At 41.5% G+C, this 72,089-nt stretch overlaps 2 protein-coding genes, 1 long non-coding RNA gene and 1 pseudogene across 8 annotated transcripts; 3 read left to right on the top strand and 1 right to left on the bottom strand.

The window, feature by feature from the left end:
* Positions 1–20,736: 20,736 nt before the first annotated feature.
* LOC115590778 (interferon-induced protein 44-like) lies at positions 20,737–25,997 on the top strand. Of its 2 annotated transcripts, none has more exons than XM_030432174.1 (6): positions 20,737–21,089; positions 21,859–21,927; positions 23,216–23,368; positions 23,454–23,625; positions 24,069–24,169; positions 24,790–25,997. In XM_030432174.1, exons 1-6 carry the CDS (start codon positions 21,039–21,041, stop codon positions 24,985–24,987), a joined length of 744 nt encoding a protein of 247 aa, XP_030288034.1. In that variant the 5' UTR covers positions 20,737–21,038; the 3' UTR covers positions 24,988–25,997. The 2 variants fall into 2 exon arrangements, with proteins under 2 accessions (XP_030288034.1, XP_030288035.1); XM_030432175.1 differs by having other exon boundaries at positions 21,059–21,089; positions 21,859–22,106.
* A 2,109-nt stretch (positions 25,998–28,106) lies between these two features.
* Positions 28,107–30,303, top strand: LOC115591565 (interferon-induced protein 44-like; annotated as a pseudogene).
* Positions 30,304–33,204: 2,901 nt separating this feature from the next.
* Positions 33,205–35,158, top strand: LOC115591709 (uncharacterized). Its single transcript, XR_003985992.1, has 2 exons — positions 33,205–33,682; positions 34,131–35,158. It is a non-coding gene; the product is annotated as an uncharacterized LOC115591709 (long non-coding RNA).
* Positions 35,159–45,524: 10,366 nt separating this feature from the next.
* Positions 45,525–51,524, bottom strand: LOC115591018 (homeodomain-interacting protein kinase 2-like). 5 transcript variants are annotated; one of them, XR_003985879.1, is made up of 12 exons: positions 51,411–51,524; positions 50,779–50,981; positions 50,307–50,498; positions 50,036–50,217; positions 49,610–49,733; positions 49,101–49,211; positions 48,854–48,934; positions 48,602–48,750; positions 47,117–47,470; positions 46,788–46,876; positions 46,285–46,702; positions 45,525–46,195 (listed from the first exon to the last, which is right to left on the bottom strand). XR_003985879.1 is itself a non-coding variant. In XM_030432592.1 (11 exons), the coding sequence occupies exons 2-11, from the start codon at positions 50,953–50,955 to the stop codon at positions 46,071–46,073; spliced, it is 1,584 nt and encodes a 527-aa protein (XP_030288452.1). In that variant the 5' UTR covers positions 50,956–50,981; positions 51,411–51,524; the 3' UTR covers positions 45,525–46,070. The 5 variants fall into 5 exon arrangements, 3 of the variants coding, with proteins under 3 accessions (XP_030288452.1, XP_030288453.1, XP_030288454.1); XR_003985880.1 differs by having other exon boundaries at positions 46,285–46,699; XM_030432592.1 differs by lacking the exon at positions 46,285–46,702.
* Between the last annotated feature and the right edge of the window lie 20,565 nt (positions 51,525–72,089).

Raw genomic sequence — 72,089 nt, 5'->3', positions numbered from 1 at the left:
AAGAGCTGCTAGAAATCATCAATACACTGAGGTAAGCCACACATTTGTTAGATTTCTCATGGGTTTTAATTTACTGAAGAACTTTTAAATGTATTTTTATAAATGATCTAATTTAGAACAAATAAATGCATATATTATCCTCCTGCAGGAAATGATATCCGGTGTCTTCACTTGAACAACATCAGTGAATCGTCACCTCTCTCCACGTGGTTCCTCTCGGTCAAAACTCAAGATCAACCAGAGCCCAACAAGGTCCTGACCCGGGACCTCTCTACTGCTGCAAGGAAAGAGACAACAGAACTCCTTTCAGAGGGTCAATAAAGTATCAGCCTACATTATTCTGTTCTCAATGAATTATTTTAAAATAGTCCAGCTGAAGACACTGATGTTTCATTTGTCATCATAACAAAGCTTGTAGATGTGAAAGAATGTAGTCGTATGTATCCTCATACAAGCCCCACAGGATATGTAGCCCCAGTTACACCTTTACACCTAAAGGTGCCTTAATGTCTTTGTTTGTTGACAAAGGTTTTCACATTTGTATGATCATTTAAAATGATTGTGATTATGATACTGAAATAATGAATAATGATACTGATATAATGAGTAATGATACTGATATAATGAGTAATGATACGTCAGGCAACATACTGGTTTAGATAATATTACAACTTATCAAGACAAAATATTCATATTAATTTATCCGGTCTTGTAAACATATTGTGTCAAATGTTTGTTTTTTACCAAAGAAAAGTCAGTCGTCACAAAAAAGTCAGTTTACAGACACAGGTGTTCATTCAAATAAAATCAATATTGGTACAGATTGTTGACATTTGTTTTTCCTGCTGATAAATATTTCCTTGTATCATTTAAAAAAAACACACAACAGAGCAACCTCCAAAACTACCTTTCATGATACATTTGACAACATATTTGTTAACAACAAAACATTTTATGTAGCCTATTGTTATCAAAAGAATGAAATTCTTATTAGTGGAAATAAAAAATCCAGATGTGTGTGATGCACCACAACAGCAGTCAGAGTTGTACTGTTATACTTTTTAATTTTAATTGAAAAATGGAATTCAAACTGAGATATTAATATTCACAATATTAATGAGGTAATAATACAAACTTAGAAATATTTATGTTTTCCATAAGTATGTAAACAAGTTGTTCTCAGAGGAAAATAAAGTCCCAGAACACTTATTTAAACTAGAAAGGTGGCAGGGTCCGCCACATAGAAACAAATAAAACAGTATGAAATTACAGTAAAACGATGTAGTTAGATTTTAGATCTTTTGTCAGAAAAAGGGGATTAGTAACATGATTACAATCATTGAGTGAAGAATGATATACTAGTTTGTTACCATGCACACGCGCACACACGACGACAATCCATGAGTCTCACACATCACTCTGGTCTTGAGTGAGTCCAAATACACATTCAGATCAAATAAAGGTCATCTTGTTGATATTCCTTTTCTCTCACTGCCATTTTTAACAGGTAATTAGTAACTGTATCAGAATACATTGTTAAAGTAGCAGTTCCAACCCTGGAACCCCTGGATATACACTGATATCAGTCAAGTGGGACCTCTAACCTCTAATCAGAGTTTGACCCAGTCTGAGTGATGAACATCACCATGCAGTCTGTTTGCTGAGCATGAATGGGGACAGTTTCAGAAATATGATCAAACATCTCATTGACTGGACAGACTGTAATTACAGTTTCTGTCCATAAGATGTCACAGTATGCCTCACTTGTAAGAACTAGCTATGTTGTCCTTTCACTTGCTGATGTTACATGGCCAGTGTGTAAAGAGCTCAGAGCGCTCAGTTGGATCTGAAAACACAGTGTGTGTGTGTGTGTGTGTGAGTGTGTGTGTGTGTGTGTGTGTGTGTGTGTGTGTGTGTGTGCGTGTGTGTGTGTGTGTGTAGGGGAGTAGAAACAAGCGCAATGCAAACCTTCACCATGTTCCACTACAGACATATAAGCTACCATGAATCTGATAATCTACACCTTTTGACCAGAGGACTCATTAGAAAGTGAGAACATGGTACTTGTTGGTATAGCCGAGAACTATACCAAGAAAAAGTGAATTTGTTTCACACTCAGGCTTCCTGATTAGATTCTGATCAGTTGCATAACTTGGGACTCTTTTATTTTCTCTTTTCATGACTCAAACTATTAGACACTAATACATAAGAAATGTTCATTCAGAGTTACTTAGGATCTATTTGAGTCGGGGCATGCTGGATGAACACCTAAACATTTGATTTCACCAGAACTTGATGAAATAACTTTGGATGTTTACACCCTTTAGTTTGGAAAGATTTAAGAGAGATTCTTTACAATGCCTTCTTAGAATGGACTCCTCGGCCAGGACAAGAGTCTTTAATATGAAGCAGATGGACTTTGACTGGACAGCTGGAGGCCATAACCTTATGATGTCATTATTACAGATGGTTATCTCATGTGTATGCAAACCATTTAGATGAGGGTTTAACAAAAATAGTGGATGAATAATAATGAGCTCTGAGAAATCGTACAAATGACTGGTCCCTAGTGTTGTGTTCTGTATTGAGGTTGTGTTGTGTTTTTCACTTAAGTCAGTTCTGGCATCTTTGCTCAGAATCAAGCCCTGGAAGTCTTCTGCGACTCCTGCGTAAAAGTAGCTGCTGCTGATCCACACTGTATTTCTATATACACACGCGCGCGCGCACACACACACACACACACACACACACACACACACACACACACCATGTTAAAGGTCTCTTTTCACAATGACTCAGACTATTTCGAGACAGAGCGCGTGATCCCTTTCCACTTCATCAATCACGTTCGCTACCGTTGCTCTCTGTTAGCAGCACAGAGACTTTACAAGAAGTCCACAATCCAGCAGCTTTAAACAACTTGAACAAAATGAATCAGAATCAGAATCAGGATTCCTTTATTGTCCCAAATGTGTGTGCCACAGCAGCCAAAGGACGGAATATTACAAAAAAAAAACAAAAAACAAAAACTCGTATATACATATATGTTATTGTACAAAATTATCAGCTGATGAGAGAGACGGGTCAAGTTGTTATTCATTTTAGCTTTCCGTTACAATCTGCTCAAACGTGATTGAATAGAATTGAAATAAATAAACTGCTGCAAAGTTTGTAAATAGTCACTAAGACACCAGCCCCCCCCCCCCCCCCCCCTTTTACTGGCCTCCTTGGCATGTCATACAACTGTACACTCCTACATCGTCCTGTTTTGCTTTTTTTTCTTTAAATGAAGTTGTAATATCTGAACTGGATTCAATAAGCGCACACTCTGCAGCTCTGCTCCGTTGGTGCTCCGTACGGGGAAGAACACCTTCATGCGAGCTTTCACTGAATGAGGCAGAGGAGCCAGTTGTTCATTTCAAGTTTTAAAGATTTGTTTCTAACTTTTCTAACAGTTGAATTCTACATGCGTGTGAAAGTGCTGCTCATTAAAGTTCATGTCCAAACTTTAACCTGTCATGATGTCCTGGCCCGTTGTTCAAAGTTTTCTTTCATTCGTTCAGAACAAATGTGAGTAAAACATTTTAAACACACCAAACTGACACTAGCCTCGGTGTATTTGTTGCCGCACATTAATGATGAACACAACAGTGAGCACACAACAGACTCGTGCCGGCTCCATTACTAATTACATTAAGAGTGTGTATAGTGAAATATTCGCCACGGATTATTAATGATGGTCCATATTGATCCAGACTACAGACACTGAGCATAGAGTCAACAGCTGCAGTGACAGAGGAAACTCTCCTCCTCAAGCACATGACGGTGTGTGAGCCTGTGTGCGCTCTGGATGGCACAGAGGCTCACCGCGCCCAACAAGCAAACACACTAATTGTACGAACGACTGGCCGACCTGGTGTTGTGTTCTGTCTTGTGTTGCTCTGAGGTTGTTGTGTTTTTTTCACTAAAGTCAGTTCTGGTGCGAACTTTGCTCGTCCGAAAAAAGTAGCTGCTGCTGGTCCACACAGAGGTATTGTAACGCCCCTTGTGGACTGTGGCGCAATGATTTGTGGGTATTCTGTTGGTGTTGTAATTACGGTTCGTGAATGTATGTGTAAATAAGATGATTTGTAAAATGGTTGCCACAGTTTATTAATTTATGTCCTTTGTTCCGTGGATAAATGGTGTTGAGTTAACAAAGATGAAAAAAGTGTAAGCACCGTGAGTGAAAGTGTGCTTGCCGGGAGTTAAATACCGTTTGAAGAGATAGAAATGATTATGTGGAATGGCAATTAATTCACGCTTTTGAAGCTTATACCACACCCATTATTTCTTAAATTTCAGAGATGCGATTGTAAGCTGCGACCTTGGTACTGATGAGTCTCGTGGCATTTACTAGCGACGGGTAGTGGTACTTTGGTATGTACATGTATGCTATCCACGAATACCATCATGGCGCAGCACTGTTACACGCTCGTTTGGCATATGTTAGCCAGTGTCCACAGTGTGCTGCTGGCTCGAATGCCCAGAATCTACATCTCCAGGAAAATGCGAACACTCTCCCATAATAACATGCCATTCCTTCTTAATTGTGACGCACAGAGCGCAAGTACGGACCGTATGTTAAACCCTGGTACTATCGCGGAAACGCTAAACTCGTGCGCTCATTCTGGCTGCGCTACACCAACACAGGCAGTGTTTTACTCTCTAAAAGAGACAAGCTACCATTGGAACTCTTGTCAATGTGTGGGTGCTTGCCGGGATTGAATGTTGAGCTGATACATTTGCAGTATTAACAGTAAGTCTCCAGCAGCAAGCAATGAAGCCCCACTCTCCTAACTCATTGTTACTCACACTGTGTTCACCACCTGCAACTGAGATGGATCTCGCGTACAGAACGGTGGTTGCGGTGCTTAGATTCTTTGAAGGATATGAACTAAGGCTGCGCTTTGACGAGCCTCGGCGTCTCACGTTTACGCTTCTGGTAAATGGAAACGAACTGGCTGTGATCTTCATACCTCCTCGCCCGAGAGGGAACGCTCCCCTCACACAGGTTTAATGACGTATTAATGACCAGGGATTCCAATGATGAGTGTCCACGGGAGAGAAATGCTCATGTTTGAATGCCCAGCACCGACACTTCGCCAATACAGGCGAAACCCTTCTACAACAGCGGAAATATTACACTCGTGCGCTCATTCTGGCGGCGCCACACCAACACAGGCAGTGCTTTACTCTCTAAAGGAGCCACGCTACCATTGGAACTCCTGACAGCCCGTGCACCGAAACCTCGTACAAAGCATTCGTGAGTGGAGGAGGAGAATTCGAACACCTGTGTTTCGGAAATACATATGTCCGAGATCCAGATTACCGACTACGAATCTGTGTGTTTTACAACCAAATCCACAAGGCCGAAAAGCAGAGTGGTTCCTTTTCTGACAAGACCTTGGCTGCAAGAATCATCTTACTGGCGACGGAGGAACATATACATTAAATCAGCCGCCATGAAATGTCACCTGCTGTGTAATAAAGGTTTAATAAAGTTTGAACTGTTTTACTGTTTTGTTTCATTTGCAAACAACACAAGATGTAGTAAACTGTACGTTTTGTCAAATTAGACAAAAACTACAGATAATAAGGTCTATGTTAGACTGTACACGTACACCGTTATAGGTCATCTAATAAAGACGCAATGAACCCTAATTTGTATCAAATTAAACAACAAATAGAATTGTGTTCTACATTAGATTGTGAGCAAAGACAGTTATAAGATGAGTTCACTAAAAACGTTAAAAATATATAATTTGTATCAAATCAGACAACAACTAGAAATGTGTTCTTTATTAGAAAATAGTAAAACCTGCTTTATCCTGATATTTTAACTAAGAAACAACAAGCTGAACTTTATATTTAATGAGACAAAGACTAGATATAATATAGATATTTATATCCTCATTATAAGACTGACTCCTAAATATCTAAATCACACTGTAATGTCATTTTTTACAGGCTGTAATTTGGCTTATGTAGTGTGATTTCCAGCAACAGTGGCTACAGGATCAATCAGCTGTCCTCCTCAGTGTGTGACCACATTCCTCCAGCCTGGTGTGCAGACAGCTCAGCTGCACTCACGCTGCTTTGACTGCAGTGTGCAGTGACTCTGGGCCCAGGCTAATATCTGGGTCAGGGTCAGTCTCCATCATCTCATGTGCAGGTTGATCTACAATAACATGAAATATTTTTGTAGCTAAATCCACTAGGAAAGCGGAAATAACATTGCGTCCTCTGTGCCAGTCACTCTCTCATACTCACACAGGCCTCTGCCATCCCTCCATCCCGCCCGTTTCATTCCATAATGACTCCTACTGCAGCAATTAGCTGAGCGTTAACTTATAGCAGGAGCAGCCCACGGCAAAGAGGGAATTAAAAGAGGTGCGATTTCAACATTTGTAATTGCAACGCAGTGAGAAGAGTCTTCAGTTTACAGGCTCACAGGCCTTGGAATGTATGCAATACTATGAAGTACTTTTACTGCAAAAATTCTTTAAATAATACAGGGTCAAAGTTCATCAGAACAGTCGTTTTCCTGTAACTTTGAGGAAAGATTAAAAACAACAACAACAACAACAACAACAACCACAGTTTCTTCATGAATCCTACATTTCTGGACTCAATACTTCCTAGGCCACTTGCTAATTGCACGGCGTGCTGTAAGAAAAGAGCTTCATAGTTAAACAAACATCAGTTCTGCTGGGATCTTTGCTCAGAATCCAGCTGCGGAAGCTTTCTGTGACTCGTGTGTAAAAGCAGCTGCTGCTGATCCACACAAATGTGTGTGAGTCACAGGACAGTGAAGCAGCGCTGCTCTCACACAGCGCAAGACGGTGATATTAAAGAAGAGACAAGTCACAGCCTGTTTTCTAACCATTTGGGCTGCGACTTTCGTGCCAGATTCTACTGTGGAGCCAGTTCTTGTTCGTTTGGTTTTGTTACAAAGATTAAACTTGTGTTGCCTGTCAGGTTATATTTATTCATGCTTCTCCTTGTGAAATGGTTTTGTTCCGGATCGGACGGATGTGTGTGTGCGCGCGCGCTTGTGTGTGTAGGGGAGTAGAAACAAGTGCAATGCAAACCTTCACCATGTTCCACTACAGAAGTATAAGCTGTAGCTAATGGTCGTGAATCAGTTCTTCATTTATCCCTACTTTAGTTGAAGGTTTTAGGTGACCAGGTTGAGGACAGCCGCACACATCAGCTTCTTCAGCATGACACTTGCTTTGTCTGTTGTTGCTTTACCATGAATTTAAATCTGATAATCTACTCCTTTTGACCAGAGGACTCATTAGAAAGTGAGAACATGGTACTTGTTGGTATAGCCGAGGACTATACCAAGAAAAAGTGAATTTGATTCACACTCAGGCTTCCTCATTGGATTCTGATCAATCAAATAAATTAGAGTAGGGACTCTTTTATTTTCTCTTTTCAAGACTCAAACTATTAGACACTAATACATAAATACAGAAATACTAATTCAGAGTTACTTCATATGTCAGTTAAAATGCGCGCAAATCAGCTGAATTCTTCTGAAATAAAAGTTTATTTAAGGACCATATTTAATCGTTCGCACGCTGATGTAATTATTTTTTGTTCATTCGATTTTGTTGAGGATCTAGAGCTGCAGCATGTTGAATGTTCACCTAAACTTTTGATTTCACCAGCACTTGATGGGATGACTGCGGATCTTTACACCGTTTTGTTTGGAAAGATATAAGAGAGATTATTGTCAATGCCTTCTTAGAATGGACTGTACTCTGCCAGAACAAGAGTCTGTAATATGAAGCAGGATGGACTTTGACTGGACAGCTGGAGGCCATAACTTTATATAGTCATGATTACAAACGGTTAAATCATGTGTATGCAAACCATTTAGATGAGGGTTTAACACAATTAGTGGATGAATGTTAATGAGTTTTATCTTTCTTTTTCTTTTTTCTTTTTTCTTTTTTTCTTCAATTGATTCATCGGGTACAGTGAAATGTAAGACTTTGAAGAATCCTTTTCCGCCCCTCAGTGCGCTTTCACGGGGAAGCAGCGGCGTTTCCTACCTTTGTGAGGGCTTTCACTGAATAAGGCCGAGGAGCCAGTTGTTGCTTATTTCAAGATTTAAAGTTGTGTATCAGACTTTACTTTGGAGAATTTTCCTAAAGCTTCTCCTGCAAAAGACGGTGTGCGAGCCTGTGTGCGCTCTGGATGGCACAGCACCGCTCCAGCAAGCAAACACACTAAATGTACAAACGTCTGGTCGACCTAGCGTTGTGTTCTGTCTTGTGTTGCCTTGAGGATGTGTTGTGTTTTTCACTAAAGTCAGTTCTGGTGCGATCTTTGCTCAGAATCAAGCTATAGAAGTCTTCTGCGGCTCGTGCGTAAAAGTAGTAGATGACGGTCTCCAGGGGTGGATTGGCCATCGGGAGTACCGGGACATTTCCCGGTGGGCCGGTCACTAATGGGCCGATGGACGGCTGGTGCAGGAGGAGGCTGAAAACATAAGTGTTGAGGAAGACTTTCCGCCATGTGAAGGAGGTAGTGATACCGTGGTAAGCAGGTATGTGCCTACTAGAATGGTGTGGATAAACATTCATTAAAATAAATGGTTCAGAACGGTTGCTTAACTGTCTATGAACTTTACTTGACTTAATAAATGGCAAACTCTGGATGGTGTGGTGTGTTACAACTAAATCTACTTATCTAAAGTATTGGAAAACAATAACCATATTCATATACTACCCTGATTAATTGATTAGTTGCTTTTATTAACCACTTAAGCCCTATTTCATACTTTCATCAAAGGATGCCACACAAAATTGCAGATCTACAAGCTCACATGTTGCAATGTGATGTGTTTTGAGCATGTACATCTGCTATCTGCATTTACTTTCCTCTTTTCTTGGCTGTCTATAATAGCCTACATTTATTTTAGTGAAGACTTGAGAACTTGAATGTATATTGTTCAGTAATCACTTAAATAATGTATACATATTTTGTTGTCTGTCTTTCACAGGGCTCTCTATTTGTGTGTTTTTGAGTGACTTACAGTACCTGGCTGCCAGCCAGCCAATGCCATGATTCACTGCTTGTACCTGTATGAGTGAGTGACAAATAAACACTCTTGAATCTTAAATCCTTTCTCCAGTATCCTTCTTAAGAGCAAGTGAGCAACACACTGTGTAGTTATCATTTATTGTATTCAAGGCTTCAGAATATAAAGGGATATTGTTTAGTATAGTGTTATTAAGAGCGTGTGTGTTTGTATATCAACGGGGCGAGTTGGCACAATATCTGCACGCGGATTGTAGTGGGCCAGTCTGGACCCCGACGGTCTCTATACATATGACGCAATCATTGAGCACCTGATCAATCTCCACCAATTAAATCCATTTCTCAAATCCCGATTTCTATTTGGACACGTTCCTTCACTTCATTGGACGGACTAGCGCATTGCAGCCTATAAAGACTGACATGTTGTTCCATTTCTTCAGCAGAGATGGACCTCGCGTACAGAACGGTTGTTGCGGTGCGTCATTACTTTAAGCGGTTTGAAATAAGGCTGCGCTTTGACGAGCCTCGGCGTCTGAAGTTTACGCTTCTGGTAAATGGAAACGAGCTGGCTGTGATCTTCATACCACCTCTCCCGAGAGGGAACGATCCCCTCACACAGGTTTAATGATTCTCTGATGACCTCCACAGCGTTACGGGAATCCGATGGTAAGTGTCCACGGGAGCGCTATGGTCATGGCTTTAATGCCCAGCACCAGGCGAACAACGGCAGCGCGCCATTCTCGGAGGACGTCGACGTCCCTAACTGCGTCAACGCAGCGCACAGACCACCTCGAAATAATGATTATTAGTTTATTAATACCGATTCATGAATGTGTACAAAGAATTATATTCTTATAGCTGGTATTGGTTTAACTGGCCTGAAATGCATAAAACTATCATGCATTGCACTGCACTGCTGGAGCAGTAGATGAACCAAAAGTTGGAAATGAATGAATGGGAATGAAAAGCTGATCCGTGTTCCGAGTGAGGAAAAAATGTTTAGAAAAACATGGAAAAAGAAAAGATGGAAGAAAGAAGAAGAGCCACAGAGGAGGGATCCCTCTCCCAGGACGGACATACATGCAACAGATGTCACATGTACAGAACAGAAGAAGAAAATCACAATTCAGAAATGATAAGATATGTAATAGCAGCGATGATTTGAGAAAAGTATGAATAAAGATTTGTATGACTCATTGAATTTTGCCTCTTCAGTCAGGCTCCTACCTTCCTGTAAATCACTCCCTGCTCCTTTGAGTTTATTTAATCGTTTCCCTGGCCTTCAGCACAAATCTAAGCTTTTATTCAGCCGCATTTTAACTGAACGAGACGACAAATTCTTCCTCACACAGCAGGATATCTTTGGTTTCTCTTGTCTCGTGTTTCAGCCAACGATGGGTACATTAACTGGAGAACTGCACTTGTATTATTTTAGACTCTGTGTATAAACTAACGTTAGCTACAGTTGCTCTCTGTTAGCGGCACAGAGACCTTCACAGATAAATCCACAAGCTTTAAACAACTTGAACAAAATGTCCACAGGCTTGTATAAGCAGCTGAGAGAGAAGGGAAGGTCTCATTTATTTGATCTTTCCGTTACAATCTGCTCAAAACGTGATTAAATAGAATCAAAATAAATGATTTGCTACAAATTTTGTAAATAGTTACTAAGACTCCTGCTCCAGTGACGCGTTATCCACGAAAAGCATTATTGGGCAGCAGCGTTACGCGCACGTAGGGAGTCCCATGGTCTCCACAGGAGTCTCTTGTTCGTGGCTTGAAACGTTAAACTCGCTCGCTCACTCTCGCTGTGCCACACAAACACAGGCTGTGCTTACTCTCTGGAGAAGAATCGCTACCGTTTTAGCTATAAATAAAATTGATTTGGATTTCATTTGATACTCTTCATCATAATTGACTGAGTATTCAGTATGAGTATGAGTATGATTGAGTATTCATCCCACTGAAGGTGTCAGGTCAGACACTGTCAGACTTTTGAAATATAAATGACACATTATAATTTTGTTGGACATTCTGAAGAAAGTTTGCCTTATAATTATTGCACTATACTATTCAGGAGATACAGAGCATACAAGCTGTATACAGCACACAGTAGCAGAGCATTGAACATAAAAACGACCTGCTGTAGCTCAAACCAAACAAGACTGACATTTAGTTCCAGTGCGTACTGCCTGCTTCTCCCTGCTCCACCTTATCCAGAGCAAACCTCTACACCTCTCCCACTCTCCTCTCATGTCAGTTCAGTTTATCAGGATGGGGACTGGTTTAAGAATGGAGTTCACCTAGTGACACCAAGTGTCCCATTTGGCACATTTGGTAACAGGACAGCCAGAAGCTGCTCTGACAGACTCAGAAGAACACAATTAAAACATAATTTCGTTTATTTGGAGCTCTTTGAGGAGAGGAAACAGAACTCCTCTGAGTGAATCAGTGACGTAACAGGCTACATTTATCAGCTGATGACACTTTGATATTTTATTTGTCATTAGAACAATAAGCCTGTCTGTGTGAAAGCATGAAGCAGTGTGCATCCTCATACAAGCCCCCATAGCACCTTTAGTCCCAGACCCTCAGTCTGAGAAGAGCTGCCTCGGTAATAATAATCGCTATCATTAGAATATATATACTTATTTATTCATTTATTTTATATTATCCCCTATATATGTATATGTATACATATACATTATTATTACTACTACTACTTTTATTAATATTATTATCATTATTATTGTTGTTGTTATCATTAACTTTTATTATATGTTTTATTTTTTGTTTCTTTATGTATTGAAATTACTCACTCTACATTTTGTCTCATTTAATTCATTTACTCACTTATTAAATATAATGTAACATATACTGTGCCGTCTTTCACTCCATAGTTTTATACCCTCCATATCTTCTCCTTGTTTGTCTCTTTGCTGTTTTTTTTTTGTGTTTTTGTGTTTTTGTTGTTAGATCCTCCGTATCGTCTTGTGCCATGTTATGTTCACATTCGTCACTTGTACTGCACCTGAAAAAAATAGTTAAATAAAAAATAAAAAAAGAGGAGCTGCCTCAGCGTCTCAGTTTGATTTCTGTTTTATGAAAAGCGCCTGTGACAGTGAAGTGGTGTCGACATGTGTGTGGATTATGTTTGTGAACTGTTAGAATAAAGTGAAATTAACTAGTCAATGTGTGTTTTTAAGTTATTATAAGCTTTTAATGCTGTTGTAAATTAAACTGACTCAGCATGAGTCAATAAGCAGCCATTGATGTCAAGTTGCTGTCAGAGTCAACAGACCCAGGACTTCTTCTTATCTCTGACAAATACAAAACAAGAACGCTCGATATTTTAAGATATTTCTGTGATTTCAGGTCAGAATTTGTACTTTTATGTAACAACTGACTTTGTCATACAATGTGATTTATCGTCAAAGCTGAAAGTTTTGTCATTTCAAAGCTCATTTTTGTGACCTGAGAATATTTGTAATGATTAGTTTGCAGAGTTTGTGTTTGTTTGTGTAGCATAGGAACTACACGTGGAGTTTCTTTATACTTCATGTGTTGCATGATGACACATTCATACTGACGCTTTAATTCACACAATTCTGACACGCGGCTGACTTCTAAACCTGTGCTAAAGCAAAGTGAAAGAGGCCAAACTCAACATGAAATGTGTTTCCAGAGAACTTTCTCAGAGAACGCGCTTTGGGATGTTAATTAAATAATGTACATACACTACTCACAAAAAGTTAGGGATATCTGGCTTTCGGGTGAAATTGATGGAAAATGTAAAAAGTTCACGCTACATTGGTATTATATCATGAAAGTAGGGCATTTAAGTAGAAACATACAATGGTGATTTCCTCATGTCAAACAATGTATTGAAACAAAAGCCAACAACAGTGGTGGGTATACCACAACAAAAAATGTCAGTGTCTCAATAACTTGTCATGTGCCCTTGAGCATCAATTACAGCTATACAACGACGTCTCATGCTGCCCACAAGTCGAGTTACTGTCTGCCAAGGCATGGCTTCCCACTCTTCTCGAAGGGCGGCCCTCAGGTCATTGAAGTTCTGGGGTACAGAGTTACGAGCCTCAACACGGCGGTTCAGCTGATCCCATAGGCATTGTCGTCCTTGAAGATGAAATTAGGCCTGTCTTGTTCATGCAGGGGCACAATGACTGGATTAATGATGTTATTCGGGTAGCATGGGCTTGTCACTGTACCATCCACAAAGTGTAGGGCAGTTCTGTATTGACTAGAAACACCTGCCCACAATGTAAAACCACCACCACCAAAGGCTCATCTGGTGACAACAGTGGCTGATGCATAGCGATCTCCTTGACGTCTCCAAAATTGTTGGCGGCCATCATTTCTGCTCAACGTGAATCTACTTTCATCAGAGAACAGCACTGAGGCCCACTGGTCCCTCGTCCAGCGAGAGGATGACGCCTGTGCCTGGTGGTGTGGTCAGGTACTAGGGGTGTGCCAAAATATCGATACTACGATATATCGCGATATTTCATTTTGAGGTACGTTATCGATACACTGGTGCCAAATATCGATATTTAAACATGTTAAAAAAAATAAATAGATAAAAAAAAAATTATTTTTTTGGCCCACCACCACCACCCCTCTTCGGAGGACAGCTTTAGCTTTATTCATACATAGGTATACAACCAAATAAAATAAAAAAAAAGGTTTAAGTAGCTCTGAAACCCACACATATATATATTTAATAATAGTTGTAGTCAGTGTGTGTGTTAAGAAGAGACACTGTGCAGTATACTCTTTGTTTACTTGGCTGTCATTCATGTGAAATTGATTGACAGTGTTTTGTAATTCCTGTGAAATGGTTTCAGTGCAGTCAATAAATTCTGAATTTCTTCAGTGACACAGATATCGTGATGTATCGTGGATGAAATTTCTTGCAATATATCGATTATCGCAGAATTGCTGTATCGTGATATCATCGTTATTGTGGGCAAAATATCGTGATAGTATCGTATCGCGAGGTACCTGGTGATACCCAGCCCTATCAGGTACCCTTGCCGGTCGTCTAGCACGCAGACCACACTGATGTAGATGGTTTCAAATGGTCTGAAGTGACATTTGGGTGCCTCTCACCTCCTTTAAATGTGCCTGGAGTTGAGTGGCATTCATCATCCGGTTCCGCAGGGCACAGTTCATTATGAAGCGGTCATCAGTGTGGGATGTGGCCAATGGACGTCCACTTCTATGCCTTTCTGTGACTCTTCCAGTCTCTGTGTATATCTGTTGCAACCTGCTGATAACACTCAGTGACACTCTAAGCTCAGCTGCCACTTCTGTCTGAGAACATCCTGTTTCAAGCCTCGCAATGGCAAGGTACTGTTGATCAATTGTTAGGTGTCGCCTTGGTCTGATGATGTCAAAATGTGAACAGCATAATGAGGGGGACTGTTTAAATACCAATTCTAATTGAACCAGGAAATGTATTGGTCGATTCATGGATCAAACACCTGTTGTGAATTTTGATGTTAAGCTCCTTGTGAGAGAACAGCAAGTTGTGCAGAAAGTACTGAAATACTGAACTGTTGGACATGCACATTCAAAAGTTTAGAGAAGGTCACATTAAGTTCATCTGTAAAGGTTATAGTGGATTTTAGGTTCATCCTGAATTTTCACCCGAAAGCCGAATATCCCTGACTTTTTGTGAGTAGTGTAAAAGCTGAGAGTCTCTGAACCTGAGATATAGATTAAGTAAAAAACAAAACAAAACAAAACAAAAACGTTGTAATAAAGGAGTCTGAAATGTCAAAATAAAAGCCTTCATGTGTGGTCCTGTCACAAGGAGCTGTTTCTATCAGGGCTGAAACAAACTTGTGTCAGGCGATATGAGAGACGACACAGTCACAGCTGGACATTTCTTCATGTTAGATCTGGACTTCATTTTTTGCAGGTTGACTGGATGAAGGTTTAAATTTAGAGGTGAAAGTCATCAGGCTCTGAGATGAACACTGTAACATGTCTCACTGTACAGACAATAGACTCAAGTACACAAACTAATAAAGTGTAGAGAAAATAATAAAGGTTATTAAATTGTTTGGAAAAGAAGCAGCTGTTCAGGCCGAAGCAGACATGTTGTACATAATGTAGTGTGTGAGTCACAAGAGAGTGAAGCAGCTCTGCTCTCACTTACGCAGCGTTTTAGAAGGAACACAGCGCAGGTAAGGCGGTGACATTAAAAAAGAGACAAGTCACAATCTGTGTTCTGACCGACTTTCGTGCTAAATTCTACGATTAAGAATTCCGGTGTCTCACCGGGAGGGAGCCGCATGTGTTGCTCTGAGGTTGTTGTATTTTCATTAAAGTCAGCTCTGGTGCGAACTTTGCTCGTGCGAAAAAAGTAGCTGCTGCTGGTCCACACAAAGGTATTGTAACGCCCCTTTTGGCATGTGGCGCAATGATTTGTGGGTATTCTGTTGGTGTTGTAATTACGGTTCGTGAATGTATGTGTAAATAAGATGATGTGTAAAATGGTTGCGACAGTGTGTTAATGTATGTTCTTCGTTCTGTGGTTAAATGGTGTTGAGTTAACAAAGATGAAAAAAGGATTGGCACCGTGAGTGAAAGGGTCCTTGCCGGGAGAGAAATACCGTCTGTGCACCCATACAAAGTATGTTGAAAGTCAATATATTCATCTCTATCATCTTATCATAACCACAGAAGAACTACGTCTTGAATACCAGAAATGTCGACGTGGGACATGATCTTAACAGCATTGACAAATTTCGCGGCACGGACAAGTACAGAATTACGCCGCCACCTGAGATTTCTTGAGGTAAGGATGCACATCGATGAACCTCTACGGATCAAGATAGTGATTATGCACAAAGGAAACGAGGTGGCTGTATTCTCCATACCTCCGATTCCACGCGGGAATTCGCCCCTACCACCGGTATAGTAATGATAACCCACGGTACGATTGTTCTGATACCCGCGCTCATCTCGGAAGCTCACCTGAAAATTCCCTCTTTGGCATCAACGCTGTCCACGGAAACTATGATTATACAGCAGCGTTACGGCGAAAGAAGATGTACCTGCATAACGTTACGCGCACGCTTGGCATCTGTTGGTCGATGTCCACAATGTGCTGCTGGTCATCTACACCTCGCAAATACATGCGAACACGCTCCTATAACAGCGCGCCATTCTCGGAGGACGTTGACGTTCTTAATTGCGACAAACGCAGCACGCAAACCTGGTACTGGTGCGGAAACACTAAACTCGTGCGCTCACTCTGGCTGCGCCACACCAACACAGGCATTGCTTTACTCTCTAAAGGAGACAAGCAACCATTGTAACTCATGACAATCCCGTGCGCCGGCGTTTCGCGTTCAAAGCATTCGTGAGAGGAGGAAGAATTCGAATCATCGGCCGTCGGACCGGGAGTAGCTGTACACTGTTGGTGTACCGGCTTGACCGAGATCCAGATAACCGACTACGAATCTGTGGTTTTACAACCAAATCCACAAGGCCGAAAGCAGAGTGGTTCCTTCTCTGACAAGACCTTGGCTGCAAGAATCGTCTTACTCGCAACGGAGGCACACATACATTAAACCAGCCGCCATGAAATGTTACCTGCTGTGTAATAAAGGTTTAATAAAGTTTGAACTGTTTTGCTCTTTTGTTTCATTTGCAAACAACACTTATAAGATGTAGTAAACTGTACGTTTTGTCAAATTAGACAAAAACTACAGATACTAAGGTCTATGTTAGACTGTGCACGTGCACCGTTATAGGTCATCTAATAAAGACGCAATAAACCATAATTTGTATCAAATTAAACAACAAATAGAATTGTGTTCTACATTAGATAGTGAGCAAAGAAAGTTATAAGATGAGTTCACTAATAACGTAAAAAATATATAATTTGTATCAAATTAGACAACTAGAAATGTGTTCTTTATTAGAAAATAGTAAAACCTGCTTTATCCTGATATTTTTTAACTAAGAAACAACAAGCTGAACTTTATATTTAATGAGACAAAAACTAGATATAATATAGATATTTATATCCTCATTATAAGACAGACTCCTAAATATCTAAATCACACGGTAATGTCATTTTTTACAGGCTGTAATTTGGCTAATGTAGTGTGATTTCCAGCAACAGTGGCTACAGGGTCGGGGTCAGTCTCCATCATCTCATGTGCAGGTTGATCTACAATAACATGAACGTGTCCTCTGTGCCAGTCACTCTCTCATACTCACACAGGCCTGAAGGCCAAAGTTAATCCATATAAATTGAAAAGGTGTTTTCCTGTAACTTTGAGGTGAGGCCATTCTCTAATTGCACGGTGTGCTGTTAGAAAAGAGCTTCATAGTTATAGAAACATCAGTTCTGCTGGGATATTTGCTTAGAATCCAGCTGTGGAAGCTTCCTGCGGCTCGTGCGTAAAAGTAGCTGCTGCTGATCCACACAAAGTGTTTCTATGTGTGTGAGTCACAGGAGAGCGAAGCAGCGCTGCTCTCATTTATGCAGCGTTTTAGAAGTAACACGGCGCAGGTAAGGCGGTGATATTAAAGAAGAGACAAGTCACAGCTTGTGTTCTGATCGATTGCGCTGCGACTTTCGTGCTAAATTCTACGATTAGGAATTCCGGTGACACACCGGGGAGGGAGGCGCAGTTGGAGAGTTCGTGTCTGCAGCCACAGGTGGCCAGCAGTGTATCTGACAGGTTCAGGAAACCGTGCAGAGACACGCCGTACGGAGCATTCACCCTTCAGGACCTGAAGCGTGCTGTAGATTCACTTGACATCAAGCTGCTGCTGTCACTCACTGTGTGTCAGTGCTGTGGAGAGCTGGAGGTGGAGTGTCCACACTGACGCGGACCTTCAGAGTTCCTTGCGCGGACTCGTGTCAGCGTCCCCCCTCGAACTTTTCCGCGCTTTGGACTGTTTGCAGGATTCAGAGCGAAGCTTGCTGGCTGAGGATCATTTCAGAGAGAGACCGGTGCTGTTTTTTTTTTCCCATCACAATCATAATGGGAGAGGAAAGAAGACACATGTTCTAGTACACAAATCTTTGAGTTTTCTCAACTCATTGCTGTTATTTGTGAAACAGTAAGCCCCTAAAATGTATCAAATAAAACGATGGTAAAGGATCAGAGAGGAAACGGCTCTCATATAAAAAGGGCCACACCAACACACTGCATTATTTTAGAGGTTCAGGCTGGGAATGTGGGTACCACTGGTTTTAACTGTTACAGTTGGTTGTATTTTACAAGCTCATCGAGGGTTGTTTTAAGTCAAATCCTCACTGGCACTTTGTTTTAGAGCACACTAATAAGAAGTAATAAGTGGTACTTTTTGTCAAATTAGACAAAAACTATGGATAACATGATCTACATTAGACTGTGTATGTACACGTTATACGTAATCTAATAAAGGTGTAATCAACCATAATTTGTATCAAATTAGGAATATGCTCTTTTTTGTAACTTTTTCATTTTTATTCTGAGGCAGCAAAACAAATACTCGTCAGGAGAGCAACATATGACCACAGCTTTGTGCTGTCACAGAATTATAACACATAATACTAGACCATACACACAATCAAAAACGGAACAGACACGCAAAAAAAGAAAAAAAAACTGAACGAATAAATGTAATGAAAAATCAAATTTGTGTTTGCAGGATTCATAATATCAGTGAATGCTTATGCTTAATCTCTAAACCCCACAGCTACACAAGTATATTCAAAGTCAGGGTTTTTAGCAATGGGTGCTAAAATGAATATTGATTGAGTCCAAAATGTTTACTTATGTTATTCAAAGACTTGCATATATTTGTAGCTACAAATATTCCTTCATCTTCACCTATACTTTCCAGATCTGTAAAGGAAAACTATCTGTTAGCCAGTCTGTGACAAATCTCAGTTGTGAGGCCCAGTGATAATAAATAACATCAGTTTTCTAGACAAATCTAGTAATTGTATACATTTAAACAACTTTAGTGGAATACAGGTAGGTAGCATCTAAAATGGATACAATAAGCGGGGAAAAACATTCATTTTAATAATTGCAATGTAGCCTGGTGAAGACACTGGTAACTTCATTCATCTTTGAAGGTCCAATTTGATTTTAGTAACTCTAGGGGAAAAAAATCGAATTTAGTTAACTCCGAGGGATTGGGCGGAAAGAAATGGCAAGATATTCTTTTTTTTAAATGTGGTCTTTCTAAGATACTAAACAAAGACAGCTATAAACTGAGTTCACTAATAACAGTGATAATCTATCATTTCTATGAAATTAGGGAAAATCTAGAAATGTGTTCTTCATTAGAACTTTATTTTTAATTAGACAAAATATCTCGATATGATATAGATAGCACATGACGGTGTGTGAGCCGGTGTGCGCTCTGGATGGCACAGAAGCTCACCGCGCCCAACAAGCAAACAATTGTATAAACGACTCCAACTGAACGCTCTGAGCTCTTTACACACTGGCCATGTAACATCAGCAAGTGAAAGGACAACATAGCTAGTTCTAACATGGGAGGCATACTGTGACATCTTATGGACAGAAACTGTAATTACAGTCTGTACAGTCAATGAGAAGTTTTATCATATTTCTGAAATTGTCCCCATTCATGCTCAGCAAACAGACTGCATGGTGATGTTCATCACACAGACAGGGTCACACTCTGATAAGAGGTTAGAGGTCCCACTTGACTGATATATCAGTGTATATCCAGGGGTTCCAGGGTTGGAACGGTTACTTTAACAATGTATTCTGATACAGTTACTAATTACCTGTTAAAATTTGTAGTGAGAGAAAAGGAATATCAACAAGATGATCTTTATTTAATCTGAATATCTGTGTATTTGGATTCACTCAAGACCAGAGTGATGTGTGAGACTCATGGAGTGTCGTCATGTGTGCGCGTGTGCATGCTGGTAACAAACTAGTATATCATTCTTCACCTAATGATTGTAATCCTGTTACTAATCCCCTTTTTTTACTGAATGTATCTCTAATCTAATTACATCGTTTTACTGTAATTTCATACTGTTTTCTTTGTTTATATGTGGCGGACCCTGCCACCTTTCAAGTTTAAATAAGTGTTGTGGGACTTTATTTTCCTCTGAGAACAGCTTGTTTACATACTTAGGGAAAACATAAATATCTCTAAGTTTGTATTATTACCTCATTAATAGTGTGAATATTAATATCTCAGTTTGAATTCCACTATCCAATTTGAATTTTGAAACAAAAAACAATAGTAAATAAAAAGAATAATAGTACGACTCTTATTGTTGCTGTGGTGCATTAAACACATTTGGATTTTTTATCTCCAAGAACTTTATTCTTTCAAGAACAAAAATAGGCTGGATAAAATGTTTTGTTGTTATCTAATATGTTGGCAAATTTATCATGAAAAGCAGTGTTAGTGCTTGAACAGCTGACTTTTTTTTTTTGAATGATACAAAAACATATTTATCAGCAGGAAACACAAATGTCAACAATGTATACTTACATTCATTCTATTTATTTGCATGAAGACCTGTGTCTGTAAACTGTGAGTTCTTTGTGATGACTGACTTTTCTTTGGTAAAAACAAATATTTGATACAGAATGTTTACAAGACCCGATAAATTAATATGAATATTTTCTCTTGATAAGTTGTATTATTATTATCTAAACCAGTATGTTTGAGCTTTACCCGGATACTGTCAGTATGAGTGTAAGCAGTCAAAAAAGAAAGTTTTATACCAGTTACGGAATTGCAGCATAGGAGATCAAAGACATATGCAAGCTTCCACTGCACCCTGCTATGAAAAGAAGAGATTTGAACTATTATCTCCTATTGCACCAGTGCTGTGTGAGACTGTGGCCACAAAGATGTTACTTCCTCTGTAACTGTGGTTTTACTCTATTGAAGGGAACATTATGCCAACAGGTAGACATAAGTCAGACCACAGTTCAGTAAACTTTATTAAGGTTTGTCAACACAAACACTGTGTTGGATGCTGAGGTGTCTGCACACTTACACATTCAGATAGTTGTTTTCCCTTACTGTGAGGGAAGAGAGGTGGCCGATGTGATGTTTACATATCTAGGGGCCCCAGAGCAATTAAACAGCTCTGTGTGTGTGTGTGTTAAAGGTTAGCTGGAGGACAGGCCCATATGGAGCAATAAAGCTGAATCTATCTCCCATACTAGTTGTTTAGAGCTGACTTAAGATATACATTTCCATATAAGCATGAAGAGACAATCCGGTCCATTTTAGGCTGTGAGTTCCAAGAAGTGACCTCAGCGGAAGTTAGATAATGTACAGGAGGAGGCAGACTAACTTCTCTTTCTACTGTTGGATAGATGGACCCTCAATCCACCAAAGTGACCAATTGGAAGAAGTGGGACGATGCGAGGAATTAGACTTTAAAAAAGGCCCGCACAAGCAGAGAAGGGTGGTGGCACTTTGTAGATTTTCCTAGATCGAAGGCGATAGGATTTTTCTAATAGAGCAGAGGGCAAAGCATTGGGCAGAACTTTGTCATAAATTTGAGAAACTCGGATAGCGGCCGCACCTGATCAGACGAGGGCATTGTGATTTGTTTTCAATAAAGATTGCTCGATCATTCCACCCAGCCTTGCCTCCGCAGAATAATTTTATCAACATACTACACGCCGACATCTTTGATGAAGAGAGCCCAGAAACTACAATGCAGAAACAAAGAATATGAAATAAAATAAGTGTTCTCAATTTCAGCTTGTGTCCTTGAATGTCCATGTCCACGGCAGCTCTGGACCACAGTTCCTCTCATGGATGAGGATGTGGGTGAGGATGCACCGATCCACATTTTTTCACTTCTGATCTGATCCCGATACCTGAATTTGGATATCTGCCGATACTGATAGTATTCTGATACCAGAGCTCTGTTTGCCTTAATATTACTATCATCATTATTGTTGATTTTATATGAGGCTAGAATAAACTCCTCTCTACAGGAAATTATGGTATGTATGTATGTATGCATGTATGTCCCAAAAGGAAACTTGAGGTAAGTATAAGGTCAGAAAAGGAAGTCAGAAAAACAGGAAACCACATTTTCCACCACTAATAACGGTTGGTCATTGAATACGATGAAGTTGAGCAACTTCTCATGAATCCCTTTAGCTTTCACGATGTCTGCTGGGAGTTTACCTTGCTTTTGGAATGACTCCAGAAGTGAATTGTGAATTGAATTATGGTCTGTTGTTAACACAAGCTTTAGACGTTTACACGTTTTGTTCTATGACATAAAATACATCATTTAATTTTCCAAAGTATGAAACTTATATGTCTTGAAAAAGGCGGCTATTTAAGACTACAGAGGTTGTCACAGACATTAAACGTCATCACACCATACACAGAGAATCATCTACTCACTATGCTGTCTTTACAGGCTGACTTTAGTTGCAAACTGTTCTAACTCCGACTTTCCAACTACACATAGTGGTGTTGATGTTTATGTCATGCGACCGCAGTGTAGTCCGTTTATACACTAACATCCGCCACACATTAGCTTTATACTTCCTGCAATTTAATTTACACTCTGATAATCACAAAAGTAGTGTTTATCTGTGAAGGTTTTCTTGCTGAACAGAACGTGTAAGTATCATAAACTTTTCCAAAGAGCTTATTTTCAGATATATTACAAAATACATTTTAAAATCCGGTTTTATGTTGAGGGAGCCAAGGCGAGCTAACTTCTGGGTTAGCCAGCAAAAAAACGTTATCCCGACACTACTCTGTGCACTTGGCGTTGGAAGGTTCTGGCCTCCATGTCATACATTTATTCCAGATAATGGACACATAATCAGGCATTGTCCCGTACTTATTATTCTGATGACGTGAATGCACAGTATGAAGTGAATCAATAGTAGAGCTGCGGCACATTTAATTAAATCCTACAGCCTGTTTCTCCGAGAGTACAAAAAAGGTACTCCTCTTGGATTGTGTATGTAAAAAATACTTACTAAAATTCTCAGGGTTGTTGCCCCACTGACCACATGCAGTATTGCTATGTGGTTTGTGCTGCTGGGGTCATTTTATGTGATAAACTCCATTACTTATTTCTTGACAGTTTCGCACCTACTCTGTGAAAGCTGGACGAGGAGGAAAACCTCTGCCGGTCATCTTGTGTGACACCATGGGATTGGAGGAAGGAACAGGGGCGGGGCTTGATGTGGATGATGTGATAAGCATCCTCAAAGGTCATCTGCCAAACAGATATCAGGTAAACACATGATGACGCACTGATTTGGTTGTAGTTTTGTTCTGTAACACAAACTGTCTGTTTCTTCCTCCTGTGTGACTCACAGTTCAACCCCTCAGCTCCGCTGCATTCAGAGTCCCACGGCTACCGTGGAACTCCAGGTGTCAAGGACAAGATCCACTGTGTGGCCTATGTCATTGATGCCTGCAAGGTCTCCATCATGCCCACAAAGCTGGAGGAGAAGCTGGAAGCTATCTGCAGAAAGGTCAACTTAATGGGTCAGTAAACGAGCCTTGCTTCATTTTAGTGGAGTTCCAAGTCCTCAGACTGCACTGAGTAAACTATTAAGATCATCATGTTGCAAGAATTTAGGTATATGGTACATGTACTATTTACTTACTTTTAATAACTGTTGTGTATTTGGCATGGATATAACCATGATATTGTCATTGCAATATATAATCAGGCGCACAAGCACCTGTTGCACTGCAAAATGCTTATTTACACCTGTCAACAGGCTGCTTTTCAGAGATTAAAAGTAGCCAAAGGTAACATGCACTGTAGTTCATATTAATGCTTATGTGCAGAACTACACATATCACAGTATGTTCCAGTGAGGCCTTAATTTGTTAAACAATTGAAAGGAAAAGGAAAATGAACTCATGAATGCATCCTGACTATACAAGTAGTAGCTTTACCCAGCAGTTTTGTTGGTTCTCAGGGGTTCCTCAGCTCGTCCTGATGACTAAAGTGGATGAAGCCTGTCCTTTTGTTCCACAGGACATCAGGAATGTTTATAAGAGCGGCTACATCAAGGAAATGGTGAGATCAACTTGAAATTGTAGGAATTTATTCTGAAAATATAAATTTAAATCAACTGCTTCATTCTTATTCTATATTTGTGTTAATGACTGCCTTAAAAATCAACCAAAATTTAATCCATTTAGCATGTGTTATCTTATTCACTTCCCCTCCGATGTTTTTGTCTGTTTTAGTTCAATTATTTCACTTGCTACCTGCTAGTTTCTGTCTTACCTTTCCTCAGCAGGCCACCAAGTTGAAGTGAGTTGTCGCATTCCAACTAGTCATTAAAATGGCGTGATGAGCCGCAGCTAAAAAGAAACCGACTGAAAAAAGTTTCCTGGAAACATGTTAAAGAAATGATCAGTTATTTATTAACTGATTTTGGAAAAAAGCAGAATATTAATGTTAAATACCTGAATGTATAAGTGTGTAAAAGTTTAATGACCTAGTAATAAAGTTCTTGTTGAATTGTGGACAATCACAACCCACACAACCTTTCTACTGTGGTAAAGATCAAAGGAAAAAAAGTGCAGATTTATTCTGTTTTATGGTGACAAAAAGTATGAACTATATCACTATCTATACTGCTACCACTACCACTACTATCTGTATTATATGTTCTGTGTTTTGTGATCCAGATGCAGGAAGTCAGCACTCGGCTCGGTGTGCCTCTGTCCTGTGTTGTTCCAGTGAAGAACTACAGCGAGGAGTTGGAGTTGGACCCAAACTGCGACATCCTGCTGCTCAGCGCCGTCCAGCAGATGCTTCGCTTTGCTGATAATTACTTTGATGAGATCAGTGACCAATTGAGCAACACTGAAGCAAGAGAACAGTGAGAATTAGCAGAACAACTGTTTACATTCCTGTACAAGTGGGTCAGGCTAACTGGAGGAGAAGCAGCCCAGACCATCCCTCAGAAACGAGTGACATAAAGAAAGCTTTTATTTGAAAAGAAACTCTATCAAAAGCCATTTTAGCCCGATATACAACTACCTACTCAACGAGAAGAACTTTTCTACACTTGCACAGCCTTAAAAACTGATTGAAGGTGCATAGGGAGGCGGAAGCTCGTGAATATGCCAGTGCAAAATTGATGAGATCAGCCAAGACCGATGTTGGCCAATAAATCAGTGTTTCCCTGTCAGGAACTCATTCTGCTTTCCTGTAATTTCAGGAGCATTCATGCATTATTCCAAGATGGGTTTCCTGTCCTTATCATGTGGTCACACCAGATAAATGGCTAAATGACCACATTATATATCATATTAGATATCGAGCTTCAGAGCTGCTCCTGACGTTTCATTTCAAGCAGACATGTTTGAAAAGCCAACACATCACTAACTAGAATGCAGTGTTGTTTTACCGCATGATGACCACACTTCTTTAACATTCATGTCATTGTCTTTCTGTTCTTTGTCCTCTGTGCAGGTAATTTAGGCTGTAGTCACAGTTAGCATGTTGGCAGTCAGATTTAATTTTAAGTTTATCAGCTTTGCCTCCGTCAGTCTGTTTGTACAGAAGAAACTGATGATGTTCCAACACTGGAATCGAAGTCTAACAGGGAAACCACCATGTACTGTGTGCACATGTTAGGAATGAGAAATAGAAATGACTTGGACATGCATGGACTTGTGATTAAAAACATTCTCCCTGCTTGAAAAGTATTCAGTTGTAAGTAAAAGTTTCTATTCATGCTCTTATTCAGCTGTGTCTCAGTGGTGGATGAAGTACTGAGATCCTATACCATCTATACTATATAAAGTAAAAGTACTAATACCATACTGTAAAATTATCCTGTTACAAGTCCTGCATTGACTTAAGAAATGTAACTGTTCAGAAAACAAACTTCAACAAATAAAAGTAAAAGTACAATGCAGAAAAATGGCTGCTGTGTCCGTTGTGCTATAATTCCATTTGATTATTTTAAGCCTCAAAGCTGCTGCAAGTGCTGTCCTTGTTTTAGCTAACTTCCTGTATGTTTTGCAGTTAGCAGTTCCTTCCCTCATCTCTACATCACCACACTTGCAGCTCTGTGCCTTGTTTTTTTTCTTCTTTGCTCAGCCTCTTTGGTAGTATTAGGCCGTCATCAGCAACACTGTCATTGATAGCTGTCCTTGTTCTGCCAATGCTGGTGTAGGTACCAGAACAGGAGGATCCAGAGGAACCTATAAGGTTATATTAAAGCTGTCTTGGCAGAACAGCCTACATTTCAAAAAGATCTCAAGGAGATTAATTTTGAATTATTAAAAAGTGTTGCCTTAAACTTTGGGCTGTTATGTTTCAGTGAAATCATCTTTTCACATTAAAGACCGTGGATATCAGAGGGTAATGTGAAGGCAAATATATTTAAACAGAATAAATGTTGTCTACAAAAATCACACAGCAATTACGTAGGCTTATGACAATAATATAAACAGCAAGAACAACCCAGCATCTCTCTGTGTAAGCATAGCGTACTCAACGTATTCCCCACCAACGTGCTGGTGCATATATCATCATCAGAATGTGGCAGTCATTGGTCAGTGACCATTTTGTAACACATTTATAGCAGCCGAGAGCATTGGCTCTAAATGTGAATTGCAGCTAGATGTCAAAGTAGCCGACTGTGAACCAGATCACAGGGAGCTCCCAGTGAACATGGGCGATGAAGTGATGAAAGGGCTGAACAGGCCTAACGTTAGTCAGCTAGAACCACTAATGTTAGCTGCATGACTAAACGAGCAAGCGGTAACTGTCGATGATAGACCTCGGAACAGGATATATGGATGTTTGTGCAGATTTTTTTCCCATTAAAACAAATCCTCATGTGGCTTTGAAATGGCTTGTATGTAACTCTACAACTTTGCCAAATTGAATATGCGAGCTTGATATGAACATTAACCAGGATTCTAGCCTGTCTGCCCTCACAACAGCTGGAATTTACCAGCAATTTTTTTTAAAGTAGGGAAACTTGTAATGCTAAATACAGATAATTAGCTACATCTGCACACCTGACTTTTCCTGAATACAGCTCATCTCCCAGCAATATCATTTTATTGAGATGGAGAGCCCCATTGCACAAGTTGACTTGTTGTTTCCTTAGGTTTGTGAGATATGAAACTCTGGCTGTCTTTTTTTTTAGACTGTCCTTGGTACACTGCAGTTCTAAAGCATAAATACTGTGTTCACTGGTTATTTCACTCATGACAGGTCTTTCATGATACAAAAAATTGCATTTGGATGAATTAAAAACTTGATTTTCATCAGAGGGTTCATCTTGAAACTGAAAGGAGAAGCTGCAGTGAGCACGCGGGAAAGGTTGGTTACTTTCACTTCATGTTGACTGTTCGCCAGAAAGCACGGGACTTGCCTGACATCCTGGATAAACATCCCCTTAAAGTAAATACTGTGAAAGCTGGTTACCTTCCTCAAATATCAAGAAGAGACGGCGTTAAGGATGAAAACTTAAGGCTCAATATTATTGCTGCATGTCAGATGTTACTGATGTTAGTGAAGACGTCAGTTCAAATTAACTCCTTTGACCAAAACTATTACTCTATATACTGTAAAATTCCTAACCCGAGGGAAATTCTTGTGCAGGAATTACAAAAAAAAATTACAGTAAAAAAAATTTGCCCAGATTAATGGAAAAACATACCATTCTTTCGCAGTGGGAGCGCAAAACAAAAGTGATTTAACTGTTCAGCTGATGTATTAGGGGGTTTTGTCAGGCTAAGAGGATATAGCAACTGGAAAACCCCATCTACAGTTTGTTTGTTTTTAAACTTGAACACTGGATGCAATTTAGATGATACATAAATGAGGTTTATCTAGGGGATTTCAGCAAACTCAATTAAATATAGATATCCTGCATTTTAATGCATCCATGTTTCTTTTTACATCTAGACACCAAAGTGAGTAACCATCAAAGGTTCACTCAGCATCCTTCACACACTTCAGCAGACCAACTGTCACTATGAACCCACGGCTGACTAAGAGCCAGCAGAGAACAAACTGCTCCCAGCTGGGGAGAGTCAAACTCCAGCTGCTGTACAAGGCCAGCATCCATGGTTTCACCGGAGCAGCCTTCCATCAACGATGTGACACCCGCAGTCCCACAGTGTCTGTGGGCTATAACGCCTCTGGTTTTGTGTTTGGAGGTTACATCAAACAACCTTTCAGTCAGTCTGGACAGTATGTGAATGATGACCAGGCATTTCTTTTCACTTTCAGTAGAGAGAAGCTCCTCAAATATCCAGTCACTGTTCCTGCTAATGCAGTGAGAATGATCAATATCAATGGTCCACATTTTGGAGATACTTTGGTTCTTGTCCATGGAAGCAAGCCTGTAGTCTATAACTGTCCAGGAAAGTTTTACAACTTCAATCCTGCAGAGATGCATGGCAACAACCTCAACCTGACTGAGTGTGAAGTCTATCAAGTGGAGGGTGAGTTCAATATACATACACAGATTTTATATTCGTTTCGTTCGTTTTCTTTTCCGCTTTTCTGTGAGGAAATGTTGATGCTTTATTGTGAAGCATCCATGAGTGGTTTATGATGTACAGTACTTGAGATGTATCTGTTATATGTGCATCCCTACCAACTGTTGTCCACTAGTGTTTGATTCCATCATATTATTTTTCATTTTCCAAAATTTGACGGTAAAACAAAATGTCACAATATTACATCTGCATGAGTCAACCTAAACAGCAGAGGGTGTATAATACATGATATAACTCTGTGTGATATTAATGATACCATTTTGATGGGTCATGTAAACTCATCACAAAAAACAAAGTTGTGATTGTAGTATTTTCTTCTAAGTTTGATGAGATCATTGTTTTGTAAAAGTTGTATTTTCTCTTCAACAGAGACCAAAGAACTGGAGAAGCCATGGAGGACTGTAACCTGGGAATTTGAGTAAGATGGACAGTGTGACACAAATTGATGATCTAAAAAGACAGAACAGTGTGTTCATTGTTAAAATGTAATAATGAATGTGTTACACATACAATAACTTGTATTTTGCTATGTTTGACTTGGTAAACTATAAATATGGAAGTTTATATAATGGATGCAAATTACTGACAGCTTACTGTACTGTACTGTTTTTACATTACAAATCTTGACAAATCATCATTAATATGCCAATCACGACTGCTACTCTTGTTACACTAGTTACTTGTTCCTGCAGGACGAGGACAGAGCTGATGGAGAGTATTAAGAGCTACAAGCCCACAGTCAGCTCTGTGTCCCAGGTTCGGGTTCTGCTCATTGGACCAGTTGGCGCTGGAAAGTCCAGCTTCTTCAACTCTATCAACTCTGTATTCAGAGGCCACGTCACCAGCCAGGCCATCTCTGGCAGCTCCACCACCAGCCTCACCACACAGGTCAGTTCCTGATGGTTAATGATTTCCGTTTGTGGTGACTGATTTGTTTTTGTGATTTGTTTTTCCTTCACTTTGTACGACACAGTTTCGCACCTGCGCTTTGAAAGCTGGACGAGAAGGAAAGCCTCTGCCAATCATCTTGTGTGATACCATGGGACTGGAGGAAAGCACAGGGTCTGGGCTTGATATTGATGACATCAGGTCATCCTTAAAGGTCATCTGCCAGACCGATATCAGGTACATCATTTTGTTACATGGAGCACGATATTGAATGTATGAGTTATTGATTTGGCTTTAGTTAACTCAAACCGTCTCCGTCTTTCCCCTCAACTGTGTGACTCAGTTCAACCCCTCCGCTGCGCTGCATTCGGAGGCCCACGGCTACCGTAAGTCTTCGTACCTTAAGGACAAGATCCACTGTGTGACCTACGTCATTGATGCCTGCAAAGTCTCCATCATGCCCACAAAGATGGCGGAGAAGCTGGAAGCGACCCGCAAAAAGGTCAACTTAATGGGTCAGTCAACTTTAGTCCCACTGACAGTATTTTATGCTGAACACTACAGAAGAAGGTTAGGGCCACTGTTAAAAATGTGTTATTTTTCACAATTATGAATTTTTTCTCAGAAGACATTGAGGAAATGTCTTCTGTAGAGGTCAGCTTGAGTATCTACTATTATCAAAAGGAAGCACTTAGGAGTATTTATAAAAAAAATTTAAATGCTCATTTTTATCTCAGCTGGCTGGAGGGGCCCTCTGAGTCTGAGTCTGAGTCTGAGTGACACCCCGTGGCTCTTGTGTTAAATAGTCAGCTGCTGTCTAGCTCAGTGTGGCCGTCTGCACTGCCAATCTTAGAAGATTTGGCTGGCTATATCCAACTAGGGTCTCCGTTTGTGTATAATGGTAATGGAATGGTATTCAGTCAAATGAATACAACATTTTGAAACCAAAAAGTACAAAAACAGTGATGTTTCTGTTTTTTTCCTCAAAGGAGACACAACATAAGTGAGCAGAGCAGGTCCTGTATGTGTGTTAGCTTGACATTAGCTCAGCAACACTTCAGCAGAGGTAGCGGAGGCTGTGGAGTGAGTAAATTGTAATTAGCATAAACATTATATACTGTAGCTCTGTTCAACATAAACTATTAGCTTTAACAGTGTTGAATGTTTAACATTAAGATTTAGATTTATTTAACATTAAACTTTTTTTTTTACATAAGCCATTTTTACAGTTTATGTCTCAGCTGTGGGGAAAATGAGCTAAATGTGAAGAAAATGATCTAGATATAGTCTGTCTCCAGATTTTTTAACCTTGGTGGTGCCAAATAGGATAAATCCAATAATCTGAGTCCTAGTCCTTTAAAAAGACTCTCATTTTGTTCTCCTCAGTTTTAATGTAATATTAGTTTGTATGGCAAAATTACAAGTCATGGATAATTGATATAGATCATTTGGGTTTAATCCAACTTTGTTTTCACTTTACACTGTTACATACACTTTTGGTTTTGGTGTTTTGAGTCAGTTTTCCTACAGAGTTTGTCAGGAAAACAACTTTGCAGGTGGTCAGATGGTTGTAATGGCACATAATCTTTTTTTTTATTATTTCTGTTCTGTACATTAAACTATACTCAATAACAATAATAGCTATTTTGGCCAGTGCAGATGTGGTGGAGCACTTAGAAACTCTTGCTTTTATTTATAACTCCTAAATCATGTTGATGGAGGTTCTCAGTCATCCTGGTCATGGTGGTTCTAAGTTTTGTATCGTAGGCAACCAAACGTAATTCAGTTTCTTGAAGACGTTTCACCTCTCATTCAAGAGGCCTCTTCAGTTCTAATTAAATGGGGGGAGTTGCAGTTTTAAACTTAGACCGGGTTGTGGCCCTAAGGACTCCGAAACTCAGAGCTCATGCGTCCCTACGACTCACTCTGTAGGGACACTCCAACATAGAATGTACAAGATCATCACTAGATTTCTGTCACAAGCCTCCACCTACAGCCTCTGCCAGCAACATCCACAGCAACCTCCACCTGTGAATTCTGACAGATTGCTGCAACCTATGTCCTCCAACTACTAGGCACTTCTGAGTCCTCTACTAGAAACCTGCACCTCTGACTCCTCCTGCAGATTCTGGTAGATTAGGGCAGCCAAAACCTCCATCTAAAGTATCTTCCATCTTCTGCCTACAGTCTCTGCCAGTAACCTGTTGCTTCCTCCACCAACAGATTGTGCATTGTTTGATAATCAGTAAATAGTTTGAGTCGACGTGTGTTAATGTTACTCCACCTTAAATTCATCAGGGACGTTTGGAAAGTTAACGTTAGGCCTGTTCAGGTGTTATTTTTCCTATTGGCTGTGTTTTCTTGAATGTCAGTTAGAATGCTATTAGTTTTTCATCCCCTTTGTAACAGGGTTGTTGTAAGCCTTTGGTTTATTGTGTCAGAGTTTGTTAAATTTACATCAGTGTTAAAGTGCAGTTAAAGTGTATTACTGTTAATACTCCACACCTTAGCTTTCCCATATCATTTATATACATATACATATACATATATATACATATATATATATATATATATATATATATATATATATATATATATATATATATATATATATATATATATATACTGTACTTTACTGCTTTTTGCACTCTGGTTAGACTGAATTGTATTGCAATGACAATAAAGTTGAATGAATCTCATCGTATTTTCATTATTAGCCTATATTAGTCTTATGTATAGCACACATCAAAAAAACATCTTTTTTTTGTATCAAAATGTAACGTCCAATGGTCACATATACTTCTCTTCTCTCTTCAGATGCATTTTAACATATTTCACCACCACCACTCCAGTGACACAGCATCAGGTGCTTCTGTCCTCTACCTCAGCACAGCAGAGTGACACAGCATCAGGACTAAAGGCTGACTGGACATCTCTTCTAACTGACAAAGTGAAATGAGAGTTAGTTCACAGAGGACCATTTCAAATAAAAAAGCAGTTACACATTTCCCAAAAACGAATTTGTGAGATTGTCAACATGACTTTTGTAACAGAGTCTTAGTCAATGGGGAAAAAATCAAAAGAAGCTATGGCAACATAGAAGGAGTTGGAGGCCGTTTTGCAAAGCAGCTGACAATAAGCGAGAGATGGCACTCTGAGGCTGAGAGATAATATGTTTGCACAATGCCTTATTTATATTGTATTTTTATCACTTGTTTCTTTCTTCAGTTTTTATTTGGTGTGATATTTTTGACTTAAAAGAAATAAAATCTTGAATACATACATGCAGTTTCTGTGTTGATTGAAAATCGATTGTGAAATTGATTGTGAAATTGACTGCGATGCAAGAGGGCGCCGGCTAAGATCTTACCTAGGGCACCAATTTACTCAGGGCTGCTGTGAGGATGTGTTGTGTTTTTCACTAAAGTCAGTTCTGCTGGGAGCTTTGCTCAGAGTCTCTGTACATGACGCAGTCAGACTATTTCGTGAGAGGAGAGCTTCATCATTCTCCACCAATCAAATCACATTTCTCTCGAGATGTCCATATATGCCCAAAAGTCAGATTCACTAGGACACGTTCCCCCACCTCATTGGCCTCTTTGGACTGCTCACGAAACTGTGCACCACTCCATCGTCCAGTAACTTTTATGAAAACATATGAATTCCCTCCCACTGCGCTGCACGACTTGGCAATGGGCTGGACTAGACACTGCAGCCTACAGAGGCTACACCCACCAGCACTTCCCCCTTCAGCGGCGATGGGTCTGTTGAAGGCGAGCCTCTGCGTTTCACGTCTGCCCTTCTGCCTGAGAGAAACGAGCTGGCTGTGATCTCAATCCCTCCTCTCTCTCCCGAGAGGAAACCCTCCCTTCGCACCGGTTAAAGGATTCTGATCTGCGAGCTCTGATGCTCTCGCGCTCATCTCTGAACTTTTTTTTTTTTTTTTTTTCTTAAAGTTTCGACATCGAAAACCAACGGCATGACAAGACTGCCTTGTTTTCCACGAAAAGCATTATTACGCTTCGGTGTGGTGACGGAGAAGGACTTTTAAAGCCTCGAACGCGTAAAGCGCGATTGATTTTTTTTTTTAAGAAAATGATGTGACAGTGTGTTTTTGTTCGTGATACGAAGAGGATAGTGCAGAGAACGGAGACAGGGGGTGGGTAAGTTCTTCTTGTCTCCGTTCTCTGTCTCGGCCCCGACTCAAGAGATCGCTACCAGATGTCCCAGAAAACACCAAGAACCTAAAAAGACTTTCTGGACGCCGACGGCGAATTTAATAATGTGACTGTTTTTTCTTCTTTCTTTTTTTTTGAGAAGTTTTTTTTTTTTTTTTTTCATCTCTGAAATTTTTTTTTATAACATCGACTTCTGAAACCAACCTCACGACAAAACTGCCGTGTTATCCACGAAAAGCATTATTGCGCATCGGTGTGGTGGCGGAGAAGGACTTTTAAAACCTCCAACGCGTAAAGCGCACGGAGGGAATTGGTAGCTGTCCACAGGAGAGCTCTGGCTTATGACTTGAATGCTCAGCTTCAGCACAGCACTACATGTGATGGTGGGGGGTTTTGTTCAGAACTACATGCAGAGAACGGAGACAGGAGGTGGGTAAGTTCTTCTTGTCTCCGTTCTCTGTCTCGGCCCCGACTCAAGAGATCGCTACCAGATGTCCCAGAAAACAGAAAACACCCTAAAAAGACTTTCTGGAGGCGAAGAAAATAATGTGACTGATTTTTGGTTTTTTTTGGTTTTTTTTGTGAAGTGACTTGAATGCTCAGCTTCGGCACAACACTACATGTGATGGTGGGGGGTTTTGTTCAGACCTACATGCAGAGAACGGAGACAGGAGGTTGGTAAGTTCTTCCTGTCTCCGTTCTCTGTCTAAAAAGAAAAATCCCCAACGCGATAAAATGCCTCAATGGAGGCGAAGAAAATAATGTGACAGTGTGTTTTTGTTCGTGATACGAAGAGGATACGAGCTGCTATGTTAGACAACAGACACTTCTGACTTGTCAGAAATTCCTCCGACATACCGATGGCCGTCCGGGAGCAGAGCGAGTTGAAGTGTGTTAAAGTTCACGTTACAGCGCTCGGTGCACCGTCCTGACCAAGATCCACATGATGGTGGTCTCAGTGTGGTTTGACAACCAAATTCACGAGGCCGAAAACCAGAGTGGACATTCTCTGTCAACATCTCGGCCAAGTTGGCTGCAAGAACTGTTTTAAGGTTTTAATAAAGTTTAACTGTTTTGTTGTACTGTTTTTATTAACAATCCTGTTAGTAGCCCCCATTTTTACTGAATGAATCTGTAATCTGACTACATCTTTTCACTGTAACTTTATAATACAGAAACTTTTCCCGCAGTTCTCTCCAAACCTGTGTATGTCATATTATTAATACTGACTCATCAATGTGTAAACAGAATTATATTCTTATAGATGCTATCGGTGGAGCTGTTTTTGATAACCCTGGTATAAGCCAGTGGTTCCCCACACGGGGTTCCACTGCTCAGGGGGGAGGAAAAGGCTCTCATATAAAAAGGGCCACAACAACACACTGTATTTTTTGCATACTTGATATTGGTGAAACAGTAGAACCCTAAAACGTATCAAATAAAACGATGGTAGAGGATCAGAGAGGACTTTATTTTAGAGCACACTACTAAGATGTAATGAGCAGTACTTTTTGTCAAATTATACAAAAAATAGGGATAAGATTGTCTATAAAAGACTGTGCACATACACTATCATATGTGATATAACAGAGATGTAATAAAAAATTATTTGTATCAAACTAGGGAAAACATGATGGTCCTTATTAGATAGTAAACAAAGACAAATTATAAGATGAGTTCATTAATAACATTAAAAATCTATAATTTGTATCAAATTAGGAGAAACCTAGAAAGGTGTTCTTTATTAGAAAATAATAAAACCTGTTTTATCCTGATATTTTTAAACTAAATAGCAACCACCTGAACTTTATATTTAATGAGACGAAAACTAGATATAATATAGATATTTAGGCTATATCCTCATCATAAACCAGACATCTAAATATGTAAATCACACTATAATGTTATTTTCTTATAGGCTGTAATTTGACAAATGTAGTGTGATTTCCAGCAACAGTGGCTACAGGATCAACCAGCTGTCCTCCTCAGTGTGTGACCACATTCCAGACAGCTCAGCTGCACTCACGCTGCTTTGGCTGCAGTGTGCAGTGACTGTGAGCCCAGGCTGATATCTGTGGGGCGCGTTGTAAAGTTGTGAATGCTAAAATAAGCTTTCGCCACAGTTAGCAACAAACCATGTAAAAAAGAAAAACATCTCTCAATTTTGTTACTTTAGCCCAGATTTACAGCAATATTTGTGAAAATTGTGAAAATAACTTATCTTGTAAAAATATAATGTCAATGTTAAACCTGAATAAAAAAAAATCTAAATCTAAATGTGACATTTAAATCTAAATGTGACATTTAAATCTAAATGTTAAATCTAAATGTCACGGGCGAAACTAAATATTTAGCGTTTATGCAAACTCACTCTCTATCACCGAAAGTACCAAAATAAAAGCTCATTGACGCGAACAAGCCTGTCCGCGGTCTTCTCCGGGTAGTCAGGCGGAGTGATTGTGCTGCACTACGTCTCCTCGCCTGCTCTCGTGTTGCCTGCCAGCATGTCCAGCGACTCAGCTGTAAACATTGGTAGGGCCGTTTTGGAGGCAGTACAGAGTTTCAGCAATGCGTCTGCAAGACAGCGACAGTCGCCCTTCACACAGAGTCGATGCATGAACTCAGCGGCGGTTCGCCAATTCTTCCACTGCTTGTTCACACAGAGCCAAGCAGCTTGATGTTTAACAGCATCCATGCAATTATAAACAGTCAGTGAGTACATGTTTAGATTGACGGGAAACACCTTGAAAGAAAAAACACATTTTTAAATGAACATTTAGATTTAGATTTTTTATTTAGATTTAACATTGACATTATATTTTCACAAGAGAAGTAAATATCACAAAGTTCAGAAATATTGCTGTAGATCTGGTCAAAAGTAACACACAGTTTGCATATGTTTTTTTAATGGTTGCTAAATGTGGCGGAATTTATTTTAGCATGCACAATAGAGATGTAATGAACCATCAGTGTAATGAACCATCAGTGTGTTTGTGTCAGATTAGGAAAAAAGATAATAATGGTCTTTATTAGATAGCGAACAAAGACAGTTTAGCTGAGTTCACTAGAAAACAGTCATATCTATCATTTCTCTCAGTCTCCATCATCTCATGTGCAGGTTGATCTGCAATAACATGTAATGTTTTTGTAGCTAAATCCAGGAGGACAGCAGAAATAACACTGTGTCCTCTGTGCCAGTGACAGATATACTTTCCAGACAATAAAGCTAGTTCATCACCACTCCTGATACGACTTGCAATACTCTTACTGTAAAATTCCTTTTAATGATACAGGGTAAATGTTCATCACAACAGTCATTTTCCTGTAACATTGAGGAGAGATAATAAATATAATAACATTTCCATAAGTACTTCAGGAATCAATACTTCCAAGGCCACTTGCTAATTGCACTGTGTGCTGTTGGAAAACAGCCGCATAGTTAAAGAAACATCAGTTCTGCTGGGATCTTTGTTCAGAATCAAACCGTGGAAGCTTTCTGCGGCTCGTGCGTAAAAGTAGCTGCTGCTGATCCACACAAAGTGTTTCTACGTGTGTGAGTCACAGGAGAGTGAAGCAGGAAGCAGCTCTGCTCTCAACCATGTAACGTTTCAGACGGGACACTTTAGACAATTGTTTCATCGATTATTTTGTACTTAAAACTTGTTTACTGGTTTAAATCTTGTAAACCAGTATGTAAGGGTTTCCCGCTCCAAACATGTGATTGTTTACATGTATATCTCCGCAGAGTCTGCCTGTGTGACTGCTGTGGCTGTGATCACACTCTGCAGCTCTGCTCCGTTGGTGCTGAATATCTGCCTCAGCAGCGCGCAGATAAAAATCACAAGAAGTCGGTGCCCGTCAAAGTTAATGGTAACAACCATCCCGTGAGGCTCCTCGTAACAGAGCCGTGCTGCAAACCGAGAGATGACATCCCGGAGAGAAACCTGCTGCAGTGCCCCCATGATTCTTCCGCCTGATCCAGCCATTGTCTCTGCCTCAACATCGTAATGTGCCGCATTTTATGGAGCATTTTTTCGATTCAGAATTCCGCCGGCCGAGGATCATTTCAGAGAGACACGAGTCGTTTTTGCCGTTACATCTGTCGGCCTGGCTGAGCTCGGCTTCCCTCGTCGCGTCAACCCGGCTCGGGAGCTCGGGAACCAAGGCGAATAAATGAAAAAGTCATTTGTTACTCTTCTTCGTTTTTCTTAAAAAGGATATCCATTCACCGTGTGTTGATTCGGATTCAGTGTGAGGATCCCTCCGTGCAGTATGTGCTCTCGAGTTGGACAAGCTGGGGCAGACTTCCTGTTACATTGGTTGGATATATGGTCTCGGGTTGGACAATACATGTACCGCTGGACATACGGTCTCGAGTTGGACAAGCTGTAGCACACTCCTTGTAAAACTGGTTGGATATGTGAAGTCGGGTTGGATAACCTCCCACTCTCCTCCCCGATGGGGCGGGACTTCCTCTACAAGAAAAACTATAACAAGCCAGCCCCACTGTACAGATTTCAGCAGAAGATGACCATGGATCGAGTTTGCAGGATTGTTCTAGCTCTGCTCCAGCCGACAAGATGGATTTGTCGTCATGGGTTTGGATTCCAGCTGATCCGTAAGAGGCCTGATGGTCTCGTTTTTACGCTTCTACATGACGAACAGCCACTCCTCGTGGTCTTCATTGATCGCGTCTGGCAGAGCATCCCTGCTGATAATACACCTGTGTAGTGATGTCCACGGTGGCATCCGCGTCGAGGCACATGCTCTAATGACGCTCTGCGAGCTCCGAGTGCCATGTCCACCTACAATGATCATCTGGCGCATGGCAGCACAGTCACGTTATCCACGAGAATATGATCACACAGCAGCATTATGGCGCATGAGGACGCGAAGAACCCCACAATGGCAGGAGACACCACAGTGTCCTCACTCAACACACTGCAACAATCTGAACACAGCGCACCGATCACATCCTCATATACTCCACAAAGATCACCGCTATTAAATGACAAATGCTGGTCGAAAATGTCCCTGCTGATAATGTTCCTGTGCAGTGATGCCCACGGTGGTCGAGACACCTGCTACTGACGCTCTGCGAGCTCTGAGTGCCGTGTTCACCTGCGAAGATCATCTGGAGAGTCGAGCTCGGCACCGAACGCATGACAGACAGCACAGTCGTGTTATCCAGGGGGATATGATCACACAGCAGCATAATGACACATGAAGACGCGAAGAACACCACAATGGCAGGAGACACCACGCTGTCCTCACACAACACACTGCAACAATCTCGACGCAGCGCACCGATCACATTCTCCTATACTCCACAAAGATCACCGCTATTAAATGACAAATGCTGGTCTAAAATGTCCCTGCTGATAATGTTCCTGTGCAGTGATGTCCACGGTGGTCGAGACACCTGCTCTAATGACGCCCTGCCAGCTCTGAGTGCCGTGTTCACCTGCGAAGATCATCTGGAGCGTCGAGCTCGGCACCGAATGCATGATAGACAGCACAGTCGTGTTATCCAGGGGGATATGATCACACAGCAGCATAATGGTGCATGAAGACGCGAAGAACCCCACACAGGCCCGAGACACAACAACACTGCAGCAATCTCCACGCAGCGCACCGATGACATCCTCATCCTCTCAAAGATCACCGCCATAAAATGACAAAATGCTTGTGCAAATTTCTTTTGAATAAAGTTTGAGTGATCATTTGTTTCTGTGTTAAATCTGTCAAACTACTGCTCCACCAGTGCGATTTTATCGAGGTCAGGTTTCCTCTGTTTGCTCACGAGGACGCGGCGGTGTTTCGTGCCGTTTCCAACTCGAATCAAACCCGTAATGACGAAGCCACTGCGTTGGCTGGTGCACAGACACATGTGCTTCACAACGAAGAGCTCATAATTTTTCTGTTTTGCCTACATTGATAATTCACACGCCAGTACGTTCAAATAGACTTTGGTCAGCTTGTGTGGGAGTAATTACATTCAGAGTGTGTATAGTAAAAGACTCGCCACTGATTATTATTGATGGTACATATTGGTCCAGACCACAGACACTGAGCACAGAGTCAAAAGCTGCAGTGACAGAGGAAACTCTCCTCCTAAAGCTTCTCCAGCACATGACGGTGTGTGAGCCTGTGTGCGCTCTGGATGGCACAGAGGCTCTCACCGCGCCCAACAAGCAAAGGCACTAATTGTACAAACGACTGGTCGACCTGGTGTTGTGTTCTGTCTTGTGCTGCTTTGAGGTTGTGTTGTGTTGTTCACTGAAGTCAGTTCTGGTGCGATCTTTGCTCAGAATCAAGCCGTGGAACCCTGTCTGTGGCTCGTGCGTAAAGTACCTGCTGTTCAGTGCCGGCCCTGACCAATTTGGTTAGCGAGGCAAGATGTGAGCAGGTGCCCCCTTGCATCGCAGTCAATTTCACAATCAATTTTATACAGTCACACCGAAACTGCACCTGTGTATTCAAGATTTTATTCATTTTAAGTCAAATATATCACACCAAATGAAAACTGCAGAAAGAAACAAGTGAAGGCATTGCACAAACATAAAGAATATTTTATTTACATACAAAATAAAAAAATATGCAGTGTCACTCTGCTGAGCTGAGGTAGAGGGACAGGAGCACCTGATGCTGTGTCACTGGAGGTGGTGGTGAGATATTTTATAAGTGCATCTAAAGAGAGAAGTATATGTGACCACTGGATGTTATATCTTATTTTTTTTTAAAAAGAAAAAAAAAAAAGGAAACAGATGCTTGGTGTGTGCTTGTTCTGGAGAGCTTCAATGAAGGGAAGTGAGGAACCAGTGATGCGTTGGGCAGGCACCTGTTTCACCACCTTCAGCAGTGCTTTCCTGTCAGACACAGAGCAGTTGCCATACCATACTGTGACACAGTTGGTAAAGATGCTGTTGATTTGTGTTGCGGTAGAAATTCACCAGAATCTGAGGAGACAGATGGACCTTCTTAAGATTCCTGAGGAAGAAGAGATCATGGCAAACCTTCTTGATCAGGGTGGAGGTGTTCAAGAGAGGACCTTGGAGATGTGGACACACAGAAACTTAAAGCTGGTGACACACTCAACATCCATCTCGTTGATACTGATGGGTGTATGGCTTTCTGTAGTCCACAATGAGCTCTTTGGTCTTCTTGGTGTTGAGAGCCAAGTTGTTGTTGGCGCACCACACTGTTAGGTGCTGGACTACCTCCCTGTAGGCCGACTCATCGTTGCTGCTGATGGGACCAGTCATCGTTGTGTTGTCTGTGAGCTTGACTATGGTTGAACCATGTTCAGGTGTGCAGTCGCAGGTGAAGAGGGGGCACACAGCATACATCCTTTTGGAACGCCAGTGCTCAGGGTTGAGGAGGTGTGGTTATCTAACCTAACAGTCTCCTACCGCCAGAACAGGATTACAGAAGAAGCCATCTTGAAGCACTTTGTGATGATGGGGGTGAAGTGCAACTGGGCGGAAGTCATTACGGATCGCTGCAGTGGAGTGTTTTGGCACCGGCACGATGGAGGTGGTTATGAAGCACGTGGGTACAGCTGCTTGGGCTCGTGACAGGTTGAATATGTCAGTCCAGACCTCAGTCAGCTGCACAGCCCAGGCCCTGAGGATGCGTCTGGGGACACCATCAGGACCAACAGCCTTCTGTGCATGATACCTGCTCAGTGCTGCATGCATGTCGGTGGGAGAGAGTGTGGGGCTGGTGGTCTGCAGGGAGCACAGCCTTGATGGCCACCTCCTTGTTGTCCCTGACAAAACAGCCATAAAAGTTGTTAAGCTCATCAGCTCATCGCTGGATGAAGTTGAGGAGTTGGCTGGTTTGTAGCATGTGATGGCCTGGATGCCTTGCCACATGCATTGGGGTCAGAGTTGCTCTTGAAGTGCTCCTCGACCCTTAGCTTGTGGCTGTGCTTGGTGTCTTGATGCCCTTCTTCAGGTTTGCCCTGGATGATCTATAGGCCCGAGCATCGCCTGATCTGAAGGCAGCGTCAGGTGCTTTCGGCAGGAGTCGGCCCTGCGTTCCAGAATTCTCTCGCAGAGCTCCTGCTCCAGAGCTCTTATCTCCTGCCACCCAGTGTGGAGTGTGGAAGTTAGAGTGATGGCTCCCACAACTCCTACTTACAATATCTTTCTGTCGACCTTGGAACAAATCCTGACATATTGTAAACCATGAGGTGATTGAAAGTCGCCACAAAAATAAAGTAAAAACTGATTTAAAATCATCCAGTGATCCAATCAGGTTCAATGGATGCATAATGATAAATACTGCTGCCAGCAGCAGGTGGACTTGAGGCTTGAAGATTCAGTTATGACAATCAGCTCCTCTCGGGAGCTGCAGACAGTTTAATGAGCCAGGATTCTTACTGCTCATCCAGAGACAAATACAAGCTGCTCCATAAATGTTAAAGTACAGAGCCCCCTGTATGAATATAGATAATGGTACATTTATCACACAGCATCCTGAATATGTTATTTTGTTTCAGGATGCACTGAAAACCCTGTCAGCTCAGGCAGCTTGCACATTGTTAAGACAGTTTCACCTGTGCATCACATATTGTTGAGGTTCGGTTTAATGCGGTTTAATTGTGAGCTCTGATAATAAACACAAATGTGGAGTTCCTTTAAAATGTTTGTGTTTTCTAATATTGTTTGGCTGATTGCTTCTGTATTTCTGAGGCCAAGAACCGAAATAAACCTAAAAACATCGAACACGTACAACAAATAAAATAAAATAGTGGCTATAAACAGTAATAATACTTATGACAAAATGAGGGTGATGTTGACAAAGTTCAGGTCTGTACTTATCAAATTATTAGTAGCCGTTATTAACAGACGGCAATAATTCAAAATCATACAGTTCCCAGCACAGTTACACTGTAACACTAATGACTCTGAGTCTAGTGAAGATCAAAATACAACATAATTCTGATTAACATCATGTTTCTCTGACTTTTGTGTTTGTTTTCTGTTCCCACAAGCTGCAAGCTGTGTTGCTCTCTCACTCTCTATAGCTTCCTCCTCTTTCTCCTCTTCTTCTTCCTCCTCCTCCTCTTCTTATTCTCCTTCTTCTTCTTCGTCGTCCTCCTCCTCTCTTTCACTCAGGCTCCCTTCTGATGGACCTCAAGCCCCTGGGACCATCTTCCTCTCCTGGCTCCTGCTGCCTCACATGTTGATGGGTATGGATCATCATACCCTGGGCTCCACTGGATCATTGCATTGTATTTCTGTCACATCTGATGTCTCTTCACTCGGATCTTCTCTGTTTTACTGCTAGCTGTCTTGTGTTTCCTGCCCTAACAGGTCACCACGGTGGAGAAGAGGTCATGTGGCTCTGGCAACCCCTTGACGATGCCTCGGCCTGCTCAGTCGTCTCCTGTATCCAAACACTTCACATATGTTATGATTTGTATCAGATATTCTGTGAATGCAAATTGTCAACTGTGATTTTATTGTTCTGTTCTTGTGACATCTATTGCATGTGTGTTTGTCCTGGGAGAGGGATCCCTCTTCTGTGGCTCTTCCTGAGGTTTCTTCAATGTAATTGTGATTTTGGGCTGTATAAATGAAATTGATTTGGATTTGATTTGATACGCTTCAGCATAATTAACACAGTATTTATTTGACTGAAGATGGCACACACTGTCAGACATTTGAAATATAAATGACAGATTATAACTTTGTTGGACACTGAAGAAATATTTAGAAAGTTTGTCTTTATTAGGACACTAGATACAGAGCATACATGCTGTATACAGCACACAGTAACAGAGCATTGAACATAAAAACGACCTGCTGTTGCTCAAATCAAACGAGACTGATGTTTTGTTCCAGTGCGTACTGCCTGCTTCTCCCTGCTCCACCCTATCCAGAGCAAACCTCTACACCTCTCCCACTCTTAGGGGCGGTTCTAGGGGGGGGGGCCAACAGGGGCCAGTGCCCCCATAACTCTGAGTCTGGACCCCCCTGTGGCCCCCCTGACAGGGAGTCTGCATCAATAATACAATGACAGATTTCTTGCAATGATTTTGTTTTGAAGAGAGAGGTTGAAATAAAGTGTCTCAGCAGTTTACTACCCAATCAAAATTGCTGAAATTGGAAACACTGCTTTGTCTGAATGAGGGATTTATCTTTTTTTCCCGGGTTGTATGTGCCCCCTAACAAAAAAGTCGGCCCCAACCTGGCCCCCCTATTAAAACTGGTCTAGAACCGCCACTGCCCACTCTCCTCTCATGTCAGTTCAGTTTATCAGAATGGGGACTGGTATAAGAAAGGAGTTCACCCAGTGACACCTAGTGTCCCATTTGGCTTCTGCAGTGAGTAACAGGACAGCCAGAAGCTACTCTGACAGACTCAGAAGAACACAATTAAAACCCCAGTTTGTATTTGGAGCTCTTTTAGGAGAGGAAACAGAACTCCTCTGAGTGAATCAGTGACGTATCAGGCTACATTTATCAGCTGATGACACTTTGATATTTTATTCGTCATTAGAACAATGAGCATGTCTGTGTGAAAGCATGAAGCAGTGTGCGTCCTCATACAAGCCCCCACAGCACCTTTAGCTCCAGACCCTCAGTCTGAGAAGAGCTGCCTCAGCGTCTGAGTTGATTTCTGTTTTATGAAAAGCGACTGTGACAGTGAAGTGATGTCGACATGTGTGTTGATTACCTTTGTGAGCTGTTGGAATAAAGGGAAGTCAACTGATCAACGTGTGTTTATAAGTTATTATGAGCTTTTAATGCTGTCATGAATTAAACTGACTCAGCACTATATAAGCAGCCATTGTTGTCTCGTTTGTGTCACAGTCACATGATATCTTGATGTCTTGATATTTCTGAAAGTTTTGTCATTTCAAAGCTCATTTTTGTGACCTGAGAATATTTGTATTCATTAGTTTGTAGAGTTTGTGTGTAGCATAGGAACTACACATGGAGTTTCTTTATACTTCTTTTGTTGCATGATGACACAATCATACTGAAACTTTAATTCACAAAATTCTGACATGTGGCTCAGTGGAAAACAGATAGTAATAACAGTTTGATTCTATTTTTTATTTTCACTGCTACCGGCATCTTCTCGCATACCGCGCAAGTGCACGCACGCACGCACGCACGCACACGGTGCTGCTGACGCAGAGAAGGTGGATGAAGGAACTGCCACAGCAAAATGTTAATTTACTGAAACTAAATGTCTGTATTTTTCACCTTTTGGGTTATGACCCGGAGGTCGGCAGACCATATAGGATGTAGGAAGAGACAGGAGGGGCAGAAACCTGAACTGAATCCAATTTGGAAAGTTATAAATTAAATTGTCTGCTGATATGTGGTTTGATGTTTTGACATGTATGTGTGAGATGTAAATAACTATATGAATTGATGGTGAGGTGTAAACAATGCAAATAATTGACGTGTATTGATGAGCTGGAAATAAATGTTGCTGATATGTGAATTGATTATGTATATTGTAAATACGTTTTACAAATTATAGTGTAGATTGATGGTGAAATGTAGGCTTAATAAGTTACCAATATGTGAATGTAAGATATAATCAAGAAGGCCATAAGTTGATAAAATATGTATTACGCTGCTGGTGCAAGGCAAAAAATATATATATTTTGAGAGATAATGGCCGCTGAGTGAAGAAGGGCTCCTCCTCCTTACAAAAGCCAATTTAACCACTGGCTGTAGGTGTGCCTCGTCAGCCCCGTTAGCTAAGCTTGACATATTAAACCTGAAATCAACACTGAGAAATTACTGAATACTTGTGGTATTACTTAGCCTAATGACAGTCATGGGACAGTTACTTAAAATCCAATCTAATTGTTTATTGACTGACTGAGTGTGGGAGGAAACCGGAGCACCCGGTGGAAACCCACGCAGACACAGGGACAATGAGCAGGCTTTACACAGACAGAAAGAGGCCCAGAAAAAGCCAGTCCCCTCTGCTGTGAAGCCACAATGTCAAGATTGCTACCTTGTTTTGACTGCACAACTTCCTAGAAGCCCAGAAAACCATGCTAAAGAAACCCTTCACTGAAAATGACTTTACACATCCCTAATCCTCATCGAAGCAGGAAACACAGCAGCTGAAAGTCTTTTCAGGAGATGGTGAGCAGTCGTCTGGTTGGATGTTAATGATGCCTTCGTCCTCCTGAGAAGCAGCAGGAGGCTCACATTCAAAATCCTCACTTGAAGAAGTAAACCCCGAGCCTCTTGATGTCTTGACAGTGTCAGGACATCAAAACACAAACGCACAGAATTATCCTGTTACTGTCATGTCATCCTAAAGAATCATTTAAACTTATCACACATTCAAACACACTCTCAGTGTAGAAACCCTACACAGAACATTACTTCACACATCCCTTATCAATGGGGGAAACATGGCAGCTGAAGGTCTTCCTGAACCAAGAGACAATGTGTCTGAAGCAATTCTTCTTCTTCTTCTTCTTCCTCTTCTTCTTTGGCCCGGTGTCTTCAGAAAAATCAAAGGACATTTAAAACTCCAGCCGTACTTCAGAATGCACAATCATTCAGACGCAAGTGGAGGTGAATGTTACTTACCACATGTGGTTGAGTCCTCAGATGTCTTCCTCTTTACTGTCGGTGTTGCTCACTGAGGACTCTGACGTCTCGTTCATTCAGGCAACATGGGGCCTTTCCAAGCAAATATTGGCATGTGATTGTCTGCAATCAGATCCGTCCCTGAATGAGCTGCATCTTTTTTTTCAAACATATTTTATGTTTGTAGGAAAAAACGGAGTGCCCGGAGAAAACCATGCAGATGCAGGGAGAGTGAGCAAACGATGACCATTTTGACTGCAAAACACCCCAAAAGACCTGAAAAATATCTATTACTTCACACATCCCTAATCATCATCAACGCAGGAAACACAGCAGCTGAAGGTCTTCCTCAACCAAGAGACAACGCGTCTGAAGCAATTCTTCTTCTTCTTCCCCTTCTTCTTTGGCCCGGTGTCTTCTGAAAATCAAAGGACATTTATAACTCCAGCCGTACTTCAGAATGCACAACAATTCAGACACGAGTAGAAGTGTATGTTACTAACCACATGTGGTTGAGTCCTCAGATGTCTTCCTGTTACTGTCAGTGTTGCTCACTGAGGACTCTGACGTCTTGTTCATACCGGACTGAAAACTAAACACACACAAGAAAAGGTTAGAGTGTTATTAGCGTAAATGTCATCACATCACAAAGCTGCAGCAAGGTATTTTTTTTTTTATTTTGTTGATTCTGGTGGCTTCTGAGGACCAAATTGGTATGATCATTAAAATCCTCCTGTAATAAATATCCTAATCCAGCTTTCATGTGGATTTGATTTAGAAGTGAGTAAAAGATAAAGGCAACAGATTGTCATACTATTTTTGATCATCTTACCTAACTGGAAGCTCCTGATCTTTGAGCAGCCTTTTGTTCTCAGTTGAACTGTGGGGCCAAACCAGGATCACACCTGATGGAAGAATTTCTGGAGATGGAGTGCAGTCATCTTGTTGGATGTTACTGCTTTCTTCATCCCTCAGAGGAGCAGCAGTAAACTCACTAACTGTAAGCTCCTGATCTTCCAGCAGCGCTGTGTTCTCGGCTGAACTGTGGGGTTGAACCAGGATCACACCTGATGGGAGAATTTCAGGAGATGGAGGGCAGTCGCCTAGTTGGATGGTAATACTGTCTTCATCATCCAGAGGAGCAGCAGGAGGTTCACATTCAAAGTCCTCATGTAAAGTCTGGACACTAAACATGAAAACATACACACACAGAATTATCTTGTTATTGTCATGAGGTACTCCAGTCATCCAGGTCATGGTAAATCTAAGGGCTGTATCATAGGTAACAGTTTCACCTCTCATCCAAGAGGATTCTTCAGTTCTCCACACACACACACGCACACACACACTGTCAAAATAGTTTAGATCCATCTACTCCTAATATAAAAACCATTATGTACACACACACCAAGACAGTTGAGATTCATACACTCCTGCCAGACACAAATACAAGAAATGGACATTATACATAGTCCTGAAAATGAAGCTCTGCCTGCTGCATTGTGTTTGCCATAATTTACGTAAAAAAGAATGTTTAACAGAGATTTAAATGTATGAAAGTTTAGAAGTTGATTGAAAGAAAGGCCAAGAGGAAGTGACACATCACTGTTTGGTATAGAAAGGAGAAGTGTTACACTCAAGGCTCTGTCTGTCGCTCTGTCTCTGATGATCATTTTGATTATGATCATGATCACAATGAGAATTATGTAATAACTTTGTAAAATTGAAGGATGTATAATGTGTTACCATGATTGAACTAGATGTATTGGAAGTTAGAAATGTAATGGAGGGAAGGTTAAATCATTACATTACGCTTGTATTGGAGGAGACAGTCAAGAGGAAGTAGCAAGCGCTGGGTGTGTGTGAAAAAGAGGAAGTGTGCACTCAGGCCTTAACAGGATCACAGTAACAATTAAGTGTTGAACTTGGCTATAACTATAGTAAAAAGATGTACAATGTGTAACCGTGATTGAAAACAATGTATTGAAGCTTAGAAATCTGATGAAAATCAGTAAAGAAACGGTGTTGAGCTGATCAGGGCAACATGAGGACAAGAGGAAAGGCTACGCCTTGGCCTCGAGAACAAGACCTTCATTTCACAACGAAGCATCATGAAATCGTTACTGTCATCAAGAGGTTATTAGCCATGCAGGGTAGACGTTTGGATTCAGGCAGTTAGAAGCTAGGTGAGTCTCCTCACTCCCAGCTTAAGAAATCCCTATTTAAATTCCCACTTTTTAAGCAATTTATAACGGAGAGCTAGGCGAGTGCCTCCTGGACAGGGGTAAACTCGGGATCTAACAACACACACACTTACCTCGGGTAGACTTTGGTGATGAATGGATGAGTGAGGACTTCACGTGGAGTGATCCTCTCATCTGCATCAAATGCCAGCATGGCCTTCAGGAGCTCGATACATTGCTCTCGCTCAACAGCCTCAGTTTTGTTATCTTCCTCCAGACGTTTCTAGTTAAGAGAACATCAGACAAATTTACCACCAGTCAAGTCATCCTCATGATCATGAAAAGACAATCAATCATAATGACAACAAAAGCTATTTCACACTTACTGCTTTCAGATCATCTAGAGATTGGAAGTTGTGACTCTTTTCAGTTCTACTATGGTGACGTTCAAAAAATTCCCAAGGAGTCTAAAAGAAGAATCAAAGTGTTTGTATTAATGTTCTACTGTTGAATGTTACAAAATGATAGATAGATAGATAGATAGATAGATAGATAGATAGATAGATAGATAGATAGATAGATAGATAGATAGATAGATAGATAGTAAAGGCCAGAGAAGGTTCATTGTTGTACCTTGATTCTCCAAACTCCTGCCTCAGTTTTTGTGAAGTAAATCTTTGCACGCGGACACTTTTCAAGAAGATGGTCTGCTGGTTTACCAAGGAGTTCAACAATGCTCAGCATCTGGAGATTAAAGAGAGAATTACATCAAAATATGCAAGAGCAAGCAAAATATTGTTCCCAGGAGGACAAAGTAATGACCCGCCCTCATCTTAATGGCCTGCTTGGTTGGGTAAGAATATAAGGCCAAGCCAATCAGAGGCCGAGCAGGGCAGTTTATCCTGGAAAGCTTCTGTTCTCTTCGTGACAACATGCTAATGCTAAAACCTCAAATTGTAGCTAAAGTACAACAATTGTTTTTCACTCCCTATTTTCTTTAAATATTTTTCTGATTCCCTCTTCATACACTCATCACATGTCGAATGTACATGGAGCATTAACTAGAGAAATAACACGAGCACAAGAGAAGACATACAAGTACAAGCAATTGACAAATTGCCTGACTATAGCAGAAGACTTACTATTTCATAGTCATATTCTCCTGTGAACAGGTCAGGGCCACAGATCATCTCGAACATGGCACAGCCCAGGGCCCACATATCACTGGCCTCATTAAATTCACGGCCCAAAAAAACTTCTGGGGACCTGAATGTGGAAGAGAAACATTAAAGGATGTGTACACTGTTACATTTTTGAAAGTGAGCACATGAAAAGAACATCGATTTATCAATCAAAGCTTTATTGTCATTTTGTTGTACCAACAAAGTAATAGAACAAAAATGAGGTCAATGACAGAAGACACAATAAATAACACACAATATATATATATGATAATTTAAAACTAAAACTATGACTAGGGGCTCGTGAAGTGCAGCAGTGCACGTTCATGGTAAAAATAGTAAACTACTAATTCTTTCCAGTATAATACAACAAATCATTTGTCTTACATAATTTCAAATATTTGCCTTCCTCTGAATTTCTTGGCCTGTGACGTGGGAATGGCCAGACCGAAGTCTATCAGCTTGACTTCAAAGGGTCGCTGGTGGTGATTCACCATCATAATGTTGTCCAGTTTGACATCAGTGTGGATCACCCCGATCCCCTTCAGCGCATCAAATGCTGTGGCCATCTGAAAGCACGAGGTCGGTTAGAATGGACTCAAGCCTAAAACTGAGTGTACATTGCTTTGGTCTCCATCTGATGGTGCTGTGTTCATACCTGTTGGATGATGGTTCTGATGTCACTCAGAAGCATAGGGGCAAAGTCTTCCATTTCCATGTAGTCAAATAGGCTTATATCCAATGACTCAAACACAAGCGCCTTTCCATATATGGTCTGAAAACAATCGATATACTTGACAATGTTGTGTTTGTCAAGGTTGTGGCACATGCTCATTCTCAGAATGGGGACCTTAAGACACAGGCAAGTTTGAAATGATTAGTTTTTTGCAGTTGATTAACGTGTTGTCTTGGAGCATGCTGAAAGGTAGAGCTTCATCTTGTGGTGCTTAAAACTTGGTGTACCAATAATCACTTTATCTTTACATATTAGTGTTTGCTGATATCTTTACAATGTAAGGTCATTTAATTCCAATAAGAGGAACAGTTTTTTTGCATGAGGCACTGACTGCACCTTTGACTATACAATATCTTTTACAACTGTGAACATCAAAATCAACAAAGTTTCCAACCTCATTCTTGTTGTCTGTGGTCCAGCATGTAGGCATCTTTATAGCCACAACCTCAGAGGTCTCCTTGTTCAAACATTTCACCACCTTTGCATAGCTGCCCTCTCCCACAGTTGCAACAAACTCATATTTCCTGGGGAGTCCACGGGGATAAGATTGTTTGGATTTAGTAGATGTCATTTCTCTCTGACAATGCTGAAACAAAACTGATGAAAAGAAGAAAAATGAAAAGCTACTTTCATTCCCTTTGAACATAACCATGTTTCAGTTATTGTGCTACAGATAGTGTATATTTATATTGCTACCATCCACTGGTTTCTACCCTGTCAACAGCTAGATCTGACAAAACATGTTAGACCACTGTTCTAGGTCTTTACATGGATAGGCATGCATTTACTTCATATTCCACATTTTATTAATCATCTGATTGTCAGAGGTCTATGCAAAATTAAGGGAATTTACACTAAATGTTAACGTTCAGTACTAAGTTGTACATTTAAAATCAATTTACTTTAAAAAAGCATACAGATTCCCTCTCAGACCTCTGATTGCAGGCAACTAAATAAACAGTTCTTAATATTATCAATTAATCTCTACTTTCCGACTCCTGAAACTGAAAAGAAGGAGTGACTCACCTGTTTCACAGTGGTTAAAGTCGGTTAACCTTTCTGGATCACTTCTAGGATGTATTGATAAGCTTAATTTTATAAAAAGCGCTTAAGTAGCCAGACATTTAGAACATTCCATGATGAAAGGGTCAAAGGTTCCCTAAAGTTCCGGTCAAAGCAACGTGTTCTCCTAGCAACAATTTGAATGTAAACACCATCTACTATTCATTTCACCGTTGCCATGTAACATTTTTCATTTTTATTTTATACCACAATGATTTATGATCCTTGTTAGTTAACATTTTATCACAACCATCATTAGGAATGGATAAATTACAATGAATTAAGACATTAGTCATTGTAGTTGTACAGCAAATATAATATTGTGTTACAAAAGTTAACATTTATTTATGTAAACAAATAAGGAAATCTTTATAAACTACTTATTAAACAATTGGAAATGTTTACAAACCTCAGTTGCAACTTTATGTTGGCCATCCAAATAGTGTTTACAGAGGAGCTCCACAGTGTGCATTAATCTCTACAAAGTTTTATAAACATCACTTTTAATGTTTGAATGATCAATTGCTTAGTAAATGCTTTCTAAAAACATTTCATTGTTGACAGTGGATTAACTGTTAAAGTTATATTAACTATAATTTGCCAATTTATTAACTGTGGTATTATAAAGTGTGTCCCTTTAGTTTGGAATGTGCTGTTTTTACTTTCTTTTTTTTCTGTGAAAGCACTTTGTAACATTGTGTAGAAAGGGACATTATAAATAAAGTGCTTTATTGTCAATCAGTGCATTAACATGACACTCGAGAAAATGAATTACTGGGTTAGTCTGACTATGATCGGATTTTTAAGATGCATGTATACACCTTAGTCTGACTAAAATCGGACCGGATCGGATTTCTCATAGAGATTCAAGATTCAAAGGTTTTATTTGTCACATACTCACACAGGATGCGCAGTGAAATGTTTTTGTGACATGTACTGTACTTCTGTGCTTAATTTAAGTAAAGATAAAAAATATAATGCAGTGCAAGTAAAATACAATAGATATAATAAATACAATAAAATACAATACAATACAATAAAAACATGTTTTGTTCAGAGTGCAGAGTTCAGAGCTCTGATTGCCACAGGGAAAAAACTGTTCCTCATCCTCTCTGTGCGTGTTTTATGACAGCGCAGGCGTCTGCCTGACCTGAGGGTCACAAACAGTCTGTTGCAGGGGTGATGGGGGTCCTTGATAATCCTTCTAGCTCTGTTGGTACAGTGTGTGGTGTATAAGTCATGCAGAGGGGGAAGTGTGGTACCCATGGTCCACTCAGCACCCTCTGCAGGGCTCGTCGGTCCCCACAGGAGCTGTTACTGTACCAGACAGATATGGCTCCAGTCAGTATACTCTGTACAGCAGCAGAGTAGAAGGAAATCAGGATCCGTTGGGAGACCTTGAATCTGCTGAGCTGTCTAAGGTGATAAAGGCCTCAGATCCTCAGAAATGTGCACTCCGAGGTATTTAAAACTGCTCACTCTCTCCACTGGTGTCCCGTCTATTAAGAGAGGGTTGTAGGTCCTGCAACGTTGTGGGCAGAAATCCACCACCATCTCCTTAGTCTTCTCTCCATGTAGCAATAGGCTGTTATCCTTGCACCACATTGTCAGGTCTGACACCTCCTGTAGGTAGGCCCGTTCATCGTTGTTAGTGATCACGCCCACCACAACCGTGTCATCCGCGAACTTCACTATGGTGTTTGAGTTGTGCCTGGCGGCACAGTCGTGGGTGTACAGGGAGTACAGCAAAGGACTCAGCACACAGCCCTGGGGGACACCAGTGTTGAGGACGAGGGGGTGTGATGTGTGCCCTCCCGCTCTGACAACCTGAGGCCTAGCAGTCAGGAAGTCCAGGATCCAGGCACACATTGATGGATTCAGGCCGAGGTCATGCAGCTTAGTAGCCAGCCTGCTAGGGACTACAGTGTTGAAAGCTGAACTGTAGTCTATGAACAGCAGTCTGACATAGCCCCCTCCTATGGTGTCAAAGTGGGAGAGGGTGGAGTGCATGACCTGGGAGATGGCGTCGTCTGTGGATCTGTTGGAGCGGTGGGCGAACTGCAGTGGGTCTAAGGTGCCTTGAAGAGAGGAGCAGATGTGGTCTTTCACCAACCTCTCAAAGCACTTCATAACCACAGAGGTCAGTGCTACGGGACGGTAGTCGTTCATACCAGCTAGGGAGGTGTTCTTGGGTACAGGGATGATGGTGGACATCTTGAAGCATAGATAGATAGATAGAATAGATAGAATTACTTTAATGATCCCAGACTGGGAAATTATTTAGCATGTGGGGACTGTGGATTGTGCAAGAGAGAGATTGAATATGGTGGTGAACACTGGAGCTAGAAGGTCAGTGCAGGTCCTGATGACTCGTCCTGAGATCCTATCCGGGCCTGCAGCCTTTCTGGTGTTCACCCTTTGGAGTAACCGCTGTATCTGGTACGAGGGAAGTTAGCCATGTTTCCGACAGACAGAGGATCTTACAGTCCCTAATGTCCCGCTGGAACTTTATCCTGGCTCTGAAGTCGTCCAACTTATTTTCTAGAGATTGGACGTTTGCGAGCAGGACGCTGGGCAAAGGTGGTCGATGGGCCTGAGACCGTAGCCTGTTCCTTACACCCCTGCGGCGACCTCTGTGTTTCCGTTAAGCCTCCATCGGGTCTCGCCGCTGTTGTTGTTGTTGTTGTTATTGCCGTCGTCCCTCACTACTTCCACAGGCCACGACAGAGAGTCGGATAAAAGGTCAGTAAAACTGCTTGTTTGCAGCATTCTGATACAAAAAAGTGCATCTCGGTCATATTTTAACATGCCGACTCTGAAAAAACAAAAAATGGTCCAAAAAAAGTACAAAATAAGTTGAATAAAAGCACGGTCGTACAGGAGCAGTCACAGCGGCGTCAGAACTCAGTCGCTCCACCATAGCAACAACATTCAGTCGGATTACACCTAGATTATTTGATTGATAGTCGCATTACTCCTGCATGTATACTATCAGATCGGATCAGATTTTGCATTCTGCGCAGGCTCGAGATTTTTTCCTGGGGCCGTGAGCCGGAAGTAGAAGGACGGCTGCGGCATCTTTCCTCCGAAATAACCGCAAGCAAGAGCACTATTGTGCATCTAGTTTGTGTCATCATCATGTAGTACACCATGTACGAAATGTACAAAGATGTAGCTTCGTCTCGCTCTTTGTACGCCATCTTTTCTTGAATGCTGCGGCAGAGTTTGTTCTTGCTGGTGACATAAAGTGCTCAGCCGGAGGTGGCTCTGTTGCCACTAGATGAAATGAGTACAGCGCCACCTATCGTACCGGGGTATGACATGCTTCGGCCAAAAATTCGATTTTCTCACTGGCAGTTGCCTGATTGAGTAGTCGAACTATGGCTGTAATCTGACTAAACTGTGCATGTAAACGTACTGATTGATATTATCATTATACAAACTTACAATACAAACTTACTGATATTTATGTTTTCCATAAGTATGTAAACAAGCTGTTCTCAGAGGAAAATAAAGTCACAGAACACTTATTTAAACTAGAAAGGTGGCAGGGTCCGCCACAAAGAAACAAATAAAACAGTATGAAATTAGAGTAAAACAATGTAGTTAGATTTCAGATACATTCAGTAAAAAAGGGGATTAGTAAAAGGATTACAATCATTAAGTGAAGAATGATATACTAGTTTGTTACCATGCACACACGCACACATTACGACACTCTATGAGTCTCACACATCACTCTGGTCTTGAGTGAATCCAAATACACATTCAGTTCAAATAAAGGTCATCTTGTTGATATTCCTTTTCTCTCACTATCAACTTTAACAGGTAATTAGTAACTGTATCAGAATACATTGTTAAAGTAACCGTTCCAACCCTGGAACCCCTGGATATACACTGGTATATCAGTCAAGTGAGACCTCTAACCTCTAATCAGAGTTTGACCCAGTCTGAGTGATGAACATCACCATGCAGTCTGTTTGCTGAGCATGAATGGGGACAATTTCAGAAATATGATCAAACATCTCATTGACTGGACAGACTGTAATTACAGTTTCTGTCCATAAGATGTCACAGTATGCCTCCCTTGTTAGAACTAGCTATGTTGTCCTTTCACTTGCTGATGTTACATGGCCAGTGTGTAGAGAGCTCAGAGTGTTGAATTGGATCTGTGAATACACAGTGCGTGTGTGTGTGTGTGTGTGTGTGTGTGTGTGTGTGTGTGTGTGTGTGTGTGTGTGTGTGTGTGTGTGTAGGGGAATAGAAACAAATGCAATGCAAACCTTCACCATGCTCGACTACAGACATATAAGCTACTATGAATTTAAATCTGAAAATCTACACCTTTTGACCAGAGGACTCATTAGACACTGAGAACACGGTACTTGTTGGTATAGCCGAGAACAATACCAAGAAAAAGTGAATTTGTTTCACACTCAGGCTTCCTGATTAGATTCTGATCAGTTATATAACTTGGAACTCTTTTAGTTTCTCTTTTCATGACTCAAACTATTAGACACTTATACATAAGAAATGATCATTCAGAGTTATAGGATCTTTTTGAGTCGGGGCATGCTGGATGAGCACCTAAACATTTGATTTCACCAGAACTTGATGAGATTACTGTAGATGTTTACACCCTTTTGTTTGGAAAGATTTAAGAGAGATGCTTTACAATGCCTTCTTAGAATGGACTGTACTCGGCCAGGACAAGAGTCTTTGATATGAAGCAGGATGGACTTTGACTGAACAACTGGAGGCCATAACCTTATGATGTCATTATTACAGATGGTTATCTCATGTGTATGCAAACCATTTAGATAAGGGTTTAACAAAACATAGTGGATGAATGTTAATAGGCTTTGATAAATGTTAGAAATATGCAGAACCGTACTCACTCTTTATTTTTTTGTGTAATTGATTCGCTCTGGATGGCACAAAGCAAACAAGACAACAAGCAAACACACTAATTGCACAAAGGACTGGTCGACCTAGTGCTGTGTTCTGTCTTGTGTTACTTTGAGGATGTGTTGTGTTTTTCACTTAAGTCTGTTCTGCTGGGATCTTTGCTCAGAATCAAGCCATAGAACCCTGTCTGCGGCTCCTGCATAAAAGTAGCTGCTGCTGATCCAGACCAAGGTATTTCTACGCACACACACACACACACCATGTCAAAGGTCTCTTTTCACAATGACTCATATTTCGAGAGAGAGCGCGTGATCAGTTTCCACTTCACCAATCACAGCCATTTGTTCTGTCTCTGTCCAATAGTCAGGTGCATGAACGCTGCGTGGCCCAGGCATTATTTGCATCTCTTCATTGGCCTTTGCCTGTTCAGTCGCGCTCCTTACCTTCCTGTAAATCACTCCCTGCTCCTTTGAGTTTATTTAATCGTTTTCCTGGTCTTGAGCTCAAATCTAAGCTTTTATTCAGCCGCATTTCATCTGAACGAGACGATAAATAGTTCCTCACACAGCAGGATATCTTTGGTCTCTCTTGTCTCTTGTTTTAGATAACGATGGGTTCATTAACTGGAGAACTGTACTTGTATTATTTTAGACTCCATTTATAAACTAACGTTAGCTACAGTTTCTCTCTGTTAGCAGCACAGAGACTTTACAAAGAAATCCACAATCCAGCAGCTTTAAACAACTTGAATAAAATGTCCACAGTCCTGTATGCAGCTGAGAGAGACGGGTCGGGTTTTTATCTTTCCGTTACAATCTGTTCAAAACGTGATTAAATAGAATTAAAATAAATGAATTGCTACAAATTCGGTAAATAGTCACTAAGACACATACCCTTCATTTAATGGCCCCTTTAGACAGCTCATAAAACGGTACACACCTACATCATCCTGTTTTTTCTTTAAATTAAGTTGTAATATGTGAACTGGATGCAATAAGCGTGGCACAACTTTCATTTTAATATTTGTAACCGGGCCTAGTAAAGGCACTGGTAAGGTCATCCGTCTTTAAAACTCCGATTTGATTTCAGTACCTATCCGTAAAAAACGTATTGTATTTGTTGCAGACATGTGATTGTTTACATGTATATCTTCGCAGAGTCCGCCTGTGTGACTGCTGTGTCTGTGATCACACCCTGCAGCTCTGCTCCGTTGGTGCTGAATATCTGCCTCAGCAGCGCACTGATGGAAATCACAACAAGTCGGTGCCCGTCAGAGTTAATGGTAACAACCATCCCGTGAGGCTCCTCGTAACAGAGCCGTGCAGCAAACCGAGAGATGACATCCCGGAGAGAAACCTGCAACAGTGCCCCGATGATTCTTCCGCCTGATCCAGCCACTGTCTCTGCCTCAACGTCGTAATGTGCCGCATTTTATGGGGCCTGAAGAGTGCTGTCGGTTCACTTGACATCAAGCTGCATCTGTCACTCACTGTATGTCAGTGCTGTGGAGAGCTGGAGGTGGAGTGTCCACACTGACGCGGACCTTCAGAGTTCTTTGCGCGGACTCGTGTCAGCGTCCCCCCTCGAACTTCTGCGCGCTTTGGACTGTTTGCAGGAGTCAGAGCGGAGCTTGCTGACCGGTACGGGGAAGCAGCGTACGACTCTCATCGTGCTTGTTGTACAGCGTTGCAGCGGTGCGTCACACCTTCATGCGAGCGTTCACTAAATGAGGCAGAGGAGCCAGTTGTTGTTCATTTCAAGTTTGAAAGATTTGTTTCTAACTTTTCTAACAGTTGAATTTCACATGCTTGTGAAACTGAAATGTTTAAGCCTGATTGATCAAATCCAACATGTGTCTGTTATAACGTGTGTGCGGCTGTATCTGTCTCCTCTGAGCGTTATGTTCCCCACCGGGCAGGGAGGCGCAGTTGGAGAGTTCGTGTCTGCAGCCACAGGTGGCCTGCAGCATCTCTGACAGGTTCAGGAAACCGTGTGCCGTAAGCAGCATTCACCCTTCTGAACATGAAGCGTGCGGTCGGTTCACTTGACATCAAGCTGCTGCTGTCACTCACTGTGTGTCAGTGCTGTGGAGAGCTGGAGGTGGAGTGTCCACACTGACGCGGACCTTCAGAGTTCTTTGCGCGGACTCGTGTCAGCGTCGTCCCCCCCCCCCCCGAACTTCTCCGCGCTTTGGACTGTTTGCAGGAGTCAGAGCGGAGCTTGCTGGCCGAGGATCATTTCAGAGAGACACCGGGACCATTTTTTCCATCACGTCTGCCGGCCTGGCTGAGCTCGGTTTGACTCGGCGTAAACCCGGCTCGGGAACCCCAGAATCAAGAAGAATAAATGAAAAAGTAATTGAATCCCCTTTTTCGTTTTTCCTAATAAAGAGATTCATTCACGGTGTGTTGATTCGGATACAGTCAGTGCAATGTCAGACTTTGAAGAATCCTTTTCCGCTCCTCCGTGCTCAGGACGGGGAAGTAGTATAAGACTCTTATCGTGCTTTTTTCGTACCGTGTTGCAGCGGTGCACATGACGATGTGTGAGCCTGTGTGCGCTCTGGATGGCACAGAGGCTCTCACCGCGCCCAACAAGCAAACACACTAATTGTACAAACGACTGATCGACCTAGTGCTGTGTTCTGTCTTGTGTTGCCTTAAGGATGTGTTGTGTTTTTCACTAAAGTCAGTTCTGGTGCCATTTTTGCCTAGAATCGTGCCGTGGAAGTCTTCTGCGGCTCTTGTGTAAAAGTAGCTACTGTCGATACACACAAAGGTGTTTGTACTTGTGAGAGTCACAGGAGAGTGAAGAAGCGCTGCTCTCATTTATGCAGCGTTTTAGAAGTAACACAGTGCAGGAAAGGTGATGATATTAAAGAAGAGACAAGTCATCGCTTGTGTTCTGACCGTCTGCGCTGTGACTTTCGTGCTAAATTCTACGATTAGGAATTCCGGTGTCTCACCGGGGAGGGAGGCGCAGTTGCAGGGTTGGGTGCTCCGTACATCCTTAAGCGGTGCACATGACGGTGTGTGAGCCTGTGTGCGCTCTGGATGGCACAGAGGCTCTCACCGCGCCCAACAAGCAAACGCACGAATTGTACCAACGACTGGTCGAGTGTTGTGGTCTGTCTTGTGTTGCTCTAAAGGTTGTGTTGTGTTTTTTACTAAAGTCAGTTCTGGTGCCATCTTTGCGCGTGCGGAAAAAGTAGCTGCTGCTGGTCCACACAAAGGTATTTTTACACACGCGCGCGCGCGCACACACACACACACACACACACACACACACACACACAAGCGCAGCAAAAGAGCACCTGATCAGTCTCAACCAATCAAATCACACTGCAGCCTATAAAGCCTGCCAATGTTTTCACTTTCTTCGGCAGAGATGGGACTCACACTCAGTGCTATTGTTGCAGTGCTTCGGTACTTTCCCCCGTTTGAACTGAGGCTGCGCTTTGACGAGTTTCTGCGTCTCAGGTTTACGCTTCTGGTAAATGGAAACGAGCTGGCTGTGATCTCCATACCTCCTCTCCCGCGAGAGAACCCTCCCCTCGCACCGGTACAATAAAATATCCCGTGACGTTCTAAGAGCTCTGATATCTCTGAAGCTTATCTGAAAATATCCACGTCGGCGGCATACAAGCCTCCGCGTTATCCACGAAAAGCATCATTACGCAGCAGCGTTACGGTAAACGGGGACGTTCCTCCATAGCGTTACGCGCACGTATGGTATCTGACGGTCAGTGTCCACAGGGCGGTCTTGGTAATGGCTTGAATCCAGAATCTACACCTCGCAAATGCATGCGAAGACCTTCCTACAAAAGTACGCTATTCTCGGAGGACGTCGACGTCCCTTACTTCGTCAACGCAGCGCACAGACCACATGTACGGACCGCAGAGTGAAACCCTGGTACTGTCGCGGAAACACTAAACTCGTGCGCTCTATCTCGCTTCGCCACACCGACTCAGGCAGTGCTTTACTTTCTAAAGGAGACACGCTATCATTGTAACTCCTGACAATCCCGTGCGCCGAAACCTCCAAGAAAATGATGTGCCGGCGTTTCTCGTTCAAAGCATATGCGAGAGGAGGAAGAGAATACGAACCACTATGTAAACCGACCGTCCGACGGCCGTCCGGGAGCAGCTGTACACTGCAGGGAACGTTTGTGTACCGGCTTGACCGAGATCCAGATTACCGACCACGAATCTGTGTTTTTACAACCAAATCCATAAGTCCGGTAAAGCAGCGTGGTTCCTTCTCTGACAAGACCTTGGCAGCAAGAATGATCTTACTGGCGACTGAGGCACATATACATTAAACCAGCCGCCATGAAAATGTCACCTGCTGTGTAATAAAGGTTTAATAAAGTTTGAACTGTTTTGCTGTTTTGTTTCATTTGCAAACAACACTTATAAGATGTAATAAACTGTACGTTTTGTCAAATTAGACAAAAACTACAGATAATAAGGTCTATGTTAGACTGTGCACATACACCGTTATAGGTCATCTAATAAAGACGCAATAAACCCTAATTTGTGTCCAATTAAACAACAACTAGAAATGTGGTCTTTATTAGATAGTAAACAAAGACAGTTATAAGATGAGTTCACTAATAACATTTTTAACATAACATAATGTAATATAACATAATTTGTATCAAATTAGGCAAAACCTAAAAATGTGTTCTTTATTAGAAAATAATAAAACCTGCTTTAATCCTGATATCCTGATCTTTTAAACTAAGTAACAACAAGCTGAACTATATATTTAATGAGACAAAAACTCGATGTGATACAGATATTTATATTCTAATTATGAACGAGACACGTAAAAATATTAATCACACTGTCATGTTTTTCTTACAGCCAGTAATTTGACAAATGTGGTGCGATTTAACCATAACCATACTCGTAGACAGTTTTACATTTGTGTGTTTGTTTTGTTTTGTTTTTTAACGAAGTTGATTCCTCTTTTTCGTATTTCTTAATAAAGAGATTCATTCACCGTGTGTTGATTCGGATACAGTCAGTGCAATGTCAGACTTTGAAGAATCCTTTTCCGCTCCTCCGTGCTCAGGACGGGGAAGTAGTATAAGACTCTTATCGTGCTTTTTTCGTACCGTGTTGCAGCGGTGCACATGACGATGTGTGAGCCTGTGTGCGCTCTGGATGGCACAGAGGCTCTCACCGCGCCCAACAAGCAAACACACTAATTGTACAAACGACTGATCGACCTAGTGCTGTGTTCTGTCTTGTGTTGCCTTAAGGATGTGTTGTGTTTTTCACTAAAGTCAGTTCTGGTGCCATTTTTGCCCAGAATCGTGCCGTGGAAGTCTTCTGCGGCTCTTGCGTAAAAGTAGCTACTGTCGATACACACAAAGGTGTTTGTACTTGTGAGAGTCACAGGAGAGTGAAGAAGCGCTGCTCTCATTTATGCAGCGTTTTAGAAGTAACACAGTGCAGGAAAGGTGATGATATTAAAGAAGAGACAAGTCATCGCTTGTGTTCTGACCGTCTGCGCTGTGACTTTCGTGCTAAATTCTACGATTAGGAATTCCGGTGTCTCACCGGGGAGGGAGGCGCAGTTGCAGGGTTGGGTGCTCCGTACATCCTTAAGCGGTGCACATGACGGTGTGTGAGCCTGTGTGCGCTCTGGATGGCACAGAGGCTCTCACCGCGCCCAACAAGCAAACGCACGAATTGTACCAACGACTGGTCGAGTGTTGTGGTCTGTCTTGTGTTGCTCTAAAGGTTGTGTTGTGTTTTTTACTAAAGTCAGTTCTGGTGCCATCTTTGCGCGTGCGAAAAAAGTAGCTGCTGCTGGTCCACACAAAGGTATTTTTACACGCGCGCGCGCGCGCACACACACACACACACACAAGCGCAGCAAAAGAGCACCTGATCAGTCTCAACCAATCAAATCACACTGCAGCCTATAAAGCCTGCCAATGTTTTCACTTTCTTCGGCAGAGATGGGACTCACACTCAGTGCTATTGTTGCAGTGCTTCGGTACTTTCCCCCGTTTGAACTGAGGCTGCGCTTTGACGAGTTTCTGCGTCTCAGGTTTACGCTTCTGGTAAATGGAAACGAGCTGGCTGTGATCTCCATACCTCCTCTCCCGCGAGAGAACCCTCCCCTCGCACCGGTACAATAAAATATCCCGTGACGTTCTACGAGCTCTGATATCTCTGAAGCTTATCTGAAAATATCCACGTCGGCGGCATGCAAACCTCCGCGTTATCCACGAAAAGCATCATTACGCAGCAGCGTTACGGTAAACGGGGACGTTCCTCCATAGCGTTACGTGCACGTATGGTATCTGACGGTCAGTGTCCACAGGGCGGTCTTGGTAATGGCTTGAATCCAGAATCTACACCTCGCAAATGCATGCGAAGACCTTCCTACAAAAGTACGCTATTCTCGGAGGACGTCGACGTCCCTAACTTCGTCAACGCAGCGCACAGACCACATGTACGGACCGCAGAGTGAAACCCTGGTACTGTCGCGGAAACACTAAACTCGTGCGCTCTATCTCGCTTCGCCACACCGACACAGGCAGTGGTTTTTCTTTCTAAAGGAGACACGCTATCATTGTAACTCCTGACAATCCCGTGCGCCGAAACCTCCAAGAAAATGATGTCCCGGCGTTTCTCGTTCAAAGCATACGCGAGAGGAGGAAGAGAATACGAACCACTATGTAAACCGACCGTCCGACGGCCGTCCGGGAGCAGCTGTACACTGCAGGGAACGTTTGTGTACCGTCTTGACCGAGATCCAGATTACCGACTACGAATCTGTGGTTTTACAACCAAATCCATAAGTCCGGTAAAGCAGCGTGGTTCCTTCTCTGACAAGACCTTGGCTGCAAGAATGATCTTACTGGCGACTGAGGCACATATACATTAAACCAGCCGCCATGAAAATGTCACCTGCTGTGTAATAAAGGTTTAATAAAGTTTGAACTGTTTTGCTGTTTTGTTTCATTTGCAAACAACACTTATAAGATGTAATAAACTGTACGTTTTGTCAAATTAGACAAAAACTACAGATAATAAGGTCTATGTTAGACTGTGCACATACACCGTTATAGGTCATCTAATAAAGACGCAATAAACCCTAATTTGTGTCCAATTAAACAACAACTAGAAATGTGGTCTTTATTAGATAGTAAACAAAGACAGTTATAAGATGAGTTCACTAATAACATTTTTAACATAACATAATGTAATATAATATAATTTGTATCAAATTAGGCAAAACCTAAAAATGTGTTCTTTATTAGAAAATAATAAAACCTGCTTTAATCCTGATATCCTGATCTTTTAAACTAAGTAACAACAAGCTGAACTATATATTTAATAAGACAAAAACTCGATGTGATACAGATATTTATATCCTAATTATGAACGAGACACGTAAAAATATTAATCACACTGTAATGTTTTTCTTACAGCCAGTAATTTGACAAATGTGGTGCGATTTAACCATAACCATACTCGTAGATAGTTTTACATTTGTGTGTTTGTTTGTTGATTCCTCTTTTTCGTATTTCTTAATAAAGAGAGTCATTCACCGTGTGTTGATTCGGATACAGTCAGTGAAATTTAAGACGTTCTGGTAAATGGAAACTAACTGTCTGTGATCTTCATACCTCCTCTCCCGAGACCAGGCACGTGCACACATAAGGCCCAAGGGGTGCTTGAGCCCCTGCCCTTTTTGCCTCGTATTATAAAGTGCCCTTTTTGTGTGATTTTTTTTTTATGAATACATACATTCCTGTATTGCAAAGGGATGTCAAAAAAACGGCAGTATAAAAATGCCACGGTTATCCACCGTACGCATTTCCTCTTAATATGGTGTTGTGAGTGTGTTGAGCATGTAAAGTCGCTTCTCTGTTCGCTGCGGCTCTGCTCTCTCTCTCTACGAACTGTCGCTAATTCCAAATTAAAAGCCCCCCCCTAAGAACCCAGTTCTAAACACCAATGGGTTGCAATGTAAAGCTCTTATTTTGAAGACAGAGAGAGAGAGAGAGAGAGAGAGAGAGAGAGAGAGAGAGAGAGAGAGAGAGAGAGAGAGAGAGAGAGAGAGAGAACTCCACTATGCACGTCGATGAGACGTGACGGTGGAGCGACTTGACGCTTTGTGAATTATAAATCCATGAACATAACTTTCTTGAGGAGGCTAACAAGACTCCTTCCACTTATTCAACGTGCTTAAATATTAGTCATATTACAGAAGAGTGTCCATTTGTGCTTGTTAAGCTAACTGGTTGTTAATGAGAGTTAATAATCTAATCTGGCAGCTGTCTGTGTGGCTGTTAATCTTGCCACAAATCTCAGACCTCTTCCAGATATTGAGTTTACTGTGGCTTTGTAGTTGTAAACATTGTTGTTCCTACTAACAGTCACAGTAGTCATTTATTGTTTTTATCACATTTTTTGATGTGTAGCCTGTATTTCTCGTTTGCACTTGCCCTCCAATAAATAGCCTTATGATAAACCAGGGTTTTATTGCTTTTTAAGAATTGCAGCTGAATTGCATGTCTTCCAAACCTCAGTATTATAATAATGTGAATAAACATATGTTGACAATAATTTGCTGACACAAAAGAAATGGCAGTTGCATATCACTCACAGCTACACAGGACACACAGCTAAGTAGTTAGCTTTCTATAAGTACTTTGTTTACTAATTTTAAGTTAATCTACATGTTGTGTTATTAAGGCCTGAAATTTTTTTTGCCGCTTACAAATATGTGGTTTTACGATCAAATCGACAAGGCTGAAAACCAGACGGGTACCTTCTCTGAGAAGAACTTGGCTGCTGGAGTGTTTTCGTACTGGCGACGAGGCACATATACGTTAAACCAGCCAAATGTCACCTGCTGGCTAATAAACTTTTAATAAAGTTTGACTTGTTCTGTTGCCCCAAAAATGTGTGTGTGTGTCATATTATTATATTATTAATACTGATTCATCAATGTGTAAACAGAATTATATTCTTACAGCCGGTATTGGTTGGTTCTGTTTTTAATAACCCTATATCCAGTCGGTGGTAAAGGATCCACTGGTCAGAGGGGCACAAAATACATCTCAGGGGTCTTGAGATGATTAATGGGAGAGGAAAGAAGACAAATGTTCTGGTACATAAATCTTTGACTTTTCTCAACTCGTTGCTGTTATTGTTTGGGGATAGGGTTGTAAGCCCCTAACATGTATCAAATAAAACGATGGTAGAGGATCAGAGAGGAAAAGGCTCTCATATAAAAAGGGCCACACCAACACACTGCATTATTTTGGAGGTTCAGGCTGGGTATGTGGGTACCACTGGCTTTAACTGTTACAGTTTGTTGTATTTTACAAGCTCATCGCGGGTTGTTTTCCTCGCTGACACTTTAATTTAGAGCACACTAATAAGATGTAATAAGCGGTACTTTTTGTCAAATTAGACAAAAACTATGGATAACATGGTCTATATTAGACTGTGCATGTACACGTTATACATAATCTAATAAAGATGTGATCAACCATAATTCGTATCAAATTAGGAATATGCTCTTTTTGGTAACTTTCTTTTTCATTTTCATTTTGAGACAGCAAAACAAACACTCGTCAGGAGAGCAACATTTGACCACAGCTTTGTGCTGTCACAGAATGATAACACATAATACAAGACCATACACACAATCAAAAACATAACACAAATCAACACAGAACAAACAAACACACCAAAAAACTAATCTAATTTAGTTGTTGCAGACATGTGATTGTTTACATTTATATATCTGTCTCCTCTGCCCATTAAAGCTCATGTCCAAACTGTAACCTGTCATGATGTCCTGGCCCGTTGTTCAAAGTTTTCTTTCATTTGCTCAGAACAAATGTGCGTAAAACATTTCAAACACACCAAACTGACACTAGCCTCTGTGTATTTGTTGCCGCACATTAATGATGAACACAACAGTGAGCACACAACAGACTCGTGCCGGCTCCATTACTAATTACATTCAGAGTGTGTATAGTAAAATAATCGCCACGGATTATTAGTGATGGTCCATATTGATCCAGACTACAGACACTGAGCACAGAGTCAAAAGCTGCAGTGACAGAGGAAACTCTCCTCCTAAAGCTTCTCCAGCACATGACGGTGTGTGAGCCTGTGTGCGCTCTGGATGGCACAGAGGCTCTCACCGCGCCCAACAAGCAAACGCACTAATTGTACAAACGACTGGCCGACCTGGTGTTGTGTTCTGTCTTGTGTTGCTTTGAGGTTGTGTTGTTATTTCATTAAAGTCAGTTCTGGTGCGATCTTTGCTCAGAATCAAGCCGTGGAAACCTGTCTGTGGCTCGTGCGTAAAGTACCTGCTGTTCAGTGCCGGCCCTGATCAATTTGGTGCCCGAGGCAAGATGTTAGCAGGTGCCCCCTTGCATCGCAGTCAATTTCACAATCAATTTTCACACACTTACACAGAAACTGCATGTATGTATTCAAGATTTTATTTTTTTTTAATCAGAAATATCACACCAAATAAAAACCAAAGGAAGAAACAAATGAAGGCATTGCACAAGACTGTGTGTCAGTGAAAGCACATTTTGATGAAAGGGCCTCTCTCCCTCTGGTCGACACCAGCGCAGGAGGAAGCTCAGGCTTGTTCTTTCTCACGGTTCCCACCATGCGTGAGCTTTCGTTTCAGCAGCTCCTGACCAAGTGCATATGTCTCTCATGTCCAGCACAACACGCATGCCTTGGTTTTTTTTCTGGCCTTCCATCAATAGGTTTCCCTGTGTATACCTGCATATTCCAGGCATAGCTGCTTCTGGCATCACATGCTGCCCAGATCTTGATTCCGTACTTGCCTGGTTTGCTTGGCATGTACTGCTTGAAGGGACAGCGACCTCTGAAGGGGACCAGGCGCTCGTCGACTGTCACCTCGGGGCCTGGATTGTACATCAGTGATTGACGCTCCACCCACCTGTCCCAAACGTTCCTGATGGCAGCCAGTTTGTCGTTTCGCCAGCGGGCAGGTCGTGTTTCTCTGTTGTCAAATCGGATAATTCTTGAGAGTACATGAAACTGCTGTAAAGACATAGTTGACCGGAATATAGGCCTCCCGGACTCTGCAGGCCACACTGTGTGTAGCCTCATTGTTTGACCGATATACTCCAGCCATACTCCAGCCAGGGGGGGTTGTGTGTGTCTCTGGGTGTGTGTGGTTGTAGATGTGGATGATTTCCATCTAATGAATCAACATCTAGTATTACCCATTATTTTCCTATGCCCGGGAACACCACAGGTGTTACAAAGTTGATTAGACCACTCAAAATTCAATGAAAGTGGTGATCATCAATTTTATATGTTCAAATGCCTAGTGTGGAGGATATCATAAGGCCTTGAGGCAATCAGAAAAAAAATAAAATGTTTAGGATTTTATGAAGTTGTAACTCAGTCAGATTTGAACGCAACATCATAGGAGGGTTAAGATGCACTCCCTGTCGGGCAGGCCACAGGGGGGTCCGGACTCAGAGTTACAGGGGCACTGGCCCCTGTTGTCCCCCAGAACTGCCCCTGACAGAGTCCGCCTGTGTGACTGCTGTGGCTGTGATCACACTCTGCAGCTCTGCTCCGTTGGGGCTGAATATCTGCATCAGCAGCGCACTGATGAAAATCACAAAAAGCCGGTGCCCGTCAAAGTTCATGGTAACAACCAACCCGTGAGATTCCTCGTAACAGAGCCGTGCTTCAACCCGAGAGATAACATCCCGGAGAGAAACCTGCTGCAGTGCCCCGATGATTCTTCCGCCTAATCCAGCCATTGGCTCTGCTTCAACGTCGTAATGTTCCGCATTTTCATAGAGCATTTTTTCGATTATGAATTCGCCTTCGACTCCCTCCCCTCCCGCGCCGCGCGGTTGGACCAGTTTGACAGGTTCAGGAAACCGTGCAGAGTCGCGCAGTACGGAGCATTCACCCTGTCCTTTCAGAGAGACACCGGGGCCATTTTTCCACCACGTCTGCCGGCCTGGCTGAGCTCGGTTTGACTCGGCGCGTAAACCCGGCTCGGGAACTTGGGAATCAAGAAGAAGAAATGAAAAAGTAATTGAATCCTCTTTTTCGTTTTTCTTAATAAAGAGATTCATTCGCCGTGTGTTGATTCAGATACAGTCAGTGAAATGTAAGACGTTGAAGAATCCTTTTCAGCTCCTCCGTGCTCCGTACGGGGAAGCGTGTCACACCTTCATGCGAGCTTTCACTAAATGAGGCCGAAGAGCCAGTTGTTGTTCATTTCAAGTTTTAAAGATTCGTTTCTAACTTCACCCATTTGAATTTCACATGCTTGTGAAACTGAAATGTTTAAGCCTGATTGATCAAATTCAACATGTGTCTGTTGTAACGTGTGTGCGGTTGTATCTGTCTCCTCTGCTCATTAAAGTTCATGTCCAGACTTTAACCTGTCATGATGTCCTGGCCCGTTGTTCAAAGTCTTCTTTCATTCGTTCGGAACAAACGTGCGTAAAGCATTTCAAACACACAAAACTGTCACTAGCCTCTGTGTATTTGTTGCCGCACATTAATGATGAACACAACAGTGAACACACAACAGACCTGTGCCGGCTCCATTAATAACAACATTCAGAGTGTGTATAGTAAGATAATCGCCACTGATTATTAATGATGGTCCATATTGATCCAGACTACAGACACTGAGCACCGAGTCAAAAAATAAGACGGTGTGTCAAATGGTTGCGGCAATGTGTCATTTTATGTCCTTTGTTCTTTGGTCAAATGGTGTTGAGTTAAGAAAGATGATAAACATGTTGGCACCGTAAGTGAAGCGGTGTTCGCCGGGATATAGAAATTCCGTCAGTCGGCTCCGCGTACTCGGAATATTAACGATGACACTCTAGCTATGATATGACAGACTACACTCTGAGCGCGCCTTTTTATTGCAACTGTGCAGTCTCTGTTTCTCAGCGATGGACTTCGTTCTCACAATTATTGATGCAGTGCGTCGGCACCTTAACCCGTTTGAACTAAGGCTGCGCTTTGACGAGCATCTGCGTCTCACGTTTACGCTTCTGGTAAATGGAAACCAACTGGCTGTGATCTTCATACCTCCTCTCCCGAGAGAGAACCCCCCCCTCGCACCGGTGCAATAATATCTACAGTGACTCGGAAATACATACGTATTGACCAAGATCCAGATCGCTGATTACAAATATGTGGTTTTACGATCAAATCGACAAGGCTGATAACCAGACGGGTACCTTCTCTGAGAAGACTTTGGATGCTAGATTTTTTCGTACTGGCGACGGAGGAACATATACATTAAACCAGCCGCCATGAAAAATGTCACCTGCTGTGTAATAAAGGTTTAATAAAGTTTGAACTGTTTTGCTGTTTTGTTTCATTTGCAAACAACACTCATAAGATGTAGTAAACTGTACGTTTTGTCAAATTAGACAAAAACTACAGATAATAAGGTCTATATTAGACTGTGCACGTATAGGTCATCTAATAAAGACGCAATAAGCCATTATTTGTATCAAATCAGGCAATAACTAGAACCGTGGTCTTTATTAGATATTGAACAAAGACAGTTATGAGATAAGTTCATTAATAATATTGAAAATCTGTAAATTGTATCACATTAGGCAAAACCTAGAAATGTGTTCTTTATTAGAAAATAACAAAACCTGCTTTATTCTGATATTTTTAAACTAAGTAGCAACAAGCTGAACTTTATATTTAACGAGACAAAACATAGATATAATATAGATATTTATATCCTCATTATAAACCAGACACCTAAATGTCTAAATCACATTACTGTCATTTTTCATAACCTGTAATTTGACAAATGTAGTGCGATTTAACCTTAACCATACTCACAGACAGTTTTATATTTGTTTTCATGTTTTCTTTACGTAATTAATTCCTCGGATACAGTGAAATAAGACTTTGAAGAATCATTTTCCGCTCCTCTGTGCGGGGAAGCAGCCGTACGACTCTCATCTTGCGTTTTTCATGCAGCGGCGCTTCATACCTTCATGAGGGCTTTCACTGAACGAGACCGAGGAGCCAGTTGTTGTTTATTTCAAGATTTAAAGTTGTGTATCAGACTTTACCATGTTGAATTTAAATCTAAAGCTTCTCCAGCACATGACGGTGTGTGAGCCTGTGTGCGCTCTGGATGGCACAGAGGCTCACCGCGCCAAACAAGCAAACGCACTAATTGTACCAACGACTGGTCGACCTGGTGTTGTGTTCTGTCTTGTGTTGCTCTGAGGTTGTGTTGTGTTTTCACTAAAGTCACTTCTGCTGCGATCTTTGCTCAGAATCAAGCCGTGGAAGTCTTCTGCTGTTTGTGCGTAAAAGCTAGCTGCTGCTGATACACACAAGGAGTATTTTTACACACGAACCCAAAGACGCGCGCGCGCACACACACACACACACACACACACACACATACACATACACATACACACACACACACACACACACACACACACCCTGTGGCACACACAATGTTATAGGTCTCTTTTCACAATGACGCAGTCAGGATTTTTCGAGAAAGAGGCGTGATCATTTTTCATGTTTGTACTGACTACATTACATAATGTGATTACTACTTGTAATGACTACTAGCCTTTAAAGACTGCGATTTTGTTCCATTTCTTCAGCAGAGATGGATCTCGCGTACAGAACGGTGGTTGCGGTCCTCAGTTACTTTCAAGGGTTTGAACTAAGGCTGCGCTTTGACGAGCCTCGGCGTCTCACGTTTACGCTTCTGGTAAATGGAAACGAACTGGCTATGATCTTCATACCTCCTCTCCCGAGAAGGAACGCTCCCCTCATACAGGTTTAATGACGTATTAATGACGAGGGGTTCCGATGATAAGTGTCCACGGGAGAGAAATGTTAATGGTTTGAATGCCCAGCTCAGACACTTCGCCAATACAGGCGAAACCCTTCTACAACAGCGGAAACATTACACTCGTGCGCTCTCTCTCGCTGCGCCACAGAAAACAGGCAGTGCTTTACTCTCTAAAGGGGACAAGCTACCATTGGTACTCCTGACATCCCGTGCACCGAAACAAAGCATTAATGAGTGGAGGAGGAGAATACGAACACCTATGTTTCGGAAATACATATGTATTGACCAAGATCCGGATTGCCGATTGCAAATATGTGGTTTTACGATCACATCGGCAAGGCTGAAAACCAGAGTGGTTCCTTCTCTGATAAGACCTTGGCTGTAAGAATTTCATTATTGGCGACGGAGGCACATATAAACCAGCCGCCATGAAAAATGTCACCTGCTGTGTAATAAAGGTTTAATAAAGTTTTAACTGTTTTGTTGTTTTGTTTCATTTGCAAACAACACTGTTCGTTTTGTCAAATTAAACAAGAAAAACACAGATAATAAGGTCTATGTTAGACTGTGCACGTAGTAATAAAGACACAATAAACCATAATTTGTATCAAATTAGACAACAGCTAGAACTGTGGTCTTTATTAGATATTAAGCAAAGACAGTTATACGATAAGTACACTATATTTGGCGTTAAATAAGGCAAAACCTAGAAAATAATAAAACCTGCTTTATCCTGCTATATCAGGATAAATATTATATATAAATATTATTATATGATATATTAAACTGATATTTTTAAACGAAATGGCAACAAGCTTAACTTTATTTTTAATGAGACAAAAACTAGATATGATATAG

Source organism: Sparus aurata, chromosome 11 (assembly GCF_900880675.1).
Source record: "Sparus aurata chromosome 11, fSpaAur1.1, whole genome shotgun sequence".
Taxonomy (NCBI): Eukaryota; Metazoa; Chordata; class Actinopteri; order Spariformes; family Sparidae; genus Sparus; species Sparus aurata.
The sequence above is the reverse complement of the archived record's forward strand: the minus strand, read 5'-3'. Positions and strand labels throughout refer to the sequence as shown.

Excerpts from the sequence above, each read along its gene's own strand:
- LOC115590778 (XM_030432174.1), top strand. The coding sequence starts at position 21,039 with ATGCCAACAGGTAGACATAAGTCAGACCACAGTTCAGTAAACTTTATT. Across the intron at positions 23,626-24,068 it reads CAGAAAGGTCAACTTAATGG|GGGTTCCTCAGCTCGTCCTG; the intron begins GTCAGTAAACGA and ends GTTGGTTCTCAG. Across the intron at positions 24,170-24,789 it reads GCGGCTACATCAAGGAAATG|ATGCAGGAAGTCAGCACTCG; the intron begins GTGAGATCAACT and ends TTTGTGATCCAG.
- LOC115591018 (XM_030432592.1), bottom strand. The coding sequence starts at position 50,955 with ATGACATCTACTAAATCCAAACAATCTTATCCCCGTGGACTCCCCAGG. Across the intron at positions 50,218-50,306 it reads TCAGAACCATCATCCAACAG|ATGGCCACAGCATTTGATGC; the intron begins GTATGAACACAG and ends TCGTGCTTTCAG. Across the intron at positions 49,734-50,035 it reads AGGCAAATATTTGAAATTAT|GTCCCCAGAAGTTTTTTTGG; the intron begins GTAAGACAAATG and ends TTCCACATTCAG.